This window comes from Lepus europaeus, chromosome 14 (assembly GCF_033115175.1).
Source record: "Lepus europaeus isolate LE1 chromosome 14, mLepTim1.pri, whole genome shotgun sequence".
NCBI classification, from domain to species: Eukaryota; Metazoa; Chordata; class Mammalia; order Lagomorpha; family Leporidae; genus Lepus; species Lepus europaeus.
This window is the reverse complement of record NC_084840.1, coordinates 18,782,209-18,852,013: the sequence shown is the minus strand read 5'-3', so window position 1 is coordinate 18,852,013 and position 69,805 is coordinate 18,782,209. Positions and strand designations below refer to the sequence as shown.

Here is a 69,805-nt window from a genome sequence, read left to right as displayed (position 1 = left end):
CTGTCTTCCCGCCGGTTCTGTGGATCCATGCCTGGCCTTCGTCTCACTTCCAGCTCCTGCATCTCCGGGCTTTTCTGCTCAGTTATTCTTCATGCGTGCTTGTCGGAACTATAACGAAGGGCCTGACACTGACTGGTTATGAGGGAAGAAGGTCTATTTTGGCTCGCAGTCCAAGGTTGGTCACTCTCCGTTGGTTCAGCCTCTGGTGAAGACATTCTTGCCGTTGGAGTCCTGAGGCATCACAGGAAGTGCAGGTGTCTATGTCCCTGTGGTCTCGTTCAAAGCCACCAGGCTGACCCAATCCAATCACCTCCCGAAGAGTCCACCTTCAAAGCTATAATTGGATTGAGTTCCTACCATCTTAGTATTGTTAAGACAAGAGTTTAGGGACTAAGTCCTTGAGTTTGAGGGGACAAATATTCAAACCACAGCACCTGTCACTCCCAGTCTACAAAAGTCAGGGACAAGCACTTAGTCCAGCAGGTGAGTCGCTGTAGGAAGGAAGCCTGCACGCCAGGTGCCTAAGGCCGGGTCCTGGCTGCACTCCCGACGCCAACCTCCCAGCAAAGCGGACTCTGGGAGGCAGTGATGGCTCAGGTGTTGGTGCCTTGGCACCCACGTAGGATTTGTGAGTTGAGTTCCAGGCTCCCGGGTTTGGCCCAGCCCAGTCCTAGCCATTGTGGGCGTTTTGGCAGTGAACCAGCAAATGGGAGGTCTCTGCCTCTCTCTCTCTCTGCCTCTTGAGTGAAAAAGTTAAAAACTGAGAAAACAAACAAAAAAAGCCCTCTGGGAGGAGTGGCCCAGAGGATTTGGTAGTGCAACCCTGGGTGATGCAATCGTGGTGGTCAGTTTTTGCTGCCAGAGGCCAGCGATCCTCAGCTGTGCTTGTCCACAGAACAGGAAGGAAACAGCTTAGAGCCTCATTGTGAGGCCGAGATCCCCGGTCCCTCGGGGTCAGGAATCCCTGTCCCAAGTCCGAGTTGTTGCTGCCTGAGTGTGGACAGCCTGCTTCGTCGCTCAGACTGGGGACAGTGCACTCGCCCCAGAGGATGGTCATGAGGCCACGCTGGAACAACACGCCCGGAATGGCTTTTAGCAGGAGGCAAGCAAGAGGGGGAGCCAGGAGGACGAGAGCCGCACAGCCTCCACATCTGACGACAGCGCGCTTGGGCCATAATCTGACGCCATTGCTCACGTCTGCTCCTGTGAGCGTAGACGTACCTTTCTCCCCTGCACCTCCAGTTAGGCCTCGTTCTGCACAACCCGAGCGTCCTTATGGCTTCCTGTGGCCGTCCGGTCTCCAGGCACAGCTCAGGCCCTTCTGCACGCCAGGGCCAACTTCCCGTGGGCATGCACACAGCGTCCCTCACTATGTCCGACGGTGGACTCCTCATCTGCCCCCTCCTGGTTTCTCCCTCAGTCCTCTGTCTTGGAAATGACGTCACGGTCCACTGGCTGCCCAAGCCGGGACCTGGAGACCCTCCGTGTCCCACCCTTCCGGCCCCACATCCCACCACTGAGCTCTGTAACTCCCACCTCTGGACTCCCTCTGCTCCAGCACCGCCCTCTTGGTCTGGAAGTGGGACGAGCCATCTCCAGGGGCTTCTGGGCTTTCGGCTGCCCTGAGAAAAGGCACAGAAGCTGCCGGGGCTGTCTCTCTCCTTCTCCCTGCCCTGGTAGGATTATCGATCTGCAGCCGATGCAGCTGTCTCGCAACCATGGGGGATCAAGCAAGAGAATAAATACCTGACACGGGGTGGGGGGGGGGGGGGTTGGCGTGGAGCAGAGGAGCAGGACGAGCCGCCCCGCCCCGCCAGCCCTGAAGGTGCCACGTTTTCTGACTTCCTGTGGGCAAACAACAAATGTTTGTAAGCTGCGTTGGCTGCTCTCTGATTTGAAGCTGAGCGCTTTCTAGCTCATATCATTTCCTCATTAGTTTCCCTCGCCTTGTTCCCCTACTCTCGCTTCATGCATTGTTCACACGGTATTCGAAGCAGGCATCCAGCAGCATGGCTACGCTGTTGCGTTTTCTTGCTTACAGGATTCTGATGGCTTCCCGTCCTTTGTATGACCAGTCTCCACGCCTTTCTTTCATTCACGCTAACCGCTTGAATTCCGTTCAAATGAGCTCCATTCCATTCAAACGAGCAGGTGTCCGGTGCCCCTTGTAGGCCCAAGGCCCACAGTGGTTGCTCAGTGCAAAGGAGGCAACCTGGCATTCATGCGCCAGGAGACTCAGGCATCGCAAGAGCGCCAGGCCCGTCAGGTCCTTTCTCTGGGCTGTCACTGGCTGTCTCGTGGAGTCTCGTTTGCAGGCTGGCCACTGGGCACTGGCACACCTCTGTCTGACACTGAAGTGACGCCCTTATTGATCCACATCTCCGCACCGGCTGTGAGTCTTGAAGGGAGAATTCCGCACCGTCAGTGGGACACTTGGCTGCAGTACAGCCCCTGGTGATTGTTCTGTGACTCATCCTCACGCTCGTGCTAACCCAGAGCTCCCGCGCCAGGGTGCCTGGAGGCAGAAGGGCTCCAGAATCAGCCATAGGCTGGTCCCAATCAGCCGCTCCCCAGAGCTCATTAAGCTCATAAGGTTGAATCCAGATAACCTGTGCAGGCTCCACTCCTTAAAGTTCCCCTAACTTTGCACCCCACTGTATAAGGATAAAGCGTGTATGTGTGTGTGTGTGTGTGTGTTTGGGGGGTGTTGCAGAGCAGAGAGAGAGAGAGAGCGGCGAGGCTGCAGCTGGCTCCTGCCCCCACAGCCACTGCAGTACATTGAGCTCCACAGAGATGGCGCTGGACGGGAACCCGGCAACTCTGTGCCTTGCTACACGTGGGCAAAGGCCGGCCTGAGAAGCCGAGGGGCAAAGTGTCACCGTATGCGTGGATGCTGCCGTCAACTGCTCAGCTCCCTAAGAGGCGCTCAGACAGTGGGGGACCTCGTCTGCGAAGGAGGAGGGAAACGTGAAGACCTGGCGGAGCTGGCAAGGCCCGCTACGAGCAGAAACGGAGACCTAGATCCCTCCCGAGGGGAGACAAAAAGAAGCTCAAGGACCCCAGTGCACCCACGAGGCCTCCTTCAGCCTTTCCTTGCTCTGTTCTGGCCATTGCCCAAAATTCAAAGGAGGACATCCCGGCCTGTCTGTCCATCGGCGGTGCTGCAAGGAAAGTGCAAGTGATGTGGGAACAAGCAGCCAGGGAGGGGCGAGAGGGAGCTGCTGAGCTGAGGGAACAAAGCGAAAACCCTATTGCTGCACACCGAGCTACAGGAAAACCTGATGCAGCAAACAAGGGGGTCGTGCAGGCGGGGAAGAGCAAGAACGAGAAGGAAGAGGAGGAAGATGACGACGGGGAGGAGGAAGATGAAGACGATAATGAATGAGTCGGTTCAGCAGTGTTTTGTTGTCTATAAAGCATTCACTCCCCCATACTCAACTTAATCTTTTTGAAGAAAAGAATGTGGAAGATTTGCTTTTAAACTATACGATGTCTTTTTTTTTTTTCTTTGCATAGTTCACATGCTACCGTGTGTGTCTTTAGCTAACCCTGTCCTGGCGGGATTTTCAGGAGCCACTGACTTGCCTGGCGCAGTGCGGGGCTGTGAACAGTGACAGCGAAATGCAGGCAGGCTCAGGTCGGTGCATAGCACAGCCAGGTGGATACGGGGACGGGCGCTTCTCCATTTTCTGCTGTCTCTGATGCCGCTTATATGAAATACTGTTGTGCTGTTAACTGAATACCACTGCGTAATTGAAAAAAAAAACATGCAGCTGTTTTGTTGGCAGTCTGAATGCTTCTAAGTAAATATAAGGTTTTTGTTTTAAAAAGTGGGGGGGGGGGGACACGGCTGCACCTGCTGACTTGCGAAGCCTCACTCTGTGCCACTCTGCTCTGCGTCTCTCAGCACCAGTGGCACCAGACCTCCTCGTTTTCCCATAAACTCTTGCTTTAGGGTTCAGACACGCCCCTTGCTCTGCTGAACGCTGCCCTGCTCGCTGTCGCCAGCGGACGCTCGGCTCCCTTTCAGCCTCAGGTCAAGTATCTCCTCCTGGAGCAGACGTCCCTGCTCTGAACGTCACCTTCCAGAACAATCACACCTTTTTAAAGGTTTATTTATTTATTTATTTGAAAGGCAGAGGGAGAGAGAGAGGGAGAGCCAGAGAGCGATCTTTCATCCGCTGGATCATTCCCCAAATGGCCATATGACTGGAGCAGGGCCAGGCCAAAGCGAGGAGCCAGGAGCTTCTTGCAGGTCTCCCATGAGGGTGCAGGGGCCCAAGCACTTGGGCCATTTTCTGCAGCTTTCCCAGGCACATGAGCAGGGAGCTGGATCTGAAGAGGAGCAGCAGAGACTTGAACCAGTGTCCATGTGGGATGCCGGCACCGCAGGCGGCGGCTCAGCCAGCCCCAGCACCCCTCATGGTTAAGTCAGGAACTTCCACTCACCTTACACAGCCTCTTCACACCCCCACCCCACCCTGGTTCACTGCGCTCCCTGGGGGCACATTTCACTTCCCCACCAGACTTGACGTCCCGTTACCATGGTTGCACGTGGACTCACCTGCCACTCATGTCTGATGTGAGCTCCTGAAGTCACTGTAGCCCCCGAGAAGAGTGCGCAGCCAGCAACAGGCTCTCCATTCACTGTAGATGAGTACATCCACGGCAAGAGGAGCACGGGCACTCTGGAAGTGGCGAGTGGGGAGTGGGGAGCGGGACGGGCAGCAGGGTTAGACTGAGCTGCTTGGCCCGGTACAATGCGGGCAAGCTGTGCCCTGTCTCATCTGTTTGGGACAGTGGACAGAGAGTGTGGTGTTTCTGTGTCCCAGCGTGGATTTGCATATTTCTGTTTTACTGGAAAAACAGAAACTACCCCAGTGGAGGGAGGTGGGGAAGGCAGAGGGCCTCGGCTCTAGAGCCTCATCCGCAAGCCACAGGGCTATTTGCAGAACTCCCCGTGGGTCTGGGCTACGTTCGGGAGTTCCCAAGCCAAGGCTAACTGCAGAGCTCAACCGCCCCGTGTGAGACGTGAGACGAAGCTGGATTTTGCTTCCTGAGAAGAAAGCAGAAGCGAGGGAAGGGGATTCACTGAATGAGGCAGAGGGTCTGGGCTTGAGCTCAGAACGCCAAGCGTAGGATTACAAAACGAAAACAGCAGAGTCTCTTGTTGAATGCCATTGGCACTGCTAGGATGTCAATCTTCTCCTTCATTCGAATCTTCCTCCTCCCAGGTCCCCATCTGGATGGAGGTGGCTGGGACAGGGCAGTCACCAGGAATGTCCCAAGGACCCCGCTCTGAATGAATGATTCAGCCAACGCAGGGCCATCCCCTGGGAGCTGTGACAAACCTGGTGTGCACGACCTGCTTTGCGTGAGTCAAGTGGTGACGATGGCTCAGGTCGGCACGGACACATCTTGTGTAGGAAGCGTGTGCTCATTGTGTAGCTAGCTGACGGCTGTGTGTGTGTGCGTGTGCATGTGTGTGTGTGTGCGCATGCGTGCCCTTCTCGTACAATGATGGACGACCTATCGACAGGGTCCTGGTGGTGTCCTGGTGGTGTCCTTCTTGGGGGGTGCTGCGAGCAGTCACATGACCAGACTTCCCTTCCTCACGTAGGGACGCTGAGCCCCCTCCTGCCCCACGAGGAGCAAAGACCGTCCCAGGGTCTGGCCAGCTCTCTCCTCTGAGCCTAGTCAGGAAACTGCCCTGCCCACCCCCACCTTCCCCTCCCTTGAGCCTGCCTATTCCCCCGCCTTCCTCCTCCAGCCCCAAGAAGAGCCAAGGCCCTTAACCAAGAGCAGGAAAACAAAAAAATCAGGTCACCAGATGTGTTCCATCCCATCCCCTCCCTCCGCAGCCGCCCTCCCCAGAAGCTGATGAGTTCTGAGCGTATAGACGGCGAGTACCTGGCTTCCCCCCAAGCCCAGTCTCGGTGGAGCCTCGGTGCCACACCGGCCTCCCACATGGCCCACCGCAACTCTCGCTCTGTGGCCTGGCCCATCTGCTCTGTCTAGACGGCTCCAGGAGACCCTGCGTGGTTTTTCCTACCCTGAATGAGAAGCGATGCAGGGGCCCCCGACTGCCCTGCCAGGTCTCCCTCTCTCTGTGTGGACAGCGCCTGTCTGGGGATGGGAGGACGCTGGGGTCTGGGGTCCGCGTCCCTGGTAAGATGCCGGAGGGCCATGGGCGGCCCTGCCTCTGCTCCTGCACTGCGTCCCGCAATGCATGTCGGGTGCCCAGGGACGAGCGGCATCTGGGATTCTCATTGGAAACTGTTTATGGTGGACGTGCATGGCGGGCTGAGTGCCCACAGCAGCCTGCCTCCTGCCAGGGACCTTCAGGAACACTCTCTCCAAGCCAGCGTGGCCTGGTCTGGGCACGAGCCCCCTCTCCCCTGCAACCCTCCCCAGCCACGTGGATGTGACTCACGCAGGCTCTCTGAGCCCCTGCCAAGTGTGGCCAGAGCACTGCCCGGATGAAGCCGAGATGGGTCAGCTCAGGAGCAGGGGACAGGCCAGGGTCCCTCCCTGCTGGATTCCTGGGGCCCCTGCACCCTCCTCCCCAGGTCGCCGGCCACCTAGCCCAGAGGCAGTGGCACAGCCCTACTGCCAGGCACAAAGGGACTCTCCCTGCCCGCGCTGCTCCCTCCTCCCAGAGCACGCCACGCTACGCCGCTCCTGGCTTTCCAGGGAGCTCAGCCCACGAAGCAGTTCTTATTTCTCCCACTTCCAAGAAGAAACTCAGGCTCTGAAGCCTAAGTGAGGCAGAGCCCACAGGATTCTGAAGCTCCCTGTGGCGCTGCAATAGTAGGGCCTGGCTGCCGTGCGATTGCCCAAACCCACGCACTGAGCCCCAGTGGCAACACTGGATGTCGGTGAGAGCAACCTGTCCAATAGTTGGCTCATGGCTGGCACGAGGGGGGTCTCTCCGGCAGGGGGAGGCTGTGTGGGTTGGGATCAAGGACATTCAGGGACCTCTCTAACTTTCCACTCACTTCTGCTGTGTCCCTCCGACTGCTCTAAAAATAAAGTCGACTAAAAAATTTTATGTTATGAAAAAATTGTAAGTGACTTCATTCTGGTCACACAGGAAACAATTAACCTGGGATTTGGCCATGGGGCAGGCTGCTATGGGGCCCTTGCTCCTCCCACTCAGGTGCCGGGCCCCGGGATGGGAGAGCCACCCCACCCTCACCCCTGCCAGTTTCTCTGTGCCTCCCATGTGTCTGTCTCACCTTCTGCAAGGGCCTTGGGCCTCGCCGTAGCTGGCTCTGTACCCTAGCATGCAGCACAGGGCCGACAGGTGGTGGGTGTTGAATAACGCCTGTGGAGGAAACGCGGGTGTGAGTGGGGGCATGGGTGGAGAGGGAGAGAAGAGAAGGGAGGCTGGGGGAAGGAAGGGAGGAAGAGAAGAAGGAGAGATGACATGAAAGAGGAGAGAGGAGGGGAGAGAGGGCATGGCCCTCCCCGGCCCATCGCCGCTCTGTTTTCCTGGGGACCAGAAGGCTCCTCCTCCCTTCGCTCCTGACAGAAGGGCTTCGGCTGAGCCCTGCCCGGCCCCGCCAAGTGTCCCCACCAAGTCTGCAGCCCTTAGCCTGAGGATGGCTCTCTCCATCCCTGCTCCACAAAAACAAGCGTGTTCCTTGGGCAGAATGGAAAGGAGAAAAATCAAAGTGGAAAAACCTTTGGTTTGGCAGCTCCACTGCCTGCCCTTACGGGGAGTGAGCGGCTCAGGCCCAGGCTGCGTGGCGGGCGGGCAGTGCCAGCAATTGCCCCAGGGGTCAGGGGGCCGACACCTGAGTGGCAGGAACTTGGAGCCCAGGAAGACAGCGCTGGGGGGCATCTCCGGGAAGCAAAAAGCTGTTTTATTTAGCAGCGGATGCTTCTTATGCAAAATCAGTTCTCTCCTTCCTTATTAACAACTCCATGATCTGCCTCCCTTGCAGATAGGAGGAGCCCCGTGGTGGCTCTGGCCAAGGAGGCATCTGTAGAAGCTTCTGGAAGGGGAAGGGAAAGCCCAGATTTCCCGATATAGACCCAGCCCTTGCTTCTTGTGATTTTCCCTTTTCTTCTTCTTGGCGTGTGACTGGGAGACAATCTCGGGCTGAAAACCAGGCACGAAGGATGGGCAGCAGAAGGCTGCCGGAGCCTGCCCTGCGCAGCCCAACTTCCTGCCGAGGGAGGGAAGAGGGGGCCGCTGCCGAGGGCACGCTGTCTCGTCCCGCGGCCCCATCAAGGCGGGGTCTGCTTAGGACTGGGGGATGGCTCCCAGCCACAGCAGCAGAAATGAGGTGGAGGCCGGGGCGTGGTCTCCAGCGTGGCCACTCAGCTGCCTGGCGTCAGGGCGAGCAGGTTCCACATCCTGCAGCCTCCGCGCCAAGGCAGGACCACAGCAACGCAGCTTTCAGAGGCGGGACTTGGAAGGTTCAGGTGAGCATTCTGGGCCTGGACTCCAGGCAGAAAAGGAAGAGATGGAGGGATCCGGTCCCCGCCCCCCAGGCTATAACTCCCTGTTTTCATTTTCTCTGGGGTTGGAGGAAAGAGAAGTGGCAGCAGCAACGCCAGACTTCCTGGTGGTCCCCAGACTGGTGTTGTGCCCTGCTCAGGTTCTGGCTCCCAGCACCCCCACCCCACTCCCCTACTTACATGCACACATACCCAGGACACTTGTCCACTGATTCTTTTTATTTTTGAAGATTTATTTATTTGAGAGGCAGAGAGAAAGAGAGGGGGAGAGAGAGAGAGAGAGAGAGACGAGGTCTTCCATTCATTGGTTCACTCCCAAAGTGGCCACAAGGGCCAGAGCTGGGCTAATCTGGAGCCAGGAGCCAGGAGCTTCTTCTGTAGTCTCCCAAGCACTTAGGCCATCCTCCACTGCTTTCCCAGGCCATAGAAGAGAGCTATGTGGAGCAGCCAGGACTTGAACTGGCGCCCATCTGGGATGCCTTCACCTGCTACACCACAGCGCCGGCCCCTCGTCCACCGATTTCTACCTCAGCCCCTGTCATTTCCCAAATCTCCTCTTTCCTGGGAGACCTCAGAGACGGTTGGGCTTGGTTGGGAGACTTGAGTTCTGTTCCCACTCCAGAGACCGTGACGTTGGAACAGGCCGTGCCTACCCCACACCTCCGTGTCTCCTCGTGTGGAAAAGCACAGCACTGCTTTTCCGTGGTTCTGTGGTTCCCGGACACGGCTCTGGGCCAGGGTGGAGTGGCCCCCATGGCCCCCATTTCCTTGGTGTTCCTCCCGCACTGAGTGCGTTCACAGATCAGCCCCTCTCACCCCAGAGACCGCTCCGGAAGTTACACAACGGTGACCACCTTCACCGGGCTGGCCGACGGCCGAGGCTCAGGCACCATGCCTGAGGGGCTTCAGAGCCCCCACTAAATCACTGCTCACGCGTTGAGAGGGAACCGAAGGGAGAGGGAAGTGTGTGTGCCCATCACTGGCTGTCGCACATGTTTGGGAGACAGAACCAGTGGATAGAACATTCTCTCTCTCTCTCTCTTGCTCTCACTTTCTCTCTCTGTTTCTGCCTTTCAAATAAAATGAAAATAAATGAAATTCCATTTTAAGGGTACTTTCCTGAAACGATGACAGAAGATGAGTATTTTAGTTGTTCAGTTGGCAAAATAAAATTTATTCGCAGCCTGTTGTATTTTCCATTATTTCTCCAACAACTTCATTCCCAAACTATGAAATTGAAAGTCAGGGACCTTTAGGCTGTAAGGTCTTCCAAGTCCTTTCTGGCTTGTCACCCGCAGGTGCTGTGACTCAGGGCACACGTTCTTGGCGACATCCTCCCAGATGTTGGGCCCTGATCTGCCTCGCAGAAGGAGAGCTGTCACTCAGAGAGGGCCTGCTGGTGACATACCCATAAAAGACTGCAAATATCTTGGGACAGGCAGTTGGTGGAGAGACTGTGACTGCCCTGGGAAGGCCCACAGCTCGTAGGAGAGCGCCTGGGTTTGAGTCCTGGCTCTGCTTCCTGCCAATGTGCACCTGGGAGGCAGCAGGTGGCTCAAGTCCTTGGGTCCCTGACATCCATCTGGGAAAAGTTGGAGGGAGTTCCAGCCTCCTGGCTTTGACCTATTGCAACCCTAGATGTTGTGGGTATTGGGGGAATGAGCCAGAGGATGGAAGATCAATCTCTCTCCCTCTCTCTCTCTTCCTCTCTCTCTCTCTTTCTCCCTCCCTTTCTCTCTCTCTCTCTCTCTGCCTTTCAAGTAGATGAAAATAAACGTACTAAACATTTTTTAAAAGAAGATTCCAGCTAGGACACCTGTGTTTCTTCGCAGTGTGCTTGGGTTTGATGTCCAGTTTCAGCTCCTGACTCCGGCGCCCTGCTGATGTCAACCCTGGGAGGCAGGGACTCAAATAGCTGGGTCCCTGCTGACCACGCGGAAGACCCAGATGGAGTTCCTGGCTTGTAGTTTCAGTGTTGCCCAGCCTGGGCTGTTGCAGGCAGCTGCAGAGTGAGCCCGAGGATGGGAGCTCTCTCTCTCTCTCTCTTTCTTTCTTTCTCTGTCTGCCTTTCAAATAAATAGATAAAAATACAAAGTCTAATGAAGTGGAAATTTTATTTTGGAAAAAAAGGCTTAGAGTTAATATTTGTGGAAAGGGGGGGGAATCCCTTTTCCGTGTTTCTGTGTCACAACACAGGAACAAAAGGCGGACGAGGGCTGCCAATCTGGCAGGCATGGCAGGACTTGGAAGGAAAAGAGCCGAAATGTGCAGGAGGACACTGGCCTCTAGTTGTTCAAACAGATGTGGCCCTGGCAGCTGGTGTAGCGAGGAAGACACGCAGCTGTTGAATAGATCGTGTGACGGCCCAGGAATGCAATTCCGAGTCTTTGATAGCCTCATGATTAGCAATAAGAACACAAATAGGGAAAGAGGAGGAGGAGTCTGGTTCCCTGGCTTGTGGCTTGAACCGGTGAAGGAATCAGCTCCTCAAAATAGTGCTATCTGGTGACAGGGCTTTAAGAAATGTTGACGTTGGCAATGTGGATTGCTCTATTTAGAACATGTTTTTCAGCTACGGTGGTCCGTTAGAACACCAAGAAACAGTCAGCATCGAAGAAAAAACCCAACTATAAAAAACAATCGGGTTGGAGCCTGCGTGAAATCCACAGCCCCACAGCATCGGAGCAGCGAAGGCTCGGGAATTCGGGGGGATTTGTGCATCCTGAGCTTTTCGTGGGCTGGCGGCTTGAGGAGGGACGGCTGGTCCTGAGCAGAAGCTCTGGTTTCAATAACCGGTGATCGCCGACCCCTGCTGTGCGTCAGCCTCTCTCTCCTTCCCTGCAGCCTACAAGCAGGCGTTGTGGGGACCCACGTGCTCAGACACCCCCATCCTAAACACAGTGTCCCTCTGAGCCGGTGCCCTTCCTGCTGTGACCCACGCCCCACCCTGGTAGAATGGCCACGTGAGCCACAGGATGCCGTGTGGAGCCTATCTCAGATGCACGGCTAGCCACCACGTCAGCACAGTTACGTCCCATGCAATCCGCAGAACATGCTGATACCAAAAAAATGTATTCGCCCTTCCTCTGAAGTTCACTTTCGGATGAGTTCGAACGTCCTGCGCCCCCCGCGGGCGTGGCTTTGGTTTGCTGGGGCTGGCAGTCCTGCTCCTTCCTCCTCCTCACTTCCCATTTGCTGCTCTGCCCGATTCTGGCTTTTACAACCTCCCCTCCCCGATTCCGCTCTCCCGGTGTTGCCCAGGACCTCGCGAGGGTCCAGTCCAAAGGGCCTGTTTGGAGATGGGGCAGCAGGGGCCAGGACCTGCGCTGGCGCCCCGGTCACGTGAGGCTGTCTTCACCCTCGTCTCCCGTGGCGCTCACACTGCTACTTCCCCCTCTAACAACTCCTTCCCCACTTGCCGAGCTGCCCCACCCCACCGCTAAGCCACGCCTTCCTTGTCTGCTACCCCCCAGGGCCTGCCCAGCCCCTGTGGCCTCCTCACCCATCGCACTAGCCACAGGGCCCCACAGCGCCCTCCCTCAGCGGTCAGAGGAGAGAACAGCTGGCAAAGGGGTCAGCGCTCCGGGTGCTCCAGGACCGACTGTGAATGATGGATGCTGCATGGAGGTCAGGCCCTGCCCCGGCTCCCTCCCTCCCCTGGGCAGCCTCTTCCCTCTGAGTCCCCTTAGCACGGGTTCATTTCACAATAGGTTGCATTGACGTTTTTGCTTTTTCTCCTTTTTTTTTTTTTTTTTTTTAGAGATTTATTTATTTATTTAAAAGTTAGAGAGAGAGAGAGAGAGAGAGAGAGGTCTTCCATCCGCTGGTTCATTCCCAATTGGCCGCAATGGCTGGAGCTGCGCCAATCTGAAGCCAGGAGCCAGGAGCTTCTTCCCGGTCTCCCACGCGGGTGCAGGGGCCCAAGGACTTGGGCCATCTTCCACTGCTTTCCCAGGCCACAGCAGAGAGCTGGATCGGAAGAGGAACAGCCGGGATTCGAGCCGGAGCTCATATGGGATGCTGGCTCTGCACGTGGCAGCTTTCCCTGCTACGCCACAGCCTTTGCCATCTTTGATGGTCGTTATTTCTACACATACCATCTGAGTGGGAGCTCTCTGAGGCCTCCTCCGTCAGGCTGTGCCCAGCTAGATGGCAGGGACTGACCTGCCCCACAGGGACATGTGGCTGTAAGGGCTGAGCTGACACCGTCGTCTCAACTGTTGTGGAAAAGGCATCAGTGAATTCAGCATCCTTTATAAATAAAAATTCCTAGTTTAGTACAGAAGGAGAGAAACTCCTCGACATAACAAAGGGCCTTCAGGAAAACCCACATCTGACATTCCAACCAATGGGGGAGTCCGAAACTGTCCTGCTGAAATCTGACGCGAGGCCAGGAGGCCCCTCCGGCTGCTTCTCTTCACCCAGCACTAGAAGCGCCAGCGAGAGCAAGCAGACAAGAAAAAGAAATAAAAACTCCAAACTGGACAGCAAGTAATAAAACGACCCCTGTTCACGGAGGACGTGGTCCTACTGTTGAAAACCCCAAAGATCACACACACACACAGACACACACACACATAGACACATACACACAGACACCCTTACACAGACACATATATACACAGACACAGACACACAGAGACACACACATACATACACACACTCACACACATAGACACACATGCACACATAGATACACACAGAGATACACATACACACAGACAGACACACATGCACACAGATACATATACACACGCAGTATATACACAGACACACACATACACACACAGATACATACACACAGACATACAGACACGTACACACACAGACATATACTTACACATACAGAGACACAGACACACAGACACAAACACACAGAAAGACACACACATGCATATACACACAAACACACACAGAGAGATATACACACATACACAGATACACATACATGAGCACACATACTCACACAGACACATACACACATGCACACACATATACACACAGAGACACACGCACACAGAGATATACACACATACACAGATACACATACACACAGATACACATACATGAGCACACATATATACACACAGAGACACATACACACACAGAGACACATACTCCAAGCTATTAAAACTAGTAAATGAATTCAATAACGTTGCAGGATATGAAATCAACAGCAAAAAGCAGTGGCATTTTAATACGCAGCCAAGGGACAGACACCACCCAGCAGTCCTGCTCCTGCACAGGCCTGGAGGAAATGAAGTCTGCACCTCGCAAAGACAATAACCATGCCCCCGTGGCCCCCACAGCCTCACGCACCACAGGGAAATGACCCAAGTGTCCTTGGACCAGGGAACAGTACGGAATATTCCTCAGCCTACAGAAGAAGAGCCTGCCCTTTGCCACAACACGGATGAGCTGGAGGTGTTATACAGTGAAGGAGCTGCAGACAGAAATGAAAACACTGCACACTCTCTTCAAAAAGTTCATAGAAATGGGTATGATGAAGAATATGCATGCCCCCAAACAAGGCTACCTTCTCATCCCATGTTCCATGACCCCGCTGGAGTATCCGCTCCAAAGAGGTGCCAGGGATGAGCCTGCTGTTGGGAACTGTTCTCTGTGGAAGGGGCAGGCAGCATCCTGCCAATGACAGAAATCGGGATTTTTGCTCTCCAAATGACACTGTTACAAAAATAAAAAGGCAATCCACAAACTGGGAGGAAATATTTGCAAAACGGACATTGAACGAAGATTTGTATCTAAAAAGCATAAAGAACTCAATGAGAAGACAAGGAATTCAATTAAAAGATAGGCAAAGATTCTTCAAAACATTTGAGAATTTATTCATTTTTAATTTATTTGAGAGTCCGAGAGACACAAAGAGAAAGAGAGTGAGAGAGAGAGCTTCCATATGCTGGTTTACTCTCCAAATGCCTAAAACAGCCAGGATTGAGCCAATCTAAAGCCAAGAGCCTGGAACTCCTAGGGCTCCCATGTGAGTGGCAGGGACTCAAGCACTTGAACTATCAGCTGTTGAAGATGGGCAGGTTGGCGGAGAGAAGTTCACCAAGGAAAATCTACGGCCGGCAAGAAAGTGCCCGAGGAGACGCTCGGTAGATGCAAGTGAAACCACGAAGGTATGCCACTACAACCTTCTAGAACAGACCAAGCTGAGAAGCCGCACCGCACTGCAACGTCTTCTAGTCTGTGTCGAGAATGGGAGGAGAGGCGCCAACAGCTCCAAACAGAAAGCAAAGGTAAAGAAACAGGAAGGGTGCCTGCTCGGCCCCGCTGGTTCATGCCATGTGGACGTGTTGAAATGCTGCACGCACCCGTGAGGACGTGCAGGTGTGACGTGTTCATCAGACTTTTTTAAAGAAAATAAATAAGTAAATAAAGAGACCGGCGCTATCAAGCATTGTTAAGAGCACTGTAAGCAGCTGGGACTTTCACACATGGTGAGCCAGGTATATAGAATGATTAACCACTTTGGAAAATTGTCAGCTTCTTCAATAGTTTCACACAGACCAGCCACTCCAACTGTCAGTATCGACCCAAGGGAAATGTAAATACGCATCCACACAAGGACTTGAACCTGGATATTTATAGCAGCTTTACTTGTCAGAGCCCTGTGGCTGGCTGGAAAAAAAGCACAACCCATCTCCCCTATTCCCTGCGCCCCCACCCCCACCCCACGGCAAGGAAGTCCACATGCTAATCCTTGGAGTGTGAGAACGTTGCCTTATACAACAAAGGGACTTCGTAGAGGTGTTAAGACATTTGCAAGGAAGGCTACCCAGGTGCTGTGCAGGGAGGGGTAGGAGGGGCCAGCCTCAGGGGGTGCACTGGAGGGAAACCATTGCTTCGAGGCTGCCACAAACCAGACACTGCTGGCAGCTTCTAGAGGCTGGGAGAGGCAAGGGGCAGAGTCTAGGTTCTCCCCTGCAGCCTTCAGAAGGGGCCAGTCCTGCCAGCGTTGGGGCGTCCTCTGATACTCATTTTGTGCTCCGGAGCCCCAGGGCAAGCGCACGTTCCTGTTATCCGAGGCCAGCGGTGACGCTTGGTGCTGTGTGTTCATTAAAGCAGCAACAAGGAAACCGATACAAACCTCAACTGGAACACTGCTCAAGCACCCACCGAGAAGTGAGCGGCTGAGCAAATCACGGTGCCTCCAGGTAAAGCGCAAGGCCACCACAGAGAGGAACGGACGCTGGGCCGTGAAGGGATCCCAGAACCATAACGTTGAGTGAAAGCCACAGAGCATAAAGGAGCAACTACTGGATGATTCCATTTATGGAAACCCTGGCAGGTGTCTTTTAAAGTATCGTGGCAGAAAGCGGGTGAGTAATGGCCTGGAGGTGGGGCTGGGTGTGGCGTTCACCGACATCTACCACAGCACACATCAGCCACCTGCAGGGCCCATGGGCCTGGTGCAGCTGCTTCACGGAGGCCCACGGGATGGCCAGGGCTGCAGATTTCTCTCAAGACTTGGCCGGCAAACGATGAGCTACCAAGGCCCCCTGGTTGTCAATAGTTTCCCTTCCTGGTCAGCTATGGGGCCCAGAGCTTCAGTTTCTTCCTGGCCGTGGGCAGGAGCCCCACCCCCAGTTCTGTGCTTCATGGATGGCTCCCACAACCACGGCATGAATCATCAGAGCCAGCCAGGGCCAGGGTCTACTCACAAGCAGAAATGGCCAACCATGGGGCACAAGCACATGAGTGATTTCCATCACCTGTGTGGGATTCTGTTGGCTCCAAAGCAAGTCGTAGGTCCCATCCGCATACAGGGGGCCCACGAGGACGTAGGGACCAGCAGGAGCCGCGGCACATGAGGCTGGCACAGATGTGTCCCTATACTCAGTGGTGCCGAAGGGTATGGGTGTAGCTGTGTGCACAGACTCTTCAAACAGTATATATTGAAAATGGGCAGCCTCAGTACCACAGTAACACCTCAATAAAGACATAAAAAGCTAACAAAAAACTCAACCAGAAAAGCAAACACCCAAATCCAGTCAAGACAGAGGAAAGGGACCTGGCCTTAATAAATGTGACAACTTGGCCTAAAATGACCATGATTAAGAGTGTGACACCCACATAGGGACAGGTGGAGTGGTGGGGCACATTAAAGAACCCAGCGGCAGGGCGGGCGCTGTGGCACGGCAGGTTAAGCTGCCACCTGCCACGCCTGCCTACCATGGCAGAGCGCCGGTTCCAGCCCTAGGTGCTTCGCTTCCAACCCAGCTCCCTGCTAATGCACCTGGGAAAAACAGCAGAGGACGGCCCAGGTGTTTGGGCCCCTGCCACCCACGTGGGAGACCTGGAAGAAGATCCTGGCTCTTGGCTTTAGCCTTGTCCAGCCCCTGCTGTTGCAGCCGTCTGGGGAGTGAACCAGTGGATGGAAGATATCTGTGTGTGTGTGTGTGTGTGTGTCCCTCTCTTTATAACTCTGATCTTCAAATAAATAACTCAATCTTTAAAAAATAAATAAAAACCCAGCAACAGACCCACACATGTGAGGAAGCGCAATGGACAGCCGTGGGATTCCTGATCAGTAGAGCCACTCAGGTGTCCCCATGGAAAACACAAAATTAGACGACTTCTCCCTCCGACGGGCACAAAAATAAACCTCCAGTGAGCGGACAGGGAAAGGCTTCAAGAGCAAACTTCAGAACTTCACAGAGAAAATACAGAAGCATCTTTTGCCTTCATGTAGGGAAGACATTTTTGAACAACACATAAAAGGTATAAGCCATAAAATAAAAGGGCCAGCAACTTGCCCGGGAATCGCCATCTGCTCACTGAAAACTTCTATTAAATGAAAAGCTAGGTGAGGGGAGAGATGATAAATGAAGGATTTGTTTCCACCTTACCTAAAACACTCCACAGAATCGGGGAGAAAAGTAGAAACCCAATAGGAAAATATGCACATGATATAAACAGTAGCGTCCCAGAGAGAAAATCCCAAACTCTGTATATTTGTGAAAAGAGTCGCAATTTTACCCATAAGCAGAGACATGCGAATTAGAAAGCGATTGAGCATTCGCACGCCCCTCTCACTGGATGCATTGAAATGTTGACCGCACCAGCCACTGGCGAGGAGGTGGGAAAATGTGAATTCCTTCACGCCCAGGTGGAGTCCAACTGGTAAAAGCCACTCTGGAAGAACAATTTGGCAACAGCTAGCAAAGCTGAAGACACGCGTGGCTAGATACGTGCCAGGGTCCTAGAGACACACAGTTGCATCAAGAAACAAAATATGTTTATTTCAGCAGTGCTTATAATACTGAAAAATGGTAAAAAACCAAATTGTTCACCAAGAAAAAAGCAGACAGACTGCGATATATTCATCCAGTAGGACACCACACAGCAATTTGAAGGCGTGGACTAAAACCGCACATGGCAATACGGTAAGTCTCAAAAGCATGAAGGAGAGGAGAGAAAGCAAATTTCAAGATAGCACAATGAATGTAATAATTATATTAACTTAAAAGCATGCAAAGCAATGCTCACGGCTGTAATGAAAACATAAGTAGCCACACTGTGTTTACACAATGGCTGTGACTTTTCTCTGAAAGACAATAGAAATGATGTTAAATCAGGGAAAAATTAATCGTGGGGTTCAACTGCATCAGGCAAGCTTTGTTCATTGTATGGGATGCAGCTTGGGGTTTGATTCGGACTGGAATTTGCCTGAATCCAGTTCCTGGTTCCATAGCTTAGAAGCAGTGTGACCTTGGGCGAGTGACTCAACGTCCCCCAGCTCCTCATCCATGCATTAGAGGTTAGAGCCACGCCGCTTTCCACAGTCTGTGACAGTGCCTGCAGCCATGGCCAGCACCTGTGCATCAGCCATTTTCCACCCCCGCACTGAAACGCCGAGGCCGAGTACCAAGCCCAGAGGCGTGCTCAGCTCGGAGCTGCGGAGACTGGAAGTCCGCGCAGTCGGGCCCCAGGGCCTACAGTTTTGAAGCTCCCAGGAATCCTGCTTCCCAGGGGTTGTGCCGTGGGTGTGCAGATGCTTCCCGGTGTGCTGGGCACCAGCTGGCCACCTGCCAAGGTGGGCAGGGGAGGTTTCGGTCCCATCCTTGCCACTCCTCTGTAAGTCTGAGATTTTCTTAAACAATTTGTAAGTTTTTTGGGGGAAAGATCTTCCATGTGCTGGTTCACTAGCTTCATCTAGGTCTCCCACACCGGTACAGAGGCCCTAGCACTCAAGTCATCTTCCACTGCTTTCCCAGGTTCATTTGCAGGGAGCTGGATTGGATCAGATGCACCAGACAAGACCAACACTGCCCCATGACAGCCCCAGCCCAGCAAGATCCTGCCTGTCCCTGCTCTGGAGGCCACGGCAGCCTAGTGGGGGCAGGGATGAGGGAGAGACACACAGGTGGGAAACGGAGACCAAGACAGTCACCACACTCCTTCCACTCTGCAGCTGCAGCTTGGAGCAGACAGGGCTGTGGGAGGGCAGAGGTTTCAATACCACAGGAAGTTCCGAGTTTTGACCCGGTGGGAAGGAAATCCTTAATGAACCAGGAGAGGGAGGGGTCAGCCGCAGGACCAGAGGTGCGGAGTGCCCAGGTGGGGATGGAGCCAGGCCACACCCAGCGGGGGGACTTGCTTTGCAGGAGCAGGGCCAGCAGCCCGGGACGGGGTGTGAGCGCCAAGCATCCCAGCTGCCTGCGTCCTCTCGTCCACTCGGCTATGTGGTTTGCCTCTGGCCACGTTTGCTTGCTTGGGGATGGGGCAGAAGGAGCAGAGAGCTGGACCAGCCTAACGTTAGGGTTTGCTGGGCAAGTCTGTTGGGGGAAGCCAGACACGCATAAGGGGCCCTTCTGCTGAAGGACCCTGGACTCTAACCCGGTTAGGGAGGCAGTGAAGGCAGGAAGGGGATGGGGCGTGAAGAGTTCAGGGCCAACGTGGTAAAGGTCCTGATGAGTGAAGAATTATGGGAGCCGCTGTGACCAGAAGCAGCCGTCACAGGCAGCCTGAACGTGCAAGCGACCGGTCTCCTAACCTCGCTCAGTGCGCTCAGCAAACCACTAGAGCCACGCCCCCAGGCCTCAGGCTTTAGCCGGGCTCCCACCGTCCTGTGCACTGCTGCTCTGGGCCTTGGGTACTGTTGATGAACTCAGAGTTCTCAGATCTCCAGAGGCCGGGACGGATGCGGGGTGGGGGTGGGGGATGTTCTCTCTCCCGAGGGTCCGTGACGGAGTTTTGGGAGACGCGAAGTATTCCGACTCCCTCAGGTGGGGTCCAGGAAATCGTGAGGAATCTCACCACCACAGACACGGACCATCCTCACAGCTCGAAGCTGTCCTGTTGTCTTAAAGATTTATTTATTTGAAATTCTGGGCCACACAGAGAGAGACAGAGAGAGGTCTTCCGGTCGCCAGTTCACTCTCCAGATGGCCACATCGGCCAGGGCTGGAATAAGCCGGAACCAGGAGCTTCTCCCGGGTCTCCCATGTGGGTGGCAGGGTCCCAATACTCAGGGTATCTTTTCAGGTTTTCCCAAGCCATAGTCAGCAAGCTGGACTGGAAGCACAGCAACTGGGACTTGAACCTGCGCCTATGTGGGTTGTCAGCATTGCACGCCGTGGCTTGACCTGCTACACCACAGCGCAAGCCCCCTCGAATTTATTGCTTTGACTACAGAAGCCGAAGTAATTATGAGGGTACTTCAAACATTTCATGAAAAATGAAATTTAAAATATAGGTTGATTTTGATGCAAAACATTTTTGGAATCCATGCATAGTTCTTTTCACACCATGCATGTTCCGTGCACTTTTTGAAGAGCTTCTTACCCTCTGTAGTCTGGACCGGTCCGGGCGTGTGGAACCTGCTGACCTGTGGGTGGTGCTGCTGTGGCCGAGGGCTCTCGATGGGCAGCCTTTGTTCTCTCCCAGCTCCATCTCTCAGACCAAATCCCCCCCAGCTAAACCTCCCTGAGGGATGTGGCCTTGCCTTTAACAGGAGTGGTTTTCAGAGAGACAAATTTATTCCCCGACTCTAATTAGAGAGGGGCCGCGGCAGCAGTGAGCGGAAGCCCACCCATGCTGGCTCACAAGAACTGCTTGTGCACTTTCCCAGAACTCTGAGAGCGGGCTGTTACTGGCATACCTCATTTGAAAGTAAATTATGTGGACTTGCCATTACATCACATTAAAAGCAAAGGTAATATATAGTCACAGCTCCCAGGTGTTAATCACTGGCCTGTCTGCAGCGAGTACCCTCCTGGGGTTAGGTTCCCCCACTGTCTCTACAGGGTGGAAACATTATAGAAGGGAGTGCATCCCTTCCCACAGCGTGCTCCCTGTGGTCATTCAAAAAGGCCATGGAAATCAGCGGACACTAACACCAGTACCCCAAGCCCTACCTCCCAGAGAGCTGGTTGTGAAACAGGTGGCAGCACACCACTAGGTTGTTCAGGCCCCCCGGGGGTCTGCCTCGTCCCCCTCCCCCTCTGCATGGACTCACTTGTAGGGCACCTTGGCCAGAGGGTCTCGTTCAGACGGCCGTGCAAGGGATCTGGCAGGGGCTGGTGGAGGGGTGCTGTTTTCCCAACTCTGTCTGGCTTCCTTTTGCCCGGGAACAAAACTGGTTCTGAGCGATGCAGCCCGTCGGTAAGTAAATAGGGCTCTGTGATGTGAGTTCCAGCGGAAATAAGGAAAACTTATGGGTCTGGCTTGCATACAGAGAACGCTTAGAGACTCAGGTGCTCCTTCCTCCCTTCCTGCCACAACAGGACCCGGTGTGCGCGCCGCCCTCCCGCCTCCCCTGGAGAGTAGTCAGCACCTGCTGGTTCCTTGGCTCTGATGGGGGTTCAGCTTGCTGGCTCTGGACGCCGGTTGCTGGTGGAGCCCTGTGCTTCGCTGTGCACAGGGGACACTGGCTGGCCTCCACAAGCCTCTTCTCAGGGCCCATGTCCGGGGATCCCCTGTTTTTTTTTTTTTTTTTTTTTTTTTTTTTTTTTTTTTTTGACAGGCGGAGTGGATAGTGAGAGAGAGAGACAGAGAGAAAGGTCTTCCTTTGCCGTTGGTTCACCCTCCAATGGCCGCTGCGGCCAGCGCATCTCGCTGATCCGAAGTCAGGAGCCAGGTGCTTCTCCTGGTCTCCCATGCGGGTGCAGGGCCCAAGCACTTGGGCCATCCTCCACTGCCTTCCCAGGCCATAGCAGAGAGCTCGCCTGGAAGAGGGGCAACCGGGATAGAATCCGGCGCCCCAACCGGGACTAGAACCCAGTGTGCCGGCGCCGCAAGGTGGAGGATTAGCCTGTTAAGCTACAGCGCCGGCCGGGATCCCCTGTTTTGAGCTGGAATGACCCCCAGACCTGATTGCATTCAAAGCTAAGTCATTTCATGGAGAGCAGAGCCTGGCAGGCTTAGGCAATCAGCGGGATTCCTGATCCTTCCCGAAAACAGGCAATGCTCTTCCCTATCTCAAAGCCCGACAGTGGATCAACCACACTGCAGATACACAGCACCTGAGCCCGGGAAGCTGCAGAAATGGCTGTTTGCTAGTTTCCCTTCTCTGGCGCATAGGTGCTAGGAGGTAGTCTTTTTTGAACCTGTATGCGTGTGGGGATCTGGGGACTCGGTTATATGTTTGTCGGGGCGGGGACCTGTGTGAGTGTTGTTTTGTAGACGCTTGTGTGCTTGAATGTGTGTGGAGTTAGACGTGGGCGTTCCTCTGTGCCTGTGTATGCACGGAGGCGATCATGTGTGTGCACCAGGAAGCCTTATGACTTTTGCAAATCAAATGGAAATGCTTGGGGAACGTCACCAGCTTCTAAAAATAGAGCAAGTGAAGTATTTCAAAGGAAGAATTTAAAAAAGAAACAACAACACCCAGACTTCTTCCTTTTCTGAGATTCTCTGTTCTTCCAAGCCGTTTGTGGCATGGAAAAATATCAAGTGTTTGCGTTTTTCTGTCATGCTAAGGACTCTTGGCTTCATCCAGAGACAGGGCTCTGTCCCCCAGGGTAAGCCAAAAGTCCTTGGGAGGGCAGGCGGCGAGGGGAGGGCGAGGGTCCCGAACGGGGTGGGTTTGGGTCTCGTCTTTCTTGCTTTCCTTGAGCTGCTGCCATCTGCCTCTGGAATGCTTGGTGCATGGCCTGCTGTTCAAGCAGACGGCGCTGGTCCCCAGCTGTGGCTCCATTGGCACCGAGGCCAGGGCCACACCCTCCTCCCTTCTGAGAACAAGAGGACAGGAAGACCTGACTCCTGTCACAGCGCAGTTGGAAGCTGAGGCTGGAAACAGGGGCGATGCCTACTCCCTTCTGCACCGGGAAGTCTCTTCCAGGTGAGCCTCCTCCTCCCCCCCTCCTCAGTTGTGTACAAAAAATTATTATTCTTATTTTGCAGATGGAGAAAATGAGAAACAGCGTGTTGGAGACACCCAGGGCCACACAGCTAGGAAATGTGTGCAGGATTCACACCCAGGAGCCCATGCTGTTACAAGGAGGCTGTCCCAGTGCTGCTGGCTCCGTTTCGGGGTTCTCTGTGTCACTTTGGGGACATCTTATTACTCACATGCAGAGGATTAGGGCTGACATGGGTGGACATCAAGGGTTCCCAGGAGTACTTCCATATGTGTGTGTCTATTTGCGAACACCCACAATTGGAAGGATCTCGCCACCTGTCCTCGTGGGTTTGGGGTTAGGAAATTTCTAGCAGGAAGGAAACGAACATTCCTCGGACCCCCAGTGTGCGACAGCTGCTCCCCTGACACAATCACCAGCAGTTCCCAAGCGTGACGTCTTGGCACAGGCGCAAGCCCTTGCTCTACTGTGTTCCCTTGGGCTGTACATCAAAGCCTGCTCTGCCCACAGCCCCTCTGACCCTGGTTTTGTCTCCTCGGACAGTGTTGTGTGGGCCCAAGGCAGCTCAGGGAGAGCAAATGTGTGGCCTGGCTCCCCGGCTCAGGCGGCTGCTCCCAGGGCTGGGAGCTGGGCACCGTTGAAGGAGGAGGCAGGGAGCAGCAGGTGGAGAGGTGGGGGGATCGCCATGTAGAGAGGAGTGGAAGACCCTGGCAGCCATGTGCCGGATGAGGCGATAGGGGGCAGAGCCCAGGAGTGAACAGAGGAAAAGGAGACATTCAGGGAAGTGCGGGCGCCCTGAGATCCAGAGGAAGTGGCTGAGCCACACATATACACACACACACACACACACCCGCCAGGCTTGCTCGCCTGGAGGCCAACTTCGAATACCACAATTTTCTAATTAACATTTCTTTCTATTATGCTGGAATTCAAAGTCAAGGTTATCTCATAGCACATCTTGTGTTGATTTGTGTCCTAAGATGCCGTTTGAGTGGGAGAAAAATGAGCAATGGCAGACAGACTTCACATCGCATGAGCCTGTAGGCAGTGGCTACACCCCGTACACATTAATAGTTGCAACCAGAAAAGGTTTCCGCTTGCCTTCCTGCCCCCCAGCCTCGCTTGAGGCATGACTCAGATCTGCTGTGTCCTTTATGTGACTGCCATCCATCACGTGTGTGGCAGTGGGAAATGGATGGACACTCTAATCTTCCTATCTCTCCAGGGTGGGCAGTCTCGTGTGCCATGTCACAGATCATCAACTGACAGCCAGAAATGTTGGGCTCCCTAGTCACGATCACGCAGGACATGCTAGGGGCAGGCCACAAACAGAAATCATGACATCATGTTGTGGCGGTTCAGTGGACTCAACATCCCAACTGCTCCCAGGACAAAGCGGCTACAGACTGCACACAACGTAACTGCTCTTTCAACGCTGGACTGCTAGTAAGTAACTCAGCAAAGGGCTGGGACACCTGTGCTGTGAATGGTGCGCACAAGTCGGAGGTGAGGGTTGATCAGAGAACAAATGCAGATACAGGAAACGGAGCCCTGGGCCATCAGCCAGGCTGGGAGTCGAAGGCAAGACTCTGAGCAGAAGCCAAGAACCTCCTTGAGGTGAACATGGTCCCTGGCCGGGGTGACCCTAACTTTTCAGCAAAAACAAATGCAAGTTATCATCGGGGAAAACTCTTCATGTCAGCTCCCCCAGGATTCTCAGAGATTAAAAGTAACCAAATATGAGCCTAAATCGAAGATGACTGGGGCTGGTGCTGTGGTGTAGTGGGTAAAGCCACCACCTGCAGTGCTGGCATCCCACATGGGTGCTGGTTCGAGTCCCAGCTGTTCCACTTCTGATCCAGCTCTCTGCTATGGCCTGGGAAAGCAGCAGAAGATGGCCCAAGTCCTTGGGCCCCTGCACCCACATGGGAGACCAGGAAGAAGCTTCTGGCTCCTGACTTCAGGCCAGCCCAGCTCTGGCCATTGTAGCCATGTGAAGAGTGAACCAATGGATGGAAGACACCTCTCTCTTTCTCTCTCTCTCTCTCTCTCCAGCTCTGCATTTCAAATAAATAAATCTTTTTTAAAAAATGGAGTAAGCATCTAATCAGAATCCCAGAAGGAGAGAAGAGGGCGAATGGCAGAGAGATAATGTTGCAGGAGAATGTTCCAGATTGAACAGACTTGAATCCACAGATAAAGGATACAGCACGCACATATCAAGTTGAATAAACACAAGCAGTGCACCGCTGGGCACATTCCAGGAACACTGACGACCAGAGTTAAAGACTTTGCCATCAGTATGAGCGAACACTCACCCGCGAAGTCTGACATTGAGACTTCCCAGTGGCGAGAGAGGGAGCCAGAAAGCAGGGCAATCAGATCGAGAAACAGCTCTGAGCCCAGGAATCATTCCTCCTAAAACAGAGCAAAATGAAGATACACAGGAGCACTGAAAGAAAGGCCGTAGATAATGGAATTAAAAGACAAGTTGGTTCTGGTATAAAAATGTTACATCCGTGCATACCAAGAGTCTTCCAGAAATTTCACAAAATGTGAATTATGAAAAAAAATGCAACTAACTCAGCTTTTTGCACCAAAATAGACTTAACTTTTTGATTCCATGTTCTATGAAGTGCCTTCATTTTTTTTTTTAAAGATTTATTTATTTGGGCCTGGCATCATGGTGTAGCGGGTAAAGCACTGCCTTGACGCCAGTGTCGCATACGGTGCTGGCTTGAGTCCTTTCTGCTCCACTTCCAACCCAGCTCCCTGCTGATGGCCTGGGAAAGCAGCAGAAAATGGCCCAAGTGCTTGGGGCCCTGGCACGGACGTGGGAGACCTGGAAGAAGATCCTGGCTCTTTTCCCTCTTTCTGTCACTCTGCCTGCCAAATAAATAAATAGATAGATAAATATTTTAAAATAAAGAAAATGTATTTAGTTATTTGAAAGGCAGAGTGACAGGGAGAGAGAGATCTTCCATCTGCTGGTTTACTCCCCAAATGGTGACAATGGCTGGGTCTGTATTAGCCTGAAGCTAGGAGCCTGGAACTCCATAGGGGTCTCCCACGTGGGTGCAGGGGCCCAAGCACTTGGGCCATCTTCTGCTGCTTTCCTAGGCCACAGCAGAGAGCTGGATCAGAAGTGGAGCAGCCAGGACTAGAACCCTTACTCCGTTAGGGGATGCCTGTGTTGCAGGCAGCAGCTCAACCCGCTGCACCGAGTGCTGGCCTCTTGAAGTACCTTCAACCTCCTACCTTTCTCCACTGCTCTCAGAAAGTTCCAGATCTGACGTTGCGGTACAACAATTCCCTTCCAGAAAATTCTTCCTGGTCCTTCGGTTTCTCCCTGTCTCAATGATTCCTTCCAAAGAGCACAGACTGCCTGTGAGACAGGCCACCAGCACAGCTCTCATGCCCTGAGGGAGCCCCAGAGCCTAAATCCTGGATGTTTTCCTTCAGGGGAGGTCCTGAACCCACCCCCCACACCTGGCTGCAGTCTGCAGCCCGGGGAGGGGAGGGGGGAGCAGGCTCGTGCATGCCCTGGAGGCTCCCAAACCCAAGGTGCCTCCTCTCTTCCTGGGGTGAACAGCGCCTCCAGGCACGGCTTTGTCAGCTCAGCATCCCCTGCGGGCCTGGGGCTTACAGCATTGTGCTTTGTTTTCCCAGGGTCAGAAATTACTCTGTAGTTCTCTTGGCTGGATTCCCCTGGCTCAGCTCCGAAACAGCTTTCACTCAAGGTTTCCTCTCCCTTGAAATCCATTCGATTCTGAGCGAGGACACCGCACCTCGGCCTCGAATCCCCCCACCTCCCAGCCCCCAGCCCCATTCCCCTGCCCTGAACAATGACAGTGCTTAACACCTGTAGGCTGACCTGACATTTGAATTCCTTTGCTGCTTCTCTCTGGCATTTCCTGGAAGGCCTTCTCTGCCCCTCCTCCACAAAGGTGGCAGAAACAGGAACAAGAAAACCCAGAGTCACAGGTGGAGAGGATGCAGAGCTGGGGAAGGAGCCGGGTCAGCGGGTCGAGGTGCTCAGGACACCTGGGGAGCCGGCGGAAGGAGTGCCTGGTTCCTCCTCCGGGCATCCGTAGCTCAGCCTTGCCAGGTGCCCCCTGCTCTGGGCTGGCCCCTACCTCTACGCTGCCCCCACCCCAGCTCTCCTGGATCCTGTCCTTTTTTCTGAGCCCTGGACAAGTAAGGGTTTTGCTTCTGGGACCAGATGCTGGCTGTAAAACCCCTCTTCCTGCCTTAATCAAGCTATCTTGGGCTGGGGCCCTGCAGTCCTACCCTTTAGCTGCCACAACAGAGAAACCTTAAGACATACAGGGCTCCAGTACCACAGAGCTGGGTCTTCCTGGTGGGCAAGCAGCTCTCCTCCGAGAAGGGGGCGAGACCCAGGCCTTTGCATTGGGGGCTCCACCGTCCTCACCCTCTGACCCCCGGCGGTGGAGCAGAAAATCACCAAGGACTGTGTGTGGGAGACCTCGGGGGCCACCCTCCTCACGTTCCACTGGCTGGCACCCAGTCCCTGGCCACGGAGGAGTCGCCGTGTGCCCGGGAGAGGGGACTCAGTCTCTGCCCCCTCTCTCACCCGCCTATTTCACCTGCTTGGTGCAGCTCAGCCGCTGTGCTCAGATCTGCCTGCAGGGTTGGGCATCCCGCCCATGTCAGACGTGGGAGTGGCTCCCTAGGGCACTCCAGCAAAATGCAGGGTGAGGCCTCCCCGGGTCGGAGTGGCAGGTGCAAAGTGGACGCGGTGACAGGCATGCCACTTTGGGCTATCCCGCTCCACAGCATTATTTATGCTATTTAAGGTTTATTTCCCTGAGGGCTGCTGTGGGGCCGGCCATTGCTTTTCCGCCCCTCCCTTCCCACCAAGCCCTGGACCCGCTCCCGTGTCCCACTTCACAGCGTCTACACTCCCAGCTCCTCTCAGGGGATTTGCAGGGAGAAGGCACAGGTCACAAAGGGCCTGGGAAGGCACCTCGCGGCCCAGGCCACAGGGAGAGGCAGGCGGCATAGGCGGCCAGATGTGGCTGCGACAGGGAAGTGCCTGCTGGGCTGCAGGGGGCACCAGGGCCCTAGGGGTCAGGCTGCAGGTGAGAGGGGCAGCCAGGAGGCCTGCAGGTCTTATCACCTTGGCAAGGAAGTTACCCTGCCAGCCCCCCTCCCAGCATGGCTGCAGCACAGAGCCCTGTTCTGACGTGCTGACGTTGCTTTGGTGGGCTTGTGCCGCTCACCCCTATGGAGACACCACCCAGCACCGACCTGTCCTCATTATACCCAGGGCCCACGCCCCTTCCTCGTGGCTAGCGAGGCGCGAGTGGTGCAGACCTCTGGTGTGCCTCTCTAAGGCAGCAGAGCCCCCCAGCAAACCCCACCTTGAGGGGCAGGAGTGACAGCCTGACAGGGGGAGGGGAGACAAATGCCGCAGGAAAAGACTGGGTCATTGGTGTTCACGAGAAACGCCTGAAAGATGGTCCACATCACAGATTCCTGGACCCCAACACAGAGCCACCGAAGGTGACTCCGCAGGGGTAGAGTCCCCGTGGCCACGGCAGCCGTGCTGGGCATTGCGTCCAGCTGTTAGGATGCCAGGGCAGAAGCCCGCATCTCACGTCGGTGCCTGGGTCCCACACCAGCTCTGGCTCCGTGTTCCAGCTTCCTGCTAATGAGCACCCTGGGAGGAGTGGTGATGGCCCACATCCTCGACGTCCCGGTTCAGCCCAGGGCCAACCCAGCCCCAGCTGTTGAAAGCATTTAGGGAATGAACGAGCGGCTGGGATCTTCTCTCTCTTTCCATCTCTCCATCTCTCTTTCTCTGTCTGCCTCTCCAACAAACAAATAAAAATTTAAAGAAAAACTTTAGCTCAGGGCCTCAGTTCTTGATGCCCCAGGGAGCCCGAGATACTGTAACTCCGTGGAGACGAGAGCAGGAATGACAGCTACGGTGACACTCCACTCCTGTGCGGCAGGTGTGTTTATTTGTAAGTGCTTTACGTGGCTTACTTACTTCCTGCTCTCAGAAACCTTATGAATTAGGTACTGCTGTGTCTCCATTGTACAGGTTAGAAGACTGAGTCACAGAGAGGGTTTTCCCCACGAGGGCATAGCTAGCCAGTGGCAAAGCCTAAACTTGAAGTCTTTCTCGCCGGCTTCAGGCCTTAGCCACTCGGCATCCCACTGCCCGCTCTCCTTTCCCGAAAGGTGTGGGGTGGGAGGGGCAGGAGAGCTGAGAGGGGGCTGAGGGGAGCACTTGGAACGTTCGCAGTGCTCCTGCTGCTAGCCAGATGCCACCAGCCCCTGAGGCTCCGCAGAGGTGTGGCCATGGTTCCTGCTCACAGGCCAGTCCCCACTCTGCTCGCACCTTCCTCCTGGCAGGAAGCAGGATAAAGGCCTTGGGGGTGTTCCCCACAGAGTGTGGTCTCCTGTCTGTTTTCACTCGGAGACGCCTCTAAATACATGCACGTGTGGTTTGCAGGATGCGGGAGCTCAGGGGTAGAATGGGGGGGCACGGGGAGAGGCCCCCGGGCCGCTGGGGAGGAAGTGGGGGCTCCCCGGGAGCCAGCCCGAAGAGGAGCCGCTCCCAGGGCTCGATTTGCGTATCCTGGGCTCAGGCCAAGGCCGCCCTCTGCAGTCCTGTGTCTGAGGCTGCAGGGGTGGGGTAGGGGGCGGCTTCCTGTTGTTGCCTCTCCCTGCCCGGCTCTGCCAGGAGCCCAGCACCCTGAGGCCACATCACCAACCAACAAGAAGTGCCTGGGCCTCGCACACTAATTGGCTCCATCTGCGGCTCTGGGACTTAATAGTGAGTCCATCATGACCCCTTCTGTCCTCAGACAGGGATGTGCATGGGCTTGGAGCGGAAGCCTGGGAGTGCTCAGGGGACAGACAGCCGCAGGCACGGGCAGCCCTGGGCCACTCTCTGAAGCAGCCAGGTCAGCAGGTCCGGCCGGGGCCGTGGAGGTCAGGGAGGCAGAGGTGTCCCATGAATTTCCCCAGTGGAAAACCAGGTGTCAGGACACGGGGTGGAAAAGTTAATGGATCTCCCAGACCCTGGCTGCCTTCTCTTTCTAGATTTCAGGCACCTCCCAAATGACTTGTGCAGCCCTCGGCCGAGCCTGGATGGATGGAGCGAGGTTGGAGCGGTCAGCGCTGGCCACGGGACTCAGAGCCCCAGGGACCCCCAACTGGCTTCTTTGCAGAACGACCTGGTGGAGACTCGGTCTTGCCTGCTTCCCGTTCCAGCAGGGGTCGCAGCACAGCGCTGGCGTTGGTCCTGGCCTTGCACAGGCTCAGCTGCTGTGCAACTGTGACCCCAGGCCTGGTTCCGCCTTGCTCTCGGGGCCCAGCCCCTTGAACCGTGAGGACCCCAGCCTCTGAGCAGCCCTACGGCCACTCTCTTGGAATCTGTCTCTTTTAGTGTCTGTGCACCTCCTGCCCCAGGGGACAGCAGATCTCGCCAGGCGGCCGTGGTAGTTGTCCTGCACTGACCTCGTCACCCACCCCGACTTTTTCTGACAAAGCCAGGCTCCAGCACCCCCTGGTAACACAGAGCTCCACACGGCCACAGCCAGCGCATCGGGCCTAGCACGGGAGCAGGCAAATGGCTGTCCCCCAGGATCCGAGCCTGGCCAGGGGCTAAAGCCTTTGACGGACTGAACTACCACCGTTTCCAAAGACATCCCCCACTGGGTGCCCGCCCGCCAGCCGTGCTAAGGCTTCCTGGACTATCACCTGCCGTAACCCCCTACACTACCACTGGGGTCTGCCCGCCAGCCTGGATCCCCCAGCCCTGCCGCTGAGCCCCTAGCAGGTCTGTACCATGTCAGGGGCAGAGCCCCACTCTCTCCTGCCACCCTGCCCTGTCCTGTTTCCCCAGGCTGTGACCCTCACAGAGCAAGAAGGGCAAAGATGCTCCTACGGTTTCCCTGCCTATTCCCTCCTGGCCTCCGGGAAATTGGCATTTTTCCACCTGTTTTACAAAGACAGGAGCAGAGAAGGGGCAGGGCTCTTGTCCGGCTCTTCCTCCAAAGCCAGGAAACACCCCTTGACCGGCTGAAAGGGGTCCCAGATGGAACCAGGACCCCCGGCCGCATCTCACCTCTACACAGCAGCGCACATGACCTGAGGTTACCTGGGGGCAGTCCCCACGCTTGCTCAGCGGCCGACTCTCCTCTCACACCCTCACCCCATGCCCAACATGTGACTCTGTCCCAGCCCCAGTGAGCAAAGCCACTTCCGGAGTCCCCTTGAGTGTATCTCTGGGACTCTGAACCTACACAGTGGACCTCAGGCATGGGGGTCCTAAACCTTGCAATGCAGTTAGCTGCAAGCTTGCTAAAAATACAGATGTTTGGGGCCAGCATTGTGGCACAGTGGGCTAAGCCACTGCCTGCGATACCCGCATTTCTTATGGGCACAGGTTTCGAGTCCTGGCTGCTCCACTTCTGATCCAGCTCCCTGCTGATGCTCTTGGGGAAGCAGTGGAAGATGGCCTGAGTACTTGAGTTCCTGCACCCGCATGGGAGACCCGGAGGACGAAGTTCCTGGCCCCACCCATTGTGGCTTTTTGAGAAAGGAACCAATGGAGAGAAGATTCCCTTCTCTCTCTCTCTCTCTCTCTCTCTTCTCTCTCTCTCCTCTCTCTCTGCTCTCTCTCTCCTTTCTCTCTGCTCTCTCTCTCCTCTCTCTCCTCTCTCCTCTCTCTTTCTCTCCCTCTCTGTCTCTGTTACTGCCTTGCAAATAAACAAATAAATCTTTAAAGATACAGACGCCAGGACCCCGTCCTAGTCTGTGTGAGAATCCCCTGGGTGGGGGCCTGAGACTCTGTGATGATAACCGCCAGCCCAAGGGTCCTCACATGTGGTTCCTGGAGCAGCTGCGTCAGCCACACCTGAGGACCAGTCAGACCTCTGCAGGTAGGGACTCCACCGTGGTGCTCTGCGGCCAGGCTCTACCTCTCCAGGCGATGCTGAGAACCACTGCCCGAGCTGACCCCGAGCAGAATCTGGCTTGGGAGCCATTGATCCAGAGGGCCTGCAGGATCAAGTCCAAGTGCGGCCCCTCGGGCCCGTCTGGCACAGGCCAAGTGGTCGGGCGCAAACACTGGGACATCTCTGGTCCCGCCTGGGCCCCCCGCCTGTGGACGGAAAAGGCTGGGAGAGACAGCTTCCCCGGGCTGTTGACTTAGCTGGCAGCAGCTTCAGCTGGCCACCGGACAGCCAGCCAGGCAAAGGCCCTGTGAAAGGCTCCATTCAAAGCTGTTTGATGAACAAACACCACTGCCTTTTTCCTTTCCCCTGCACCTGGACCTGTGACCAGAGCCCTCGGCCGCTGCGACTGTGGCCCCAGGAATGGCCCCAGGGATGGCACCAGGCAAGAGCAAATCAGTGGTCACCTGCTGGGGAGCTGGGCCCCAGGAGCGAGCTGGCCAGAGGGGATGCTGTTGGAAACAGGCCCGGTCCCTGGGAGTGGGACGGGCAGCCTGCTCTGTGTCCCTAGCACAGAGCTGACATTTAGAAGGTTCCAGAACTGCAAGCTGTGCTGAATGCTACCAGATGGGACCTCTGGGGGGCCCTCAGCCTAAGAGGGACACACGGACAGGCCGGCCACCCACAGTTAATCCCACAGCAAGGCTGCAAGCAAGATGGGAGCCCACGTCGTCAGAGCCCGACCTTCCAGGCGGCGCTGGGCGGCTCTGCAGTTGCAGGCATGGCGGGGGCTTGGGTCTGCCTTGTCCGGCGAGGCCCACATCCCAGGACCAAAGGAGGGCTCTGTATTCCACTGGCCTCTGCCCAGAGATGTGACGCAGCCGTGCGCCCCGTCCGAGGGCTAGCCGTCCCAGTCACCGTCATGGGAGTGCCAGTCTCGGTTTCTGGTTCCATCGACAGCGCGCTTGTAGGATATTTTGGCCTCTGAGTCATTCAGGAACCAGGAACCAACCCTCTGGTATTTTACGAAAGGCTTGGACTGCGAAATTTGGACCCAGTGGGGCCTGAGTCCCACTTTCTCTCTCCACTCAGAATAGCACTGTGGCCAATAAATTGCGTCCCCCAGGAAGATGCGCTGAGGCCGCGGCCCCCCGGCGAAGGTGACCTTATTTGGCATTGGAGGTAATGAAATCAAGCTGAAGTCATATTGGACGAGGGTAGGCCCCCAGTCCAGCCACCGGCTTCATCATGAGAGACAAGGAGGGGCAGGAGAGGGAGACGCAGGGGTGTACAAAGGAGGCTGTTGGCCGGCACACCGGGTTCTAGTCCTGGTCGGGGCGCTGGATTCTGTCCCGGTTGCCCCTCTTCCAGGCCAGCTCTCTGCTGTGGCCCGGGAGTGCAGTGGAGGATGGCCCAAGTGCTTGGGCCCTGCACCTCATGGGAGACCAGGAGAAGCACTTGGCTCCTGGCTTCGGATCAGCGCGGTGAGCCGGCTGCAGCACGCTGGCCGCAGCGGCCATTGGAGGGTGAACCAACGGCAAAGGAAGACCTTTCCCTCTGTCTCTCTCACTGTCCACTCTGCTTGTCAAAAATAAAAAAAAATAAAAAAAGGAGGCTGTTGGAGGACAGAGGCGGAGACCCCCAGGGAGCCCGCAGGAGCCTGGAGTCTTCCTTGGAGCCACAGGGCAAGTGTGGCCGTGCTTGACCTCTGACCTCCAGACTCAGAGAACATATTTCCTGGAGTTCTGAGCCATGCACTTCATTCCAGCCGCCTGCAGGAGCAAATGCCGCCAAGCCCAGAGCCCAGCCCGAGCCTCCCTGTGTGGCCCAGTTCCCATCAGCAGCCCTTGTGCTGCTGCTGGCCTCACCTTTATCTGATTCTCCACAAAATAAAGTGAGGTTTGACGCGTGGACTGGCATTTGGTGATTATGGGCCACCGAGGATACTCAAGCGTTCGTGGATCACAGAGCTGTAAGTCCTCTCAGCCCATTTTACAGATGCGGACACTGAGACCCATACGGAGTTCTGGACTCCTGACCTCAGCCTGGCCTAGCCCCAGCTGTCGTGGGCATTTGGTGGGTGGAAGATCTCTCTCTCTCTTTCTTTCAAGTGAAAAAATAAATAAATAAACTTTAAAATAAGCAACAATGCAGACAGCAGTCTAAAGATGACAGCTGGCCTGTGTGCTGGGGAAGCCCAGCTTCAGCTCCCGGGGGCGCAGGGTCCCCCCAGGCTTGGCCTCCCAGGGGCTCCTCCCCATCCCTTTCTCCAGGGAAAAACAAAAGGACGAACAACTGCCCACTGGTCCTGGCGTTCTCAGAACCGTGGGAGCTGGGAGCGGCTCCACTTTTCAAAGTAGTCAAACCACAGACTTTTAACGCAAGGGGAGGGAGGGAAGGAGGGCTGGGGTCACCGAGGGGTTAAAGAAACAAAGCAGTCATTATCAAGTCCCCTGGGCAGCCTTGGTGGCTTCACCCTCCCGGCCATCACCCCATCACCCAGGTCTCCTCTGCGACCCACTCTCAGCGGAGGGGGAGCACGGCCTCTCGTCCTCCCTGCCCGGGTCTCTGGCCAGGTGCTCCTCCAGGCGCCTGTACGCCTGCTCTTGGTATCAGAGCCCAAGGCTGGAGAGCCGAGCAGGGTGTTGGAGCAGCCGTTCCCTGGCCTGAGTCCTGGGAAGCTGCTAAGCTCTCCGGGCTGCAGATCCTGCCCCATGAAGCGAGGGCAAGCAGTGGCAAGAACCCCCTGATGTGATGTGGGCAGGAGACGCTCACTCAGGCTCCCGGATGAGGAGAGACGAGCAGACAGGGCCTTGTGCACTGCACCCCAGGCCGTCCCCAGGGGCTGCTCAGTGCGGCTACTTCTGTAGATGGGCCTCAAGGCGGGGACGCCATGGCCTCCGCAGGGATGACAGGCGCCCAGGGCAAGTGACAGCTTGGGGGGACTGTCAGTTACAATTAGCACCGCTCTCCAGCTGCCTGGGAATGAGGTCTTGCCGGCTCAGTCGTCCTGACTGTCCGGAGAGCTTCGTGGCTGGGGCTGGTTTTCGGGGCCAAGCTATGGCCACTTTACGAACTGGGGGCTGGAAGCCCTGCGCTTCGTTTGGCATCCGCTACTTACTGCGTGCTGGAGCGAATCGCTTGCACACTCTGGGCCTCCGTTTCTGCATCTGATCGTTATAATCTTCTCTTTACTGAGCCCATGGCGTGGGGAAGAGCTGGAGGTTTAAAAGGTGTTCTCCCAAATATCTGCCATACATCTGCCGTCTGCCTCCCGGGCATGCCGGAAAGATCAGATTTCAAAAATGCACGACCTCAAAGCGTTAACAAATTCAGCAATTGCCCTCCTTCCCTGCCTGTGTACCCAAAAGGACTGAAAACAGGAACCCCAAAAAATATCTGTTCCGGGATCCCCATAGCTAAACATGAAACAACTCAGCGTCCATCAGCGAACAGCAGATGTGGTTTATACACACACACACACACACACCAGGCAGCATTCCTTAGCCATAAAAAGCAGTACTGGTGCGTGCTCCCACTCGGACGGACCTGGAAGACATGACGCCAGGACGCCGGGCGAGAAGCTAGACACAGAATCACAGAATCGTAGAATGCAGCGTTTCTTTCCTATGAAATACTCGGAATCAGCAAATCCACGGACAGACAGATCAGGGGTGGTCAGAACGCGGGGCGCCTAGGGAATGCGTCGTGGGTACTGGGGGGTCTGGGGGGACAAGAACTTGAACTAGAGAGCTGATGGCTGCACTGAATTGCACGCAGTAAAATGGCCGATCGTGTATCATGCAAGCTGCATCTCAGTGAGGTACACGTCTCAGCCGGCCTGGGCCAGCTTCGGCCAGCCTCTGTGCGGGTGTGCCTGGCCACCCGCGGGGCCGGGCGGGAATCGCAGCTGCCTGGGCTTCTCGGGAAGCATATTGCAGCCTTAGTCGGCCACACATGGTTGACTCCAGCCTCCAGGGCCAGTGTTGTTGCCGACTGTGTGGGAGGATGCAGCCTACGCACACAGTGTTGCGCCCACAGGCTGGGGGGCTCCCGGAGCACACAGCTCCCCCGTGCAGCCCCGCTCTGTCCCCAATCCTGAGATCCTCCAGGATCAGGGAATTGTCGGTGGAGGCAGTGAGCACTGAGCCTCTTCCCACAGCAGCCCGGCTCCAGAGACAAGAGGGGTAATTGGGGGAGGGCACCCGCCGGGACCTGGGGGGCTGCAGCCTCAGTGCAGTGCCCAGCCCAGCTAATCAGTGGCCCCACACCCCCCCCCCGACACCTGCCAAGCCGTGCTGCCCTTCAGGGGGGTCCCTGGAGCTGGGTGCCAGAGCCTGGCAGGCAGGAGGGGTGGTCGGGGTGCCCCGGAGGGGGTACCCAGGCCTCCTCCACTGACTGCAGTGGGTGTCGTCCTTTGGGTGGGGGTGCCAGCAGGGCTGCGCGGAGAGGGTAGCGTGGCGCTGCTCCTGAGTGCGCCAGCAATGGCCATTTTCTTAGGTTCCGGCAGAACAGCAGTCAGCGGCTCTCCTATATCCAGCCCCCTGCCCCCAAGGACACAGGGGTCTGGCAGGCCTCCAGACCAGCTGTCTTCCTGCCCCTGAGGGCACAGAGCCTGTCAACCCCAGAGGAGTGGGACCAGGAGATCCCTCTGAAACACAAGGCTTGAAATGGAAGTGTTTGTGTCTCTGGCCTCCCTGGCCTGGGTGGTGCTGCGGCTGCATGTGCACTGCCAGAGTCCCTGCCAGCGCCACTCAAGGTCCCCTCGACCTGCCGGCCAAGCCCTCTCTACGCCCGGATGCCACCAGCCTGGGGTAATGGCTGCTCACTGTCTCTTTGCATTTCCCCAGGCCTGAGAGGTTCTGGCTGGCAGCCGGGGACTCCGTGGCTGCCGTGGGCTTGGTCCCCACCAGGGCCCAGGGAAGAGGCTGCACGGTGTTTGGTAGGAAGGGAGCGGGATGCGGCACACACCTGTCCACCCTCCGCCGGGCGCCCACACACACTCTCACTCCCCTCCGTGAGGGCGCCGGGGATGCTCACCAGAGATGGTGACCAGCACAGTGCTCGGCTGCCAGCAGTGGGCGCGACGTCCACTCAGGGAGGGAGGGAGGGAGATGCGGGGGAGGGGAGGATGAGGAGAGAAAGAAAGGGAAAGCAAAGAAGGCAGGGAGAGAAGAAGGGAGGGAGGGAGCAGACAGACAGCACTCAAGGTTTCTTTATCAACAAGCAGCAGGGCCTCTCTTCCCACCCCTCCCACTGTGCCGAACTGGACGAGGACCTGCCTGGGGAGTGGGGGATGCTAATCAAAGCATGGGCCTGAGCCCCAGTTCCTGGGACTTGGGTAAAAGGCGAACCTCATGTCCCTGCAGCCTCCCCGGCCCGTGCTGAGAACCCAGGTGTTGGCGAGAACTGCGCCCAGCTACGACCCTGAAGTTCTTCCTTTGCTTCCCATGACAGCGCTTGTTCATGGCAAATCCCTCTACTTGAGGAAGCCAGCTCCTCTCCTCCAACAACCCCATGGGGGCCCGCTGAAGGCCAAGCCCCACCCCAAAGTGTGCGGGCCCTTCCCTCCCCCGAGGCCAGACAGAACACCTGGAGCTGGCAGCCAGCCTCTCCCGCACACTTGCAGGGTGCCAGGGAGCTGTGCCTTCCGCAGTGTGAGTGAAGCCAGGGCCGGGCGCAGGAGGAGCCGGGCGAGGCTACAGAAACGGAAGGAGGACGACCCCTTCTCCTCTGTCTTCCGCAGGCTTGGTTTCCACGGAAGCCTGGTGTTGGAGGAAGGAGAGCATGGGTGAGAGAGGCCTGCTGGGGAGCCGGGGGCACCCTGCAGCGGCAGCTCAGCTCCGGGATGGAGACCCCAGGGGCAGATCTTGTGGAGTGGGGCTCCTGAGAGCTGCCCCCCAGGGGAGCACAGTTGCTTCCTGGAGGCAGGTGGGGGCTGCACTGCAGGCCTGGGCCCCCAGGGCCTCTGAGGCTGCCCTTGGCCACCACCCCGTGAGCAGCAATGGAGATGGGGCGGGGGAAGAGTTGGTGGGGCCTGGGAGAAACCCAGGACAAGCTCCCGGGGGGTGTGCCCGCAAGGCTCCCTGAGGACGAGGACTCTGGGTGGCCTCGGGCAGGGGGTGCCTTCCACAAAACCCTGACTTTGTCCCCAGCTAACCCCACCCATCCATCCACTTATCCACACTGTATGCCAGGCACTGGACTGGTACATATTGACCATTTTCTTCGAATTGAACACATTTTTTTCAAGATTTACTTATTTATTCGAAAGGCAGAGTTGCAGAGAGAGAGAGGCAGAGAGAGAGAGAGGTCTTCCATCCATTGGTTCACTCCCCAAATGGTCACAATGGCTGGAGCTGAGTCAATCTGAAGCCAGGAGCCAGGAGCTTCTTCCAGGTCTCCCACATGGGTACAGGGGCCCAAGGACTTGGGCCATCTTCTACTGCTTTCCCAGGCCACACCAGAGAGCTGGATGGGAAGTGGAGCAGCCAGGTCTAGAACCGGAGCCCATATGGGATTCCCGCACTGCAGGCAGCGGTTTTACCCAGTACGTCATGGTGCCAGCCCCTCCAACACATTTTTCAAAAGGTCTTTATTTTGAATTTCTGTTTATTTCATTGAGAGGCAAAGAGACGAACAAACAGATAGAAAGAGCTGCCATGTGCTGGTTCAGTCCCCAAATATCTACAACAGCTGGGCCTGGCCCAGGCTGAAGCTGAGAGCTGGGAATCCAATCCAGATCTTCCACGTGGCAGGGACCCAACTCCTGGAGCCACCAGTGCTGCTCCCGGGTGAGAACCAGAAGGAAGCTCGAATCAGGAGCAAAGCAGCCTGAGATGGGACATGGGCGTCTCAACCAGCATCTAACCGCTGGGGCGAACATCCAGCTCTGAGTTTGTATTGAAATCCCAGCTCACAGCTTTGAACTTGATTTACATCGTATGCTAAATGTACACAGTTCTAGCTGTGTTTCAGGGTTCTGTGAAGATTAAATGGACCTGGCCTAGAGCCTTTAAAAATATTATTTCCCTTCTGCTTTCCCCAGAAAGAATCTCCCCCCCAATTTGGGGTGGGCACTGTGGTACGGGGGTTCAGCAGCTGCTGGGGACGTGGCATCCCATATCAGAAGTGGTTTGGGCCTCAGCTGCTCCTGTTGCTTCCTGTTAATGCACCGGGGAGGCAGCAGGTGAATTGAGACCCAGATGGAGTTTGTGCCTCCTGGCTGCGCCTGGCCCAGTCCCCACTGTTGCAGCCACTTGGGGACTGAACCACTGATGGATAATTCTCTCTCTCTCTCTCTTTATCCACCTTCTCTGTTACTTTGCTTTTTAAATAAGCAAATAAAGAAATGCTTCTTTTAAAAAAAGATTTTATTTATTTGAGAGGCAGATTTATACAGATGAGGTAGGGGAAGAGAGGGAGGGAGAGAGAGAGAAAGACAGCGAGCTTCCTATCCACTGGTTCACTCCCCAGTGGCCACAACGGCCGGAGTTGGGCTGATCCAAAGTCAGGAGCCAGGAGCTTCCTCCAGGTCTTCCACGCAAATGCAGGGCCTCAAGGACCGGGGCCATCTTGTGCTGCTTTCCCAGACCATAGCAGAGAGCTGCATCAGAAGAGGAGCAGCCAGGACACCAGGGTGAGGCCACCACAGGGGGAGGCTTAGCCTACCAAGCCACAGTGCCGGCCCCAACAAATGTTTCTTAAAGACCCATCGGCTCTCCTTCATCCCCTGAATAATCAATAAGTATTTATTTATTTATTTATTTATTTATTTATTCAAAAGAGTTCCTCTGTATAACTCTAGCACCATATCCCAGTTAGCCCCTTGCAACAGAACACATTTGCTCCGGGAAGACACTGGCTTGTTGCAGTTGATGACCTGGGGAGATGGGGAACGGAGGGCAGTGGATTAAAGAGGAGGGCAGGTGCAGAAGAAGGGTATCCGTGGAGGGGGGAGCTCAAGGCCCTCCTGGGAGGCTGGCTGCTGGCAGGGAGAAAGCAAACTCCCCCACAAAGATGTGTTCCTCAGAGCCACCGAGCCGGAGGAAGTGAAGAAGTGGGAGGTGGGGGAAGGAGCGCATCTCAGTATCTTGATTGCAGATCAAAACAATTTCTATTCTTGCAAATTCCCTTAGAAATACAGCCTCTCGGGGACTGGGAAAGGAATTTATTCCTTCACCAACCCCTCCAGGCAGGCTGGCCGGGAGCCAGCTGACAGTTTCCCAGTAAGAAAGTTGTGGAAGAAGCCACAGCGCCTACCACGTGGCTGCTGCCACAGGTGCAGAGAAGGGGCAGCCTTCCCAGCTCTTCCTTACCGCACTGAGGAGCTGAGCTGCCAGGGTGAACGCCCAAGACGGTGGCGCTCAAGTTGGGCTGACTGGGGGCTCACAGAGCCTCCCAAGATGCCTGGTGTGTCCGGAGCGCCACGATGATTCAAGGAGCTTTGAGGAGTAGATTCCAACAAAATAAACGTGAACGTTCGTGCAGTAAGATGTGAAATCAGCATTTTTTTTAAGATCTAATGTGTGCTTCTGGCTTGGGTGGGCTGCTTGGGGCTGCCCCTTCGATCTCTGGAAACGCACCAGCAGCTCCCTCGCCCTCTGCCTGATCCATCAGCAAGACTTTGGCCAGCTGCTCCTCTTGGAGCTCAGTGCCTCAGTGCAGGGCTGTGACAGAGGCCCCCGTGCCCACCTCCTCATGGCCTCGCGACCCTGGCTGGGCACTGAAACCATCCACCTGTCGCTCATCAGGGGGCGGGGCCCATCTGCAGAGATTCTGCCCCTCCGGAACCGCCTGGAGCCCAGCCCCTCTGGCCAGCCGACACCCAGCCCACCCCCACACCAGTTCTGTTTTTCCCTGCAAACCTCAGCTGCCCTGCCCAAGCTGCCACCACCCACGTTCCTGCTAAGATCACCCTCCCTCTGATCTCCCCAAAGACTGGGGGGACGTGGGGTGCCCCCTGGGGACCCCACCAGCCAGTCTCAGCACAAACACTACAGGTGCACACTTTGTAAGCAGCCACCAGATGCCAGACGCCATGCTAGGTACGCACAACCAACCGTCTTACAACCAGCCAGCGGGTGGGGATGGGCCGTCCCCACCCATTCTGCACATAAGGAATCTGAAGAAATAAGGAAAAGACTGGATTTCTGAGGTCGGAAGCCATTCTGTCTGAGTCAAAGCCCAGTCCCTTTCCTAAGCCCCATCCCCTCCTTCTTAAAGGCGTTTTCCTTTTTAAATGTTTTTATTATGGGATGCTGCACTACACAGGAACCAGAGAGAAGCAGACGATAAAAGGAACCAGAATTTAAGAAATTTTGTACATTACCATGGGCAGTTATTCCTGGTCTTTAATGAGCTCAGATGGAACTGGAGCCAAGAACTTACACCTTCAGGTGGGCCCGTGAGACCTGCCACTGGCTTTACCCTGGAGGCATCCTCCCCCAGTCCCAAGGTGGAGCCAACTTCTCCCCTCAGTGGAGTGAATTCAGAATGATGCTACTCACTCCCTAAATGGCCACAACAGCCGGAACAGAACCAGGCCACAGTCAGGAGCCTGGAACTCCATCTGGGTCTCCCCCATGGGTTGCAGGAGTCCAAGCGCTTGGGCCACCTTCCTCTGCTTTCCCAGGCACATTAGCAGGACGCTGGATCGGAAATGGAGCAGGCGGGACTCAAATCAATGCCCATGTGGGATGCTGGCATCGCAGGAGGAGGTTAAACCTGCTGTGCCACGAAACCAGACCACTGCTTGAGGGGTTTGTGATTCCAGCCACTGGAAGCCCCACCTCTACCTTTGGTGGGCTACTTTCTTTCCCATCGGCTTCAGTTACCAGAGTGGTTACACCACCCTCGAGTGCAATCCACTTGGTCACTTGATGTTTAGAAATGGCCTCACGCAGGCCAACCACTCTGTGCATTGTGCTAATAGAGGCACAATGACAAGGCTGCCCCCTTAGGAACTTGCAGTCTGATAAGATCACCAAAGACATTGCTGGTCTTGGAGGGCCACCGCGACAGGCTCCCTGCTGGGACGGCTGTTTCTCTCGGAGTCCCCCACAGCCCACGGGTGGGGTTTCGGTCCTTATCTTACAAGTGAGGATGCTGAGAGTCCCTGGTGCTTCACCTGTCAGCCCAAAGCCTTCCAGGTAGCGATGGAGCCAGAATGTGAACGGACGTCCGTCCCAGACGCCGTGTTTGCCTTCACACTGGAGATTCTACGCCGCATGGTAGTTAGGGACTCAGAATTTAGAAGCAGACAGATTTAAGTAGAGAATGCGAGCTCTGCCTCTTAATTGCTATGTAATCTTGAACAATTAATTAACCTTTCTGAACTCCAGTTCCTTCATGTGCAAAAATAAGGCACGATAATACCTATCTCTTAGGGTTGTGATGAGAATCTTAGAAATAGCAGGTGGTGTTTTAGGACTGATAGACAGGCCTGGTCTCACTTGCAGTCGTGTAATTTCCTTGGCAGCAACCTGGGAACTGTCTCATTTTGGTTCCCTCCAATAGCCCCCAGCACAGCCTGAGGGACACCATTGGATCTTGGGCCATTTGCGGGAGCAAAGGTGAGGGCCGTTACTAAGCCAACCCCTCAGGCTGCAGGGCTCCTCCGCCTCCTTCCTCCTTCCTTGTTTAGGTATCTCTCCCAGAACAAACCCCTCTTCCCAACTCAAACACACTGCAGAAGAGCCACTAGCCACGAAAGGGACAAGACTGCTCTGGGTCTTGCTCTTGAACTGATCATGAAAAGGAAAGCCTGGAGCCCTCGGTGCATCTCCCAGGACCTAGAACTTGAGGTCTTCCTCCTGCTGCCCTTGAAGGAACCGCGACTTCCTCCAGCTCCAACATCTCTGTGGCTCTTGTCCTCCTGCAAGGATGCTGAGGGTTCCTAACGAGCCCTCGGTGCCGGGGGAGAAGAGAAAAACATCCCTGTTGGAAGCTATGGGACGCCTTTCTTGGGTGCCAATGTAGCCAAGACTTTCCATCAAAGTATCAGCCTGGTCAAAAATCCCTCTCTGGCATCCAGAGCTTTCAGGACGGGCCAGCAGCAGGGCCTGGGTGCGTAACCAGCATCATCTTTCTACTGATTTTGTGTCCAACTCAAGAGCTGTGATTGGGCGCGTGTCCAGTCTGACCCCTCATTCCCAGGTTGTCTGGGACCAGGGGCTGTGTCCTAGAAACTGGGGCTGCCAGGGCCTGCCTGGGGCGGGAGGAGGAAGGCGTTGGTGGCCACAGGAGCGTCACTGTGTCTCTACTGGCGGGAATCTGGGTCAGAAGCCGCTCCATTCCTCCCAGACAGGGTGGGTCCAACGTCAGAGGCAATCAGCTTTGCTCCGTGGCTGTGGTTTAACCTGAACTTTTCTGGACAGGGAGGAAATAGCAGTGGCCTGAACCCCAGGAATGTCCAGTTGGCCTGGCTGGTGGTGGTTCTCGCACGCAGCATTGAGCACTGAAGACAGACAGACTCCGTGGGGAGCCGAAAATACGTCTCATTTCATGACCTTTTGCTGACTGTCCACTAAGTGCCAGGCAGGGTGGGCACAGCTGGGCTACGGATGGAAAAGAACAGCACCACTTGTCACCTACCTTGCTTGTACTCTAGCGACCGGGCAACGTTGACGCGACACCCCCCGCCCCAGAAAGCACCAGTGTCCCAAACACACCCCTGCACCCGCGGACCCTCCCCCGCTGGAAGCTAAGTCCCCAGGGCCTGTGCTGGAACCGGGTGACAGAACAGCAGAGTCTACGGAGAGAAAAGGGAACCAGAGGGCAGAAAAGGCAACTTCTGAAAGTAATGACTCGCTCGTCTCTGCCTCCATCCCAGTCCCAGGCCCGCTCCCCGCTTCCCTCCGCCCAGACCCTCCCTTGCTGCAGGACAGGTGACCAGAGCCCTAGGGCGGAGATGGCGGGCAGGCCATACGGAGCCACTGCCGTTTTGGGTGGAGCCTGGTGGAAGGGATCCCAGGGCATATGTGGTCTCCAGACTCCATCAGTAAATACAGCCACAGTCAGCAGGCGAAAACTTAAACACAAGCATCTGTCCTCCATGGGCGGCCCAGCCCCGGCTGTCCACGCCCTTCTGAGCAGTGTCTCCTGTCCCCATTGCCAACGTCCTCCACTGAGAAGTGACTGCTTTGTGGACTCACAAAACAATCAGGAAGCCAACTGTGTGATTCTCAGCCACCTGCAGGCCAAGGCCATCCTCTGAGATCAGAGTTTGCGGCATACACACCTGTTCTGCGACGAGCCTTCCTTTGTCCCCGCCGCTCGGGTACGTGCACCACGCATACATAGCAGGTGCTCCAGTTTATAAAGGGAATGCAATCGGTGTGCTAAGAAGGAGGGCCCTTGTCGCCGGTTCGAGACCCGGCTGCTCCATTTCCGATCCAGCTCTCTGCTGTGGCCTGGGAAAGCAGTGGAAGATGGCCCAAGTGCTTGGGCCCCTGTACCCGCAAGAGAGACCCAGAGGAAGCTCCTGGCTCCTGGCTTCGAATCGGCACAGCTCTGGCCGTTGCAGCCAATCGGGGAGTGAACCAGCGGATGGAAGACCTCTCTCTCTCTCTCTCTCTCTGTCTCTCTCTCTCTCTCTGTCTCTCTCTCTCACTCTGACTTTCAAATAAATCTTTAAAAAAAGAAGGAGTGCCCATGAGTCCTGCCCCTTTTCCTCCCCCAGCTCTCGAGTTACTTGCACTCCATCTGAGTGGGGTCCAGTGCAGCCAGCAGCACTACCAGTGGGTTCTTCAAGTTCGAATCACCCAAGGGTTTCACAGTGGGCGTTAAAATAGGAGGCGCTTCCGGGCCTAGGCAGGAGCCAGTCCCTGGACGACAGCACGCTCAGGGCGCATGGGTTCATCTAAGCAACACAGATTCTATGTGAGCCAAACCCAGGGGTCCTCACGTGTTTCCCTCAGGCCCCGGACTCCGCTCAGATTCACACGCACCTCACTGGGATGCCCCCACCCCGGGCACCAGGCATCGCTCACACGGCACAGCCACAGCACGCTTCCTGCCCCACCCACCTCTGTCTGTCCCAAAATGCTCCATCAGCTGACCAGCGGCTCAAAGCAAGATCCTGGAAGGCCGGCGCCGCGGCTCACTTGGCTAATCCTCCGCCTGCGGTGCTGGCATATCGGGTTCTAGTCCTGGTCAGAGTGCCGGATTCTGTCCCGGTTGCCCCTCTTCCAGGCCAGCTCTCTGCTGTGGCCCGGGAGTGCAGTGGAGGATGACCCAAGTGCTTGGGCCCTGCACCCCATAGGAGACCAGGAGAAGCACCTGGCTCCTGGCTTCGGATCAGCGCAGTGCGCCGGTCGCAGCGGCCATTGGAGGGTGAACCAACGGCAAAAAGGAAGACCTTTCTCTCTGTCTCTCTCTCACTGTCCCACTCTGCCTGTCCAAAAAAAAAAAAAAAAAGATCCCGGAGTCATTCCTGAGTTGCCCTAACTGCCAGATCCGATCTGTCCACACAACTTGCTGGTTCTCTCTGCAGCAGCCTGTGGTAGGAGTTTGGCCTCGAGGTTAAGATGCTGGTAACGAGACCTGCATCCCACGTCAGCATGCCTTTGAACCTGACGCCAGGTTCCTGCTGATACAGACCTTGGACAGCAACAGGATGGCTAGAGTGACCGGGGCCTTGCCACCCACGTGGTAGACCTGGGGTGAGATTCTGTCTCCTGACTTCAGCTGGCTCAGCCCTGGCCACTGGGGGCATTTAGGGAGTGAAACAATGGATGGGAGAGCTCTCTCTTGCTCTCTCGCTCTCCATCTGTCTCTCTGCCTCTCAAGTAAATACAATTTTTTAAAAGTCCCAATTAAAAATAATAAGTATGTTAGCCCCTCTTCCACTACACTCATCTAATCTGCCATTCTGTCTCCTTGAGCTTGGGCTGGGGCCTCCTTTCCCCATACAACGATCCCTCCTGTGTGCTCTAAGAAATGTCAGAAAGGGACCGGCGCTGTGGCACGGTAGGTTACACCTGCAACGCCAGAATCCCACACAGGCACTGGGTCAAGCGCTGGCTGCTCCACTTCCTATCCAGCTCCCTACTGATGCACCTGGGAAAGCAGGGGAGGATGGCCCGAGTGCTTGGGCCCCTGCACCCATGCGGGAGACCTGGAAGCAGCTCCTGGCTCCTGGATTTGGCCTGTGCCAGCCTTTGAGGGGTGAACCAGTAGGTGGAAGCTTTTTGTCTCCCTCTCTGTCCCTGTGCCTTTCAAATAAATAAAATGAATCTTCATATCTAAGTATACATATATATGCATGCATATACCAGACCCCATTGCTTCCCCCTCTTAAAACGCGCTGTTCTTGAACATTCAAAATCCAAACCAACAAAGCTAACTACCAACCGTCTACCCCCGCCGGCACTTCCTAGACCTCGCCTTTCCCGATTCCAGACTCTACATCTGTATAGTGGGCACAGCTGTGGTCATGGTTGCCTCACAGCGGACGTCAGCTGCGTGCTAGCCTAGCTCGGGTCTTCCCACAGTCCTCCCCACTGCCGGCAGGTGCTGTGAAATGAGGTTCCCTGCTTTTGCGTGCGTCCCAGTGTCGGGGAAGGAGCCAGGGCAGTCGGGGGTCCCACCTGGAGTCAGCCCCTGCCCTCGCCGTCAGTCTGAGACCCGCCTGTAGGGGGCGCTGAGGCCACGAGGGAGGTCACAGTGGCCCACGGGGCGCTCGGGGCCGCTCGGGGGTTAAAGACAGCGCTCCCCAAACCCGGGCCCTCCCCTCCCCACATCTGCCTTTGTGGCTTTAATGAGAAACCCAGGCACTTTGGCGTCCAGGGCGCGCTAACTCCCTGGAAGATCGGCGAGTGGAAAGAAGGTGGTTTTCCAGCGGGCGGGGGGCGGACTCGGGTCTCCGCGCGCCCGGGCGAGCCCCGCCCCTGCCGCCCGCCTGGGAGCCGGCCCGCTCCGCAACCCCTCTCTCCAGGCTCCTGGTTAGGAATTTGGGGGCGGGCCCTGGCCTGGCACGGCCGCGCACTCCCAGCCGAGCTCACTTCTGCTCTCCTCGCGCCCACGTTCTGCAGCCCAAGGAGGCCGGACCGAGGGACGTGGGCACTCTTCCCCCGCTCAGCTCGAGGTAAGTGCAGGCATCTTACTTCGGGGTTGCACCCTTGTCGGTCCATAAAGGAAGTCGAAGACAGGACCTGGGAGAGGGCAGGGGTGGGCCATCCCTCCTTCCCCCCAAGTCTGGGCTGCCCCCGAGGGATGCTGCCCCAGGGCAAGAGGTCCAGTTGCAGGACATCTCCGTTGTGGTCCTCGGGGGGCCTCCAGTTCTCAGGCACAAAAATGTAAAAGTTCAAATAATGTGGGGATCCTCATAACCTCAACTCTTTGAGATCTGGGGCGCTTTGGGGGTGGCCCGAGCCCTGGGTGTCCTAAATGCTGCTTTGTATAGCATGTGTGAGCTGCTGAGGTGCAAGGGAGTGGGTAGGAGTCGGATGAAGCATCAGCTGTGTCCAGGGGGCTGTGCATCCCGGTGGGGTCCCCTCCAGGTTAGGGGACAGCTCCCTGTCTGAACGAGGAGACCTTTCTCTAGAGCGATGAGAGACCAGCAGCAGGTTCTGAGTTAGGTGCCCCCCGCCCGCCCCGCCCCAGCTCCTGGTGTGTCAGTCCCTGGGCTTTCCACCTTAGCAAAGGCTGAGCACAGGTGGACCCGTGGCATTGTGGGAAGCAAGGTAAGAGTATCCAACCCTGAAGCTACGTGGCTAACAGAGGCAGTGGGATCCGGGGGGAGGCGTAAGCTCCCCTACCAAACCCTCAAGGCAGCCCTGGCTCTAAGCAGAGGCCAAAGCGGGTGGGACACACAGACCCTGGAAAGCTGGGTTTCAAGGGGACTATGGCTCTTGGCTGCCAAGGTGCCCGGTCTGGAAAAGGAGAAACAGAGACAGAGGCTCACTGTGCCAGCCTCTAGGCCACCACCTTGGTCCTGCAGCAGCCCAGGGCTGTGCATGGAAAAATGCACAGTTGGCAGCAGGCTGCTCCATCCGTCTTCTTGCCTGGCCACAGCCAGGGAGCAGCCAGCGTGCCCAGGCAGTGGGCAGTTGAGTCTGCTTCTCAGAACACTGGGGCTCTTTGTCTGAGGCCTGGGGCTGCCTGAGGATGAGCCAGGATGCCTGCTGGCTCTTCGGCAGCCCAGTGGCTCGTGGCAGGCCCAGGGGGCTGCCTGGAGGAGCCAGTGGCCAGGAGTTTGAACGTGGCCACCAAAGCCCTTCCCATCAGTTCTGAGGCTGGCTTTTATTATCCTTTCTGTCCCCTGTCCACGGTCGCCAGCCCAGCAAGGCCCAACAGCAATGCAGCGGCTAAGTGGGACTCTTCCAGACCCAGGACAGCCCTGGGGGCTCTGTCCGAGGGTGACTCGCTGGAAGGTGCCCACAGAGGCTGTGTGGTGCCCTGGCAGGAGGTAATCAGGGCAGGCTCCCCAGACCCGACGACCCGCTGCTGGGCCCCTCCCTCCATACCTTCAACTTCCCTCCCAGGGGCCCCCAGCCCCCGCGCCGCCCTCTCAGCCTGCCCTGGCCTCATCTCAGTGGCCTGGCAGGCTCCAAGGTGAGTGTCAGAACCCCATCCAAAGCCGCGTTCCCTTGGGCAAATGTGAGAACCTCCAATGTCCCCTCCATCTGTCGGTGTTTTCCAGTCACTGCTCTTGGCCCCATGTCCCCAGGGTGCTAACACTTCGCTAGGCTCCGGGGAAGAGAGGGAGGCAGACCGGCTCGGCATCCCCACACCGTGCCGCACCCCATGTCCCCCGGCTGGAGGGGATCTGTGCCCGTCTCCAGATGAGTCCCACATGGGGCTCCTCCAGGCCCAGCCAAGCTGCATGCGTGAGCACAGACTGCTAACCAGAGGGTTTTCTCACCCAGCCGAATGCCACCGACAGTGGCACTTTGGAGGGAAGCCCAAGGCCCGTGGTGGCCGCAGAGGGGCCACACTCCTCCCCAGACGCCCAGGGCCTGAAAACACCAGCCTGCCTGAGAGGCCCAAAGAGCTTCCCAAGTGGCTCAGATTTTCCCCTTTGATGCTCAAGCTGCTTCTAGAAGTTTCTCCGGGACAGGAAGAGCCAGAGGGCTTTGTCCTTGGACTCTTGGAAAATAGTGTTTCCCTGGAGAGTCCAAACTGGATGTGAATCCAGGCCCAAGGAGCCCATGACTCCCACCCCTACACCCCTACACACACACACACACACAACGGCAGCTACCTCCGCAGAACCTGCCTGGGGCTAAGGCTGCCATGGACCTGCCCCTCTAAATGCAGCAACCTCCATTCCACTTCTTCTTGACCAGGGGACCAGGGGAGATGCATGGAGCTCTCCGCCCTGCCCCCGTGGCCGTGGTCCAGCCAGACCACGTGTGCAGAGCCGGCCACGGGCTGTGTGCACCTAGCAAGGGCGAGCAGGCTCCTGCGCCCAGGCGTCTGACGCCAAAGCAGGCGCTGCCCAGCTCTGAGCCACGGCCTCCTGAGGCTCACTCATGCCCGCTCCCTCTCCTCTCTCCCTCCCTGCACAGAGACACGATGCAGTGGGCCTCCCTCCTGCTGCTTGCGGGGCTCTGCTCCCTGTCCCGGGCCCAGTATGACGAAGACCCGCACTGGTGGTTCCACTACCTCCGCAACCAGCAGTCCACCTACTACGACCCGTACGACCCTTACCCGTACGAGCCCTACGAGCCCTACCCCTACGGGGTGGAGGAGGGCCCCGCCTATGCCTACGGCTCCCCGTCCCCACCGGAGCCCCGCGACTGCCCCCAGGAGTGCGACTGCCCCCCCAACTTCCCCACCGCCATGTACTGTGACAACCGCAATCTCAAGTACCTGCCCTTCGTGCCATCCCGCATGAAGTACGTCTACTTCCAGAACAACCAGATCACCGCCATCCAGGAGGGCGTCTTCGACAACGCCACCGGGCTGCTCTGGGTCGCCCTGCATGGCAACCAGATCACCAGCGACAAGGTGGGCCGCAGGGTCTTCTCCAAGCTCAGGCACCTGGAGAGGCTGTACCTGGACCACAACAACCTGACCCGGATGCCGGGCCCGCTGCCCCGCTCGCTGCGGGAGCTCCACCTGGACCACAACCAGATCTCGCGCGTGCCCAACAACGCCCTGGAGGGGCTGGAGAACCTCACGGCCCTGTACCTGCAGCACAACGAGATCCAGGAGGTGGGCAGCTCCATGAGGGGCCTCCGCTCGCTCATCCTGCTGGACCTGAGCTACAACCACCTGCGCCGGGTGCCCGACGGGCTGCCCTCGGCCCTCGAACAGCTCTACCTGGAGCACAACAATGTCTACACCGTCCCCGACAGCTACTTCCGGGGGTCGCCCAAGCTGCTGTACGTGCGGCTGTCCCACAACAGCCTCACCAACAGCGGCCTGGCCTCCAACACCTTCAACTCCAGCAGCCTGTTGGAGCTCGACCTCTCCTACAACCAGCTGCAAAAGATCCCCCCGGTCAGCACCAACCTGGAGAACCTCTACCTGCAAGGCAACAGGATCAATGGTGAGAGCTTGGCCCCGGGGGCAGCCGGCAGCTGCGCCTGCGTCACTGGAGTGGCTCTGCTCCGAGTGCTCGTGCCCGTGCAGGCAAAACACCAGCAGGGGAGCCACACGGCCAGAGACCCAGCAGCCTGCACAACCGGCCTCGGCCCTGACCACGGGGTGCAGGGTAGCGAGCACCTGCACTGGCCAGTGGTGCTGGGAGAAGTCAGCGGGGTGGGGGTGGGGGCCCGAGACTTCCCCAGGAGGGGCAAGCTCCCACCCGGGTCTTGGGAGAGAAGTGGGCATGGGATGGTGGCCTGCAGGACAGAGCCACTGATGGTCACTTACCAGGTCAACTGCCAAGGGCTGCATGTGCCTTGCTCATCTTCTCTGTGTCGTTCCAATGTCAGTGTAAGTGCTGCCGAAGCGAGCACTGTGCGTGTGCCTGAGCAGGAGCAGTGGTGTGTGAAGGGGCAGAGAGAGACGAGTTTGGAGAGGTTTGGGAGGGAGGGGACGTTCCCCCGGGATGAAGAGTCTCAGTTCGATTTCTAGGTCCCTCGTGGGAGGTGTCTGTCCTTAGACACCAGCCTGTAAGAGGATGAGCCTCGGTGGCCGCGTGACGCGCCCCAGCCCCCGCAGCCTGGCCGCGTGCTCCGATGTTTATCTGCCTCTGGAGCATGGGAGCTGGTGAGCAGGACTGCGCCACCTCTCGGAGTGGAAGGCGGCACCAGTCGGTTCCCCTGGAGCCCAAGGGGCCCCTGGTGGCAGGGCAGAGGTCCTGCCCCGGGCTAGCGGGAGCCTGGGGTGGCGGCTGGGCAGGGGCGGGGAGGGATCACTGGGCTTCTTGCTGCAGGAGGGCCCCCACCCTCACCCCTGCAGATGCCTAGAGGCGCCCGAAGGGCACTGCAAAACCCGTTTCAGCAGCCCTGGCCCTTAGCACAGGCGGGCAGGTCCCGAGCCAGAGCCAGCGTTCCTCCGCCTGCCCGCCTCTCCCAGCTCTTCTCCCGGGGAAGGGGCTTCGGCAATGGCACAGGCGGAGCACTTTGAAGTGAGTGAGAGGCCCTGAGCACCCCCCTGGGGAACAGATCAGGCATTTAGGGATGTGCTAAGGAGCTGGCCGGCCCCCTGAGGAAGGTGGCCTAGCCCTGGAGATGGCTGTCCACTGGGCGGGGCGTCCTCTGAGGACAATGGCTCTGCTCGCAGGGTCTGAGGGCTGCCACCAAGTGCTCGCTCCCCTGCCCCCCACCCCCGCACCCCATCAGGGAGGGAGGCTGCGTGGCAAACCGCCCCCCGTGCTGTGCTCCATCCACATCTGACCCGCATGGCCCCAGTAGACAGAGGAAGTGGGCACGGGAGGGGATGCCACGGGAGCGTCTGTCACCTCCCTGCCTTCACACAGAGCCATGTCTGTCGCTCACAGACGCTCACAGACGAGGTGGCCAGGAAATAAAGCCCCTTTAGTGGTGTCCAGGGCGGTGGCCAGAAAGCTCTCCATTCGACCAGGCAAGAACTGGCCCGCGCCTGTGGCCTTGGCTCAATGGTGCTCGTCTCTCCGGCCTCCTCGTCAGGCAGCCGAACAGCCGTACTTGCTAGTGACCTGCTGTTGTTGCTGTTGTTTGCATTGCAAAGATGGGGAAATTGAGGCACGGAGGAGGGAAAGGCAGAGGAGGACGGGGACTCCAGGGACTCCGGGGCCTGCAGGGGATGAGGCCTGGTCCCCTCCCGGCAGCCGCTCCCCAGCCTCCGCCGTCAGCCGCCCTCTCAGATTTTCCAGTTAGCAACAGGCCGGGAATGTTATTCGGAAGCTTTGGGACCCAGCGGAGCAGGGTGGGTCGGCCAGGACATAGGAAAGACCGCGTCAGTGTTTGATCTGGGCTGCAGTCTGTCCTCCCATGGCTCCGGGCAGAAGCCCTGCCCTGTTCATGGGCCAGCGCAGGACACGGGCAGGGGGGCTGGCAGTGCCCGCGGGTGGTGGGAATCGTTCTACCCGGGGTGTCTGGCTCCCCACACGCTCAGTGGGAGGGGAGATGGGAGCCTCGTGTTTGTGCCCAGGCAGCTGGGAGCCAGGAATTTTGCAGACTGTGTGAGGCCTGCAGGCTGGGGGAGAGCTCTCCCTGAGCCCCTAGCTCAGTCCCATAGGGCTGGAAGGGACGCTGGGCTGAGCCGCTTTGCTTCCCTCCAAGTCCCATATGCTGGGGACAGAGACCCAGCCCCTGGCCAGGGCCCTGGCCCCCGCCTGCCTACTCAGAGGCCCTCAAATCTCTTCTCGGGGACATGGCTAAGCCATCTGTGTGCCCGCTCCGGAGGGGGCCGCTCCGCAGTGCCCGGTGCCCCCCGAGTCGGGTCATTCCCTGGCCCGGTGCTTTTAGCCTCACATCTGTAGCACAAGTCATTTGCTGCAGCCGTACCCCAGCTCGACTTGCTCCATTCTTCTCTCTTAACTGAGACTTCCATAACGGCATGTACGGATGGCCACTGGGCCACTGTCCGTGCACCCAGGACGATGCTGACACAGAACACTTCCGGCAGCCGCTCTCTGATGCCTGCACACCCCCGGACTCGCCCAGCAGGAGCCCCCCCCCCCCCCCCGGCCGTCACACCGAGCTCTGCTGCCCACCCCCACCTAGCTCCAGGATGCACACAGCTCCTGACCCCCTTTGCAAGCTGAGGGACACCTCTGGGGGAACCACAGCCCAGGGTGCCCCCTGCTGGGGCGCCCGAGCCCGATCCTGCCCTCTGCACCTGCTGTGTGCCGGGCGGCCAGGTGTCGGGCACTTCAGGTGCAGCCGTGATGCTGTGGTCCCTGCTGGCGTGTTGCCTCAGCTCCACAGCTTTCGTCTCACGTGACTGAGTAGACCGGAAACAGAGGCAGTTGACTTGCCCGGGACAGGCAGAGGGAGAAGTGGTCCAGCAGAGGACAAGCACGGGAGAGGTGGCAAAAGGGCTCGTGTTCAAAACCAAACAGCCCTGTCTGCCCAGGGGCACTGTGTGCCATAGGGGCGACACTTCCAAAAGGGGTCTTCTTTTGAGATTGGAGAGAGAAGCAGCCCGTGATGGAGTCACGTGCGGGAGGCAGAGGGATGGCACTGAGGGGTTGGGTTCCCGGCGCCTCTCACCTCGGAGCCCTGCGCGCGCTCCCCTGGCAGCCCCAGGCCTGGAGACAGTTGTCTCTCGGCCCAGGCGTCCTCCCTTTAACCTCCTGCCACTTCTCTCTCTGCAGAGTGGCAGGAGATGTTCCAGATTTAAACCTCTCCATTTCCAGCCTTCCTGCTCATAGCGATTCCGCAAAGCCCTCCCTCTCCAAAAGCAATCAAGCCTTTGCAAGTGGCTCTGCCTGGTCCCTGGCTGCCCTCTGCTTCCCTCTGCTGCCCACGGACAGGACAAAAAAAAAAAATCAAGTCCTAGCGGGAAGGACACCCAAGGACATTCCAGGGTCTGCAACGTACTGGTGGGGGAGGGGCGGAGGGCGGGGTTAGGAGGCGGGGCCGCAGGCCCAGCCCCCTTCTCGGTCCCCTAGCTTCACTGGGATTCTGCACCATGCCCACCCCGAAGGCTGCAAGGCCCACCCCTTGCTCGGAAGCCTTCCTGGAGGCGGCGGTCGCGCCGAGGCTGAGTGCCCCGCCCTCTGTGCCCGCAGAGTTCTCCATCAGCAGCTTCTGCTCCGTGGTGGACGTCATGAACTTCTCCAAGCTGCAGGTGCTGCGCCTGGACGGCAACCAGCTGAAGCGCAGCGCCATGCCGGCCGACGCGCCCCTCTGCCTGCGCCTGGCCAGCCTCATCGAGATCTGAGCAGCCCCGGCCCCGCCCCACCGCATCCGGCTTGATGGTTTGGTTTGGCTTTTGCTGGGAGGGCTGGGACAGACCCCGCGACGGAAGTCCACAGCTCCCTCTCGTCTCCTTCCTGGAGGCAGGGCTGGGTGGGATCGGGGAACCACCTGGGCAGGGGACGGCTATGGTGGCACAGGGACTAATCCCCGGAAGCCCCAACCCCAGAAACCCTACTGTCTCTCCCCCGCGGAGCTGAGCACGGCGCCTGCGCAGTTGCCGGGCAGTGGGCGCCTCACCGCCGTCTCCCCAGGCCCTGCGCTGGCTACGCGGTGGCACTGGGCTACCATTCCTTGCTCCTCGCAGGATACCTCGTGCCCACCCAGCCTTGCTGCACCGCCCCCGCGGGGCCCGTGGGTGCCTGCCCAGCGACCTGTGGAGAACAGCCACACTGGTGTTTGAGGGGGTCGGGGTAGACAGTCACCTGTGTTCCCCCTCCAGCTCACCTGTTGAAAGCCCCCAGGCTGGAGTCCCAGCATCCGGCCGGAGGAGACAGCCAGCCCTGGGCTTGGATGAGTGGGTGGGGGTGCATGTCAGCAACTGGCCAGCTCTCAAGGGAAGAGGCCAGCCCGAGCTCGGGGCAGGCGCACCCCGGAAGCAGCCCCAACAGCTTCCTCCTTGCCCAGCACTCTCTCCTGTCCCAACAGCACCTGTCTGAGATTTCTCCAAAGCATGGGAAAGACGGTTTGTCCCCTTGTCTTCCCCAGGCCCGATGGGAGAGGCAGACTCAGCCAGCCCTGGGCTTGCCTGCTGGCCGCAGGGCGGTCTCCGTGAATGGACCGGCTCTGAGGCAGCAGCTCCAGCTGGAGATGCTCACGGGGTCCGGGAAGGCGCAGACCCGCCCGTGCTGGCCAGGAACCCTCTGCGCCCCATCTCCGAGCTACACCTTCGGCCCTGAAGATGCCTGCTACATTACAGCTTGGCTGGGGGACAGTGACTTCTTCCCGCTCCTGAAACGTCCGCTGCCCGGGGCCTAACCCACCTGCTGTTGGGGGCACCGTTGGGTTGTGGCCAGCCAGGGAGCTGGGGCCGAGCACTGGCTGAGCCCGGGCCCTGCCCAGACGCCATCCACCCTGACACTATGCATGCTTCCGGCACCGGGGAGAGGGGGAGGAATCCTCGGACTGTGCTCTCGGCTCCAGACCCGAAATCCGCAAAAGCCAAACCAGCTCGTTCCAGCGGAGGCGCCCTGGCTGGAGGGCCATGGCCGCCCCCTGCCCAGGGCCCTCAGAAAGCCCTCTGCCTGTATAAACGATTCCTGGCTACAGGGGAAGCTCGTGTGGTGGCCAGCCTGACCAATAAAGTTACCTTACTGCTGCACCTGCAAGACTGGGTCCCTGAGGGCAGGAGGAAGGCTGAGGGCAGCTTCTGGGGTTGTGCAGGCCCTAGGCTGTCGGAGCCCTCGCTTTCACTGTTCTGATGGTTTTTTAAAAATCTCCGATCAGCAGACTTTGTGTTCTGGAAGTTTTTCTGTAAGTCCAACTTCAATCCTTCTATCTACTCATTCCTCCTCCATCTGTTGCCCGAGGGGAAAAGAACAACCCGGCTTTTTCACGATGCTAACATCCTACCTCTCCCTCCCTCCTCTCTCGTCCACCCTGTAATTCTGGCTGGGACTGGTCCATGGTGGTGTTGTCTTAACTACTGCTGCCCTCTAGTGGCCACTGTGCACAACAGCAGGGAGTCCCACTTAGCTAAGCAGGTCCTGGGAGGGGATACACGCAGAGGCTTCTCCGTGCGCACTTTCTGCAAGCCTTTAGGTGTCAGATGCTATGAAGTTTCCTTAGCAGGCTCCACAGGATCCAGGGGACAATCCTGTTTCCTGATAGGGAGCTCAGCTGAGCAGGGTCACGGGCCCGTTCTGCAGGAAGCAGCCCTGGGTGGAGGCCGAGTGGGCTGCGTTGACTCTCGTTCTCCGAAGAGGCAGGCTGGAGCGCGAGTGTGCGCCATGGTGCCAGGAAGTCAGCTGTGACCGTGGCCCTCACCGGGAGCCCGAGGCCCCAGGACACACAAACACCATGGGGAAGAGGTGGAGATGGGAGGTGGGGGAGGGCACTGTCCACCTGCAGTGACCGTGACCGTGACAAACCAGATGGAGCGGAGGGAAGGGTGGGAGCCAGGCCCAGCCCTGCCCTCACGCCCCGGCCAGTGCTCCAGGAGCAGGAAGCTAGAAGGCACCGCCCTCAGACACCCGCCACTATCTCCCCAAGTTCCATCTGATTGGCACTCGCTGTGTGCGAGGGGCTTCCTTTACAGTGCTTGGTTTAGGAGCCCTCACCCCTCTGCACAGGGGACTGTCACTGTCACCATTTTTAAAATTTTATTTGTTTGAAAGGCAGAGCTACAAAGAGGGTGAGAGAGAGAGAGAGAGGTCTTCAATCCACTGGTTCTTTCCACATGGCTGCAGCGGCTGGGGCTGTGCCAGGCCAAAGCCAGGAGCTTCGTCAGGGTCTCCCATGTGGCTGCAGGGGCCCAGCACTTGGGCCACCCTCTGCTACTTTCCCAGGTGCATTAGCAGGTACCTGGATCAGAAGCAGAGCAGCAGGGACTTGATCAGGGCCCATATGGGATGCCGGCGCTGCAGGTGGCTTAACCCCTTACGCCACAGCGCTGACCCCTGCTTCCACCACGTTACACGTGGGGACACTGAGGCCCATGGCGGCTGAGGTCACCCAGGAAAGGAAGTGCTGAGGATGGAGTGACCGCCGCCATCCGTCTCGCCAGCCCGTGACTTTGCTCTACGTTTCCACTGTCCACTGTCTGGGTTTCCTGGGTATACACGGGCCGCGAGGGTGCACCTTCTTACTTTCTGGGATGGTCCTATAACCATTCATGTCCCATATGGATTTCCCAATTAAAACAAATTCCAGGGGCCAACATGGTGGTACAGCGGCTTAAGCTGCCTCTCGAGATGCTGACATCCCATATCCTGGCTCCTCTGTCTCCAGTCCAGCTCCCTGCTGATGCACCTGGGAAAGCAGAGGGAAATGGCCCAAGTGCTTGGACCTCTGCACCCACATGGGAGACCCGGATGGAGCTCCTGGCTTCTGCGTGGCCCAGCCTCAGCCATTGTGGTCATTTGGGGAGTGAACCAGCTGATGCAAGATATCTCTCTCTCTCTCTCTGCTTTAAGATAAATACATAAGTCTTTAAAACCAATAATCGAATGTGTTCTTCATCACTTGATGTGGGGGGCGGACAGCGGCTGACTGCCCTGCCCTTAGGGGTTTGTGACTGTGCCACTCCCGACCGAGGGAGGGCTGAGAGGGAGAGTGGCAGGGGCACGGGGAGCCTGGCCTGGGTCTCCTGCGCCGTGGGCAGCAGCAGCAGGATCTAGAGGAAGCCATCCAGGAAGAGGAAAAAGGCTTAGGGGCCACCCTACAGGTGAAATGTCTGGGTGCAGAGGAAGGAGAGCTCCAAAGGACGAGGCCAATGCAGTGGGTGGGGGTCAAACTGCGTATTAACCTTGTCCTCTTATTCAAGACGAAATACCAAGCAGCTTCATCCCAAAACCCAAGTCCAAGGGCCTGTGCTAGAAACAATCTCGCAGTTCTGACTTCCAACCACGAGGGGGCAGCATCACACCGTACACCGCCAAAGCCTTTTCTATCATCTGTTAGGTTTCAGCTCGATTCTGCTCTGTTGGACCAGGCACCGGGAGGCGTGGTGGGACCCAGGGGTCTTCGCCTGTGTGTGCTGCGGCCGCTGTGGCGGTCTGGTGAAGCCCATGGACCCTCCTCAGGTTTCTGAAGGCATGAAGTAAGATGCACAGTTACCAACATATAAAACTCATAGATTTTTTTTTAAAGATTTATTTATTTACTTGGAAGTCAGAGTTACACAGGGAGAGAAAGAGATGGGGGGGGAGGGGCTGGTCTTCCATCCGCTGGTTCACTCCCAGATGGCTGCAATGGCCAGAGCTGCACCGATCCGAAACCAGGAGCCAGGAGCTTCTTCCAGGTCTCCCATGTGGGTGCCAGGGCGCAAGGACTTGGGCCATCTTCTACTGCTTTCCCAGGCCACAGCAGAGAGCTGGATCAGAAGTGGAGCAGCCAGGACTCGAACCGGTGCCCATATGGGATGCCAGCACTGCAGGCAGCGGCTTTATCTGCTATGCCACAGCATTGGCCCCAAAATTCATAGATTTTTGATAGTAATTTTTATGTTTCTTTATTAATGTAAAAAAACAACAAGAGGTAGCAACAGGTCTGCTTGGGTGTCGTCATTCCAAGCACGGGCGCAGGCATTTGGCCTTGGTGCTTAAGACTCCAGCTAAGATGCCCACGTCCGCACTGGAGCTCTGAATCTGATTCGCGTGTCGGGCTCCCGACCCCAGCTCCCTGCTAGTGCAGATCCTGGGAGGCAGTGGCGATGGTGCAAGCCACTGGGTTCCTGCACTCAGGTAGGAGGAGACCTGGCTTCATTTCCTGGGTCCCAGCTTTGACAAGCCCAGCCCTGGCCCGTGTGGGCATTTAGGGAGTCAATCAGCAGATGGGAGCGTGTTCTCTCTCTCTCTCTCTCTCTCTCTCTCTCTCTCTCTCTCTCTCTCTCTCTGATAAACTAATTTACAAAGGAAAGCCAGGAAGAAGAATGAGGAGGGCTGGGATGGCCGGAAGTAGGGAGTAGCCCGAGCATGCTCCCAGAGCCCAGGAAGCGCTCCCTGGTGCCTGTCCTGCCACTCACTCCAGCGAAGCAGGGCGGCGCAGGAGACCCAGCGCCCCGGGATCTGGGATCTTCGCAAACTCTCTGAGGAGCCCCGCACCATCGCAGAGGGACGGCAGTGGGTGGGCGGGACTCCCAGCAGCAAGGAGGGGAGCCGGCCGAGCCTGTGGAGGACCTGGGCGCCAGGTTCTGCCCAAGTGGAGCAAACACTTTGCTCCGTCCTGTAGCAGCCCGAGTAGAGCCGCGCTGCTTCCTGGAAACGCGTCCGCGCCCCGGCGCAGAGCCCACGCGTGGTGCAGGCGCTGACACGAGAGACTGAGGCAGTGGTCGCCTGGGTGTGTGGCCCAGCGACAGGGGAGGGCAGGGAGGGGGGGGTGTGTGCAGAAAGCCAGGGCCGGAAACAAGGACGCACAGACCCCCCATCCTCCCCACCCCGGGCTCCAGCAGGGACCGCAGACACCAAGGACGGACAAGCTGGTCCACCTCCGGGTCTGGGGCGCCAGCTACACTCAAGGCGGGAAGAGCGGAATTGCACTTGACCCAGTGGAGGAAGTGACAACAGCAAACAGGGAGATGGTCACAAGGCTCTGCCCCAGTGAGCAGGTGGTCGTCCTGGGCCCTCGGGAAACCCAGCGGAAGCACGGGGCTTGCCTGCCGCCTGCACAGTCCCCACAGCCCTTCCACAGGACCCCTCCCGGGCCTGCACTGGAGCTGGTACGACAGCGGCCATGCCGTGGGTGCCAGGCCTCGCTGGCAGGCCTGGGGGTAGCACTGACTCAGATGGTAGGGCCAGCCGTGGGAGTCTGCACAATAAAGGGGGGGGGCAGCTAGTCCGAGGAAGGCGCCCCCAAACCCTAGTCCCAGGGTAGAACCGGAAGTCCAAGAGTCGTGATGTCAGGACACCAGCCACTCCGAGCCCAGAAGGGAGGGTGGGGTCAGTGGGGCGGGGGGGGGGGGGGGGGGCGACCCAGCCCTTGCGACTCTGCCCCCAGCACCCGGCAGTGGTATCCCCCAGTACATGCGCACATGTGGAGACGCCCAGGCCACAGGCACCCCCCAAGTAGGAGAAGCATCTCTCACTGGCTTCAATGATCGTTATTGCCTTAACTGAAAATTATTAACGCGTTTCCGTAAAGACCTATGTTTTCATGGGACATAAAGCAGACAGTAAACGTTCCCGTCCCAGGATGCCCAAGATGCGGGGAGGTGCGGGGTCGGAGCAGCAGATGGAAGGAGGGGCGGAGTCAGCCCTGCGCTTAGGCCGAGCAGAGCGAGAAGTCCTGGGAGGAGCGCGCGTGGAGGGCCGCTCCCAGACCCGGAGGCGGGACCAGCGCGTTCGTTGCAATGCAGCCACGTCCGCACCAGAACTAAACACTGGGTTCTTCTCTCACGGTTCTGGACGCCGGAAGTCCACAGCCAGGACGCTGGCAGGGCCGTGCTCCTTCTGACGGCGCTGGGAGGAGCCTCCCTGGCCTTTCAGGCGCTGGTGGCTCCGGGTCCCTGGCTCCCGGCAGCATCGCTTCCGCCTCTGCCGGCCTGCAGCATCTTTGCACAGCCACCTTCTGTCTCTCCGTGCCCTCTCGTTCCCTTCTTTCTTTTTAAAAGACTTATTTATTTGCAAGGCAGAGTTACAGGAAGGGTTGGAGAGACAGAGAGAGACAGAGAGAGAGAGAGACAGAGAGAATATCTTCCATCTGCTGGTTCACTTCCCCAAATGGACACAAAGGCCAGAGCGTGGAACTCCATCTGGGTCTCCCACATGGTGGCAGGGAGCCATCTTCTGCTGCTCTCCCAAGCACACCAACAGGGAACTGGATCAGAAGTGGAGCAGACAAGACTCAAACCAGCACCCTTATGGGGTGCCAGCAACGAAGGCAGTGACTTGACCCACTAAGTCATGGTATCAGAGTTACACACAGAGAGGAGAGGCAGAGAGTGAGAGAGAGGTCTTCCATCCCCTGGTTCACTCCCCAAATAGCCACAACAGCTGCAGCTGTGCTGATCTGAAGCCAGGAGCCAGGAGCTTCTTCCAGGTCTCCCACGTGGGTGCAGGGGCCCAAGGACTTGGGTCATCTTCCACTGCCTTCCTGGGCCACAGCAGAGAGCTAGATCGGAAGTGGAGCAGCTGGGACTTGAACTGGCACCCATATGGGATGCCAGCACTGCAGACAGTGTGGCCTTCCCAGTTACACCACAGCACCGGCCCCCTTTGATTCCTGGAGCTCCGATTCTTTCATTCTGACCACTGTGCGTTGACGTCCCCATTCTCCCTTGGGAGGACGTTCAGGTGTTGCTGTAGAAACAGTCTGTGAACCTCCGCTGACTCCTCTTTTGCACTTGAGGTTCTCCAGGCTCTCTCCAGGGCGCACACACACCAGGGTGTCTCAGCAGAGGCACCCCCTCTGGACGCCAGCGGCACCACCCCCACCTCCAGGACCCAGTGCTCCCTGGAGGACAGAATACCCACCAGTCTGGGATCCTGGCGCACACGCCCGGAATGCCCAGCTGCCATTCGAGCCACTTGCCTCCACCCGGTGTTGTCGGCCACAGCACAACGGGGTGTGCAAAGTCCACTCACCCAAGGGTACCAGGGTGTCCCCACTTCCCCCCATTTCCCAGTGCCACACAGGGCTCAGGCTTTAGCACTCTGGTCACCTGATGGATGTGGTCGATCTGAATTGGCGCATCTCATCTTTTGTTTTGGACACGAAAACAATCATGTTGATCCATCCCCTCGCAGAAGGGAACCTGAGACCCTGCTGGCAACCCCCACCCCAAAACGGAAGGAGCTAACTGCCTGCTGGCCCAGCACTGGGGATCTGGAGCTGCAATCTGCCCATCGAGCGACCCCGCCCCACCGTGCCCACCCCAGACTGGCTCCCTCCTGCAAGAACAGGTGGGGTATAACAGGGACACAGCCCATTCTTCCTGAACGGGTGAGCACCCTGCATCTTTGCTAGTTTACTGGGCCTTGGGGGCAGATGCAGAGACTAGAAGGGCTACACTAGAGGGCTTCTTTCTCTTGGGAATAGGGGGAAAAGATGGTTTTCCCCTTCTAGCAGGGGAGCGGCCAGAGGAGCGGCACCCACCGTGTCCCACTCACAGCCCACCCCCGTGTAGCTGCTGCAGCTGCAATGGCCGTGTGGGGCACCTGGCAGCAGTGGGCAGGCACAGGTGAGAAGTCACCAGGAGCAGGCCCCTACATGCCCACAGGTGAGAGGCAGCATCACAGGTGAGCAGGACGGAAGGCCCAGAGAACGCGCCAGCCCCTCCGCGGGACACAAGGCAGCAGGCCCAGCTTGGGAACAGTGCCGAAGGTGGCGGCAGCGGTGGTTTGCAAGACCCCCTGCTCTGCCAGTGCCGGAAAGAGACAGAGGCTGTGCTGGCCGGGCTGGGGCAGGTGCACCTGTTGGCTGTCACGCCGCCACACTTCCCCTTCACTGTACATGGGAAGAGGGCAGCTTGGGAAGCCGTCATTCCTTAAAAACCCAGCCAGGGTCACACATCAATGTTTCATGTGTTAGCTGAGCGACCTGGTGAGATCGTAAATTCTTCAAAGGCGGGGACCGTGTCACATGATTGCTCTCAGTACTCCCAGCAGCAGCTGGATCCACAAGTTTTTAATAACACCTGCGGGGTCATATTCTTTTGGACCCAATGAAAAGAGTAGCCTGAAATGGATTCAATAGCCCATTAACCCACAGGCACGCACCTTTGCTTTTTCAAAAAACATGAAGTGCTTTCAATGCTATGACCTCAGTGGGTTTTTGTTTGTTTGTTTACTGAAAAATATCCAGGAAGGAGCCAGTCCTGCGGTGCAGCAGGTTAAGGCCATAGCTTGTGAGGCCGGCATCCCATATCGGAGTGCCGATTCAAGTCCCAGCTGCTCTGCTTCCAATATGCCTTGCTAAATGCCGCTGGGAAGGCAGCAGACAACGGTCCATGTGTCTGGGCCCCTCCCGCCCATATGGGAGACCCAGGTGGAGTTTCTGGCTCCTGGCTTCAGTCTGGCCCAGACCTGACTGTTGCAGCCATTTGGGGCAGGAGTCAGAAGATGTTCTCTCCTCCCCCTTCCGCTGCCTTTCAACTAAATAAATCAATCTTAAAAAGATAAGGAAGTATCCATAGGCCGGTGCCATGGCTCACTTGGCTAATCCTCCGCCTGCGGCGCCGGCACCCCGGGTTCTAGTCCCGGTTGGGGCACCGGATTCTGTCCCGGTTGCCCCTCTTCCAGTCCAGCTCTCTGCTGTGACACTGGAGGGCAGTGGAGGATGGCCCAGGTCCTTGGGCCCTGCACCTGCATGGGAGACCAGGAGGAAGCACCTGGCTCCTGGCTTCGGATCGACACAGCGCGCCAGCCGTAGCAGCCATTAGGGGAGTGAATCAACGGAAAAAGGAAGACCTTTCTCTCTGTCTCTCTCTCTCTCTCTCTCACTGTCTAACTCTGCCTGTCAAAAAAAAAAAAAATATCCATGCAATAAGGAGATGGGTAGGATTCAGCCCACTTAACAGACAGGGTAACTGAGACCTAGCCTGTTTAACTGACTTGCCCCTAGAGACACAGACTCAATACTGAAGTCCGTGTCTGCAGGCTTCCCCTTGAAGCTCACTCCATGGCTGAGTGCCCCCGCCACCCGGCCCCGGAAGTGCCCCAGACACATCAGCAGAGACCCACACTGACACCCACGGAGCCCAGGGGGGTAGGTAGAGCTGCAGGGTCACCAGGGTTCAGGAGGCTGGGAGGGTCCCAGGGTCATGGCATGGGAACGGGTCAGGGGATGCAGAAGGGGGGAGTCTCCCACTGACAAGGAGGGATTGGGAGGTGGGTGGGGAAAGCTACAAGCACACCTAGGTGTCAGTCCAGGCCCATGGCCGAGACGGGCCTGTGGCCCAGCAGGGGTGGACCCCCACATCCCATCCTGCGGTGCTGTCTTCCAAACCAGTTCTCTTCCAATCACCCCGGAGGCCACGGACGATAACCCAAGCAACGGGGGCCCTGCCATCCATGTGGGAGACCTGGATGGAGTTCCCGGCTCCCGGCTTTGGCCTGACCCAGCCGTGGCTGTTGTAGGCATTTGGGAAACCAGGGGATGGAAGATTCTTTCTCTCTCTCTCTCTCTCTCTCTCTCTCTCTCTCTCTCTCTCTCCGCCATTCCCTCTCTGCCACGCTGCCTTTCAGGTAAATAAACACAACTTTTAAAACGTAGGTATTTGGGAAGTCAAGTAGGACGCTCCAGGAGCCCACGACAAAGGTTGAACCCTATTAAAATGGGAACGATGCCGAGCCCCAGGGGCTGCTGTCCCGAAGCTTTGGAGGGAGGAACTGGAAGAAAAGTCGGAGGAGCCGACGAATCCTGAGTTGCTGAGCTCTCCCGGGGGCGAGCTGCACGCAGGGCCAGTCCCAGGGCTTTATCTGCGTCCTGCGCTACTTTTCTAGACGGAATCGAAGTCCCTGGGACCCAGGGCTCTCCCCAGCCCCTGATGAAGACGGACACGGACGCCTTTGTTATTGCTACCTCCAGTGACGTCACCAGATGCTAGGAGGCAGGCACTGCTTCATCACTAGGGGTTTTCACAGGAGGGCGCTGGGGCTCAGAGGGGTTAACTGCCCGACGCACCACGGCCTGGGGTCCAGCCCCGGCCGCCAGGCTCGAAGGCGGTCACCTCCACGCCATGAGACGTGCCCAGGCAGCAGGTGGGAGCCCAGCAGCCGCCCCGCCTCGGCCGGCGCCTGCGCCCGCCCCACGGCCCCCGCGCGCCCGCCGCAGCTCCCGGAAACCCCCGGGGCACCTCCTGCCCTGCGACACGCTCCCCCTCTTTTTTTTTAATTCTCCTTCGTCAAAAGCGGCCTTGCCAGGAGGATCTGTGATTGGCCCGCTCGGCCCCCAGGACAGCCAATCAGCAGCTTGTTGCCGGGCGGGGGGGGGGGGCAGCGCGGCCGCCGTGGCCAGGAGGGCGGAGCGAACTCGCCCGCACTTGCCCGGGCGCCGGGAGGTCCTGGCCGGCTGCTGGCTGGGAGCTGGGCGACGTGGGCGGACGTGTGGGTGCGCCTTGGGGAGGGCGGGGGCCCGGGAGCCCGACACCTGCCTGCCCTCGCGTCCGCCCCGGGCCTGCTCCTCCCCGCGGCTGGGTCGTCTCCCTGGCCGCCACCGCGCGGGGCTGGGCAGCGCTGCCCCCGCTGGACTGTTCGGGAAGTCCAGGCGGAAGCGAGCCCGGCGCCGTGAGCCCCGCCGGGGTCCGCTTGGGCAGGTTCTTGGGAGGGTAGAAAGAGCACAGCAAGCGGGAGACCCCAGGGATCGAGGGTGGGGGTGGGAGGGGTCTCGGAGTCCTCAGCCTGGTGGAGGCACAAGAAGGCGGCAGGCGGAGGACGGGGTCGCCCGAACCGGACCCCGTGGTTCTCGTGGGCGCAGGGCTCTGTTACACAGGGAGGAAGCTGGGCGCGCAAACTTGCCCCGCGCAGAATTCCCCTCTGGCCTGGTCCCCAAACCCGGGATGTCTGTCGCGGTGTCCTGGCCCGCCTACCTCAGTGCCCAGCAGTGGCAGGAATATTAGTAGTGAGTGACATTGGCTGTTGCCTTCTGGGACTCAGGCACGGGACCCCCTTCACCCTCATGTTAAAGGCAAGACCTCTGAGAGCTGGCAAGGGCACAGCTGGTGCAGCCGGATTCGCACCCCGGGGTTCTGGCTACCTGGGGACCCCGTCTGCCTGTTCTCCCAGGTGCGGGCCTCCCTTAGCTCTCAGAGGGGCTGGAAGGTTGCCTTCTGTGACCTTGGCCGGGGGCGGGGGGGGGGGGCTGCTGGAGACCACCAGATGAACCAGCAAATGTCTGTGACACAATACAGGAAAGCGAAGCCAGAGTGCTCCCCCACCCGCCCCCAGCCTTCTACCCGGTCCTGGGGGGCTGCAGCCAGTCTGGACCAACCCTGCTTGCCAGTAGACAGGTGAAGGGACGACCACCCCCCAACCTACCGGGCTGGCTATCCAGTTCCAAAATGGATCTGGCTCAGGGCAGACCCCAGTTTGAAGCCGGCAGTGGTGGGCAAGGTGCTCTGGTCTCAGACTGCGAGGGGTGGTCACTGCTCTTTCTCACTTCCTCTTCCTTTCCCAGTCCTCTCCTCTAACCCATCCCGCACCCGCACCGGGCCTCCAGCTCCCAGGGCGCACCATCTGCCTGGCCTCCCCTTTCCCCAGAGACCCGGCTCCTTTTATTGAGACCTTTAAATAATTAAATGCCCACAAGCCTCCCCCCCACAGGTCCCCAGCCCTGGCCCGGGGAGGCATTGAAAGGCCAGGAGCTGGGCTGCAGGGCTGCCAGCCCCACTGCCTCCATTCAGCGCCTTTATGTCCTGTCCAGCTGCCGGCGGGCAGGCAGGCGGCCGCCAATGGGCTTTTTCTCCTGCTCTGGCCCCTGGGCAGGCTAGGCTCAGACTGGAGAAGAAAACAAACAAAACAGGAGGACTGTAAGGGGCTGGTGGGGGTGGAGAGAAAGTAGGGCTGTGGATGTCAGCTGTTCAGGCTGGGGGTGGGGGGTGGGTGCACATCAGACGCATCTCCCACTGGGAAAGGGACTGAGGGTGACAGAGGGGACCTTGCCAGCTCCTGCTCCGTGTGGAGGAGCTGGGGCCACGCCCTCTGACCTGGGTGGGGGGTAGTTGCTTGGCAAGCTGGGTCTGGAGGGGTGGTGACAGAGGGTGAGGTTGTCAGCCACCTGAGTGGCTTGGGGCTTGGACAGCCTCACATGCAAATTATCCCGGTGAGTCCCTGCACGTTTGGTCCAGACACAAAGAAGCTGTTTCTCTCACCCTGGCCTCCATCCCCCGCCCCCCCCAGCAGCCCCCTCCCCAGTCAACCAGACAAAAGGCCTGAGCCCAGCGGTGCGTGAAGGAGTGAATGGGCAGGACCCTCCCTGGTGACGTCCCACCAGGCAGATGGCAACAGTTGCCCACACCAGTTGCAAGCCTCCTTTCATCCTACTCCCAGCCATAAAGGAGAGCCCAGCGGCCCCTCCCAGCCAGCCCAAAGATGGCATGGGGGAGGGGTGGGCTGTTGGGGAGCAGGAGGTGAGAGGGGAGCTGACGCTGGAGGTTTGGCTGGGGAACAAAAAGTCTGTTGAAAGTGGCGGAGCTGGGGCCAGCCTGCCCATCTGTCCTCCCTCCCGGGGCAGCTCTAGCTCAGTTCGAGCAGGGGCTTCTGGACAGCTCCTTGCAGAGCCTGGGCCCCCCAGGGAAGGGAGATGGCAACGTTTGGGGCAGCAAAGCTGAGCCATGGCTTTGAGGCTTTTGCTAGGCAAAAACAAAACAAAACAAACCACCTCCACCAGGCATTGTTTCTCTTCTGAAGAAGTGTTCAGTGGAAAACCCAAGTGCAGGGGGCGGGGCGGCTCGGCTGTGAGGCGGTGAGATTGAGTTGTTCCAGAATGGGATCCTGTCAAAGTCGAACCCTGGCGCTGGGGCTGGGTGACCAAAGGCGGGCTGGCGGGGGAGGGGATCGGGCTGCCAGGCTCAGCTCTCCATCTGCTTGCCCTGCCATTCTGGGCAGGTCTTTCTAGGCTGTGAGAGCCCGTTTCCTCTCTGCAGACTGGGGGGTCAGCACACCCCCACCCCCACCTCCCAGCATAAGGGAGAGAAGCCGGTGTGGGATCCAGGGCGCTGTGAGCAGGAGAGCTTGTGCCCAAAAACAGCTTCACTGTCCGCTCCCCTCCCCGCACCACACCTGCCTCCCAGGGGCCGGGGTGGCCGATTGTCTCGAGGGGGAACTGAGAGCAGAGCAAAGATCTTTTTTTACAAAGTGGGACAGAGGTTGGGCCTCCCCTCCTCCCCAGCCTCCTGAACCTCGGGTTTTGATCCTTGCTCACTACCAACATCAGTCCAGCCTGAGTAAGGAGGATTAGGGAAACTCTGGTTAAGCGCAAAGAGACGTCAATACATGTAGAACAAAAAGGAACTATTCCCTATGTCTTAAAAGCCCCTAAGGAGCAGAGAAGTCGTGATTCCAAGGCCACGGCCTGCATCCTCTGGGCTGGTCTCCCCCCACCCCCATTCTCTTTCTGCAGAAGGGCTGAGCTGGTTGGTGATGCTGGGGTGGGGGCAGAGTGGCTGCCCAGGGAACAGTGCCCAGAGCGCTCCTAATTGGCTTCAGTCCCTGCTCTTCCATCCGCCCACCTGACCTCCTGGTGTTTGCATTGGCCAAGGTGCAGGTGCTCAGAGCTGGTTTGGGTTTTTTCTCTCTGGCAGAAGAGAGTAACACATACGCCGGCTACAGAGGCATTTCTCAAAACAGCTCTTTCCCAATCCTTGCTCAAGCCAGCCTCACCCATCTTTGATCGTTGCCGTTAGTCTAGAGCCATCCAAGCACTTGCTGATGTATAATGCATTGTTCTGGATAATTCTGTCCGTTTGCATGTATTCCCATGGAGTCGGCGTCCAAGGTACAGTGCTTTCAGCTGTACATATCCGGTCACTTCCTCTGGACTGGCAACACCTGAGGACCAACCCCCATTTTCTCTCGGCCCTCCCTCATCGGGTGCTTTGTGCAAGAACCTGTCTGTGTACCTAAGACGGCTCTTACTCAGGGACACCCACTGCCTGCCTGTCGGACAGACGGAAGGCTGAAGACTCAAAACTGTGAAGCCTCTTTCAGGCTGCCATTTGCAGCCAGGGTTGTGCTAGACCCCAGACACAGCCCCTGGCCTCCAAGGCCTGCCTTGAGCCACATGGACCTCCCCCTCCCCCCATTCAGACAGCACTGTCATCTTAGCCCTTCTCATCCTGGGACACAGTCGCTGCTCCGTTACCCCCCCACCCCTGCCCCGGGAGGTGCCACCGGAGAAGGCAGTTTATGACAGAGAGACTGTTTTCCTTTTGTGAAAATGAGAGAAGCGGCTAAGACCCACGCCTCTGCCCTGCACAGACTCCGGTGAGACAGGAAGTGGGTCACGAAGAACACAAGGAGTTCCTGTGTTTTGCACCAAGGCCGTGCAGTCCACAGCTGAAATTCCTGGTGAGGGTGAGGCAATCCCTCTGGCTGGTTGGTCTGTGTTGGGCTGGGATTGGTCCCACAGGAAGGAGGCAAAGGGCAAAGAAGGGAGTGAGCGCTGACATGTCCAGACAAGGCCGCCTGGGCTCCTCACGCCCTCCTCTCTCGGCTGCGTCCCCAGGCGCTGGGGTCAATGCAGACCTGGTGGTGGGTGTTGAGCAAGAGCAGAGGTGAGCTCTCGGACCTTATGGTCAAGTGGCAGTGTGGTGCATCCGCCAAAAAGAAACCCATGGGACGCACAAGCACCTCCCCCACTCCGCCATCGGACTCCGGAGCGGGGGAGGGCGCGGTGGCTTCTGCAATGTCGCTTAAGATGAAGACACATGGTAATAAAGACTGCACAGAGGACAGGCAGCCTGAGCTCGGGCAGAAAAAATGCGTGAGGTTGGGATCCCAGACTGCTTCCCCTCTGCAGAGCGAGCCGTGGCTCCACGTGAGGCCTCGGGGTCCGTAAGCCAGAGGGCCGGCGGCCGGACTCGGTGGTGCCTGCCTTTTCTTGCCCCCCACCCCGTTCCTTCAGCCAGCCCCGGATTCACGCCTGACTGCCCCTTCCTCGCGGTGTGCCCCTGGGTCATCCTCCACCTGAGCCTCGGTCTTCCCTCCTGCAGTCAGGGTAGTAACGGGAGCGGCGCAGAGAGCTCGGCCATGCTGTCAGCCGACCCCGGTCAGCAATGGAAAAGGACTAAAGCAGCGACATCGCCATTCGTCCCTTTGTGGTCCTATTGGCACCTACCGTGTGCCAGGCCCTCTGCGAGTCCTACAGAAACGGAAGAGCATGGAACCAGGAGGGTCCTGGTCCCCCCCGTGGTGGGGGCAGACATGAGATGTTCATGCAGACGTCTGCACCATTTCAGCTGAGGTGGGGGAACCTGCAGCCAGGGAGATCACCTTGGCTGAGTTTGCTTCTGTACCACACTGGCTGGGCTTGCTGAGGGTGGGGGCCACGACCACGAGGAAGCTTTGCCAAGATCTCTCTGCTCACAAAGCAGTGCCTTCCGCTTCAGGCAGCTGGAGAGCAGACGGTGACCCTGTACTATCTGAGGTCCTTGGCAGGGGGACCCGCACTTTAGGCCCTG

At 57.7% G+C, this 69,805-nt stretch overlaps 1 protein-coding gene across 1 annotated transcript; it reads left to right on the top strand.

Moving 5' to 3' along the window:
• The first annotated feature begins 46,699 nt into the window (after positions 1-46,699).
• On the top strand, positions 46,700-55,465 carry FMOD (fibromodulin). The gene is made up of 4 exons (XM_062211273.1): positions 46,700-46,817; positions 49,243-50,228; positions 53,844-54,032; positions 54,739-55,465. Exons 2-3 carry the CDS (start codon positions 49,250-49,252, stop codon positions 53,993-53,995), a joined length of 1,131 nt encoding a protein of 376 aa, XP_062067257.1. The 5' UTR covers positions 46,700-46,817; positions 49,243-49,249; the 3' UTR covers positions 53,996-54,032; positions 54,739-55,465.
• The last annotated feature ends 14,340 nt before the right edge of the window (positions 55,466-69,805 follow it).

Bases quoted from the DNA above. Each gene is read 5' to 3' on its own strand.
- FMOD (XM_062211273.1), top strand. From the start codon at position 49,250: ATGCAGTGGGCCTCCCTCCTGCTGCTTGCGGGGCTCTGCTCCCTGTCC. The intron at 50,229-53,843 runs GTGAGAGCTTGG...CTGTGCCCGCAG, and splicing joins GCAAGGCAACAGGATCAATG to AGTTCTCCATCAGCAGCTTC.